General features: G+C 38.5%; 2 protein-coding genes and 1 pseudogene across 2 annotated transcripts; all 3 read right to left on the minus strand.

The window, feature by feature from the left end:
• Positions 1 to 15,811: 15,811 nt before the first annotated feature.
• LOC114417708 (protein TonB-like) lies at positions 15,812 to 16,201 on the minus strand. Its single transcript, XM_028382818.1, has one exon. It carries the CDS (start codon positions 16,199 to 16,201, stop codon positions 15,812 to 15,814), a length of 390 nt encoding a protein of 129 aa, XP_028238619.1.
• An 11,054-nt stretch (positions 16,202 to 27,255) lies between these two features.
• Positions 27,256 to 28,460, minus strand: LOC114417909 (annotated as a pseudogene).
• A 34,594-nt stretch (positions 28,461 to 63,054) lies between these two features.
• Positions 63,055 to 63,906, minus strand: LOC114417982. The gene has a single exon (XM_028383130.1). It carries the CDS (start codon positions 63,904 to 63,906, stop codon positions 63,055 to 63,057), a length of 852 nt encoding a protein of 283 aa, XP_028238931.1.
• Positions 63,907 to 72,089: the final 8,183 nt, after the last annotated feature.

A 72,089-nucleotide genomic window follows, 5' to 3' on the forward strand; every position in this document is an offset into this window, starting at 1 on the left:
TAGTAAGAGTTGACTGCAAATCAGCCAAAGATATTTTACAGAAGGATGTAAAAAACCTTGCCTCAAAACAGATTTTTGCAAGATGGCAAGCAATTTCAAGTGTCTTTGATTTTAATATAGAATATATCAAGGGCTCTTCCAACTCTCTACCTGACTACCTCACCCGTGAATTTTTACAGAAAATTCCCGATGCCTCCTAAGGTGTCTAATTCCTCCGGCAGAGGAGGAAGATCCAGTACAAAAGGTAAAGAAGTTCTACTGGCTCTACCAGAGCCAATAACCAAAAAGGCAACTACAACATCTTCTGGGTCACCTACCCAGACTGGGTCATCAACCCAGAAAGGAAAACTTGAAGGGTCATTGACCCAGACAACTACCATCAAATCTGAGTCATCAACTCAGGAATCTCCAAAACCAACAACAAGCAAACAGACCGTGGCTGACTATGCCTGGTCAATACAAACTCTCTTGGCCTTAGAAGATATAGGCCTCACCAAAATACCAAAATTAGCCAAAAAGACCTGGGCAGAAATGGCCTCAGAATCAGACGATGATTCTGAAACAGATCTACAAAAACAAATCCAAAAAGCCAAACAGACCAAAACCGTCTGTAACCAAAAACCAAGCCAATCATTGACTAAACAAGAATCAACACCACAACCCGGTAACAGTTACATTTCAAAAAACAAATTTTTCAATGTTTTACAAATGGAACCAGAATACTGGGACAAGAATCCTTTCAAAGCAACCGCCAAAGCATTCCCCCCGGGATTCCATTACAAGCCAATAGCCACAAACAAAACCCGCAAATTCTACGAATTCATCCTAATAGATACAAACTCAGTATCTATTAAACACTTCAAAGACCCCAAAGATCCAAATCTAAATACCCATTCCACAATCCAAATCTTGAAGGTGATGCAGCCACGGCATTATGGCTCAAACTTAAACCAACCCAAAAAATTCTCTGCACCATTTGACCCTACAGGATATAATTATTGGGATTACATTGACGCCTGGACCAATGTGTTCTGGCATCAAAATAGTAAATTCAAGCATTCATGGCTGATTTACTTCAAAAATAATACTGCATATAATTTTCCAAATTGGTTCCTCCAATGGTGGAACTACTTCGGACCAATTCCACAAATATTTCCAGAAGAAGTCCAACAGGGATTCGAACAATTCAACAAGCTCTATAATAGCAAGGAATCACGTATTCCGGCAGACTTAAAGTACTTTTCCAGTTTTGCCTTGTCATGGATCTTTTCATGGCAATACAGATACGGAAAAACTGAAAACAACAAGCAATATCCACCATTACAGAGACACGCCTTTGTAAAATGGTGGTCACAATTCGATACCTCAAAGGCTGCTCCAGATCAAGTCAAGAACTGGTTCCAGAGCAATCCTGAGTTCCTTAAACCTGCTGATCCAGAGACATCTTTGTTTCTAAATCAGAAGTCGCAACTGGCAGCATTCTTAGCAAGCTCAAAATCTAAAGAGAGTCTTGCTCAGAATCTCAAAGAAGTTCTCCAACTACTTCAACAGGAAGTGGAAGAAGAACCTTCCAAGAAGGAAGCTGAATCATCCGAGACTAATGATGACCAAGAAGATGATCCATTCTACCAGAATGAAGATGACTGTTTTGGTATATCATTGGACGACGATTAATTAGTTGTAGTAATCATGAATTATTGTAACTAATTTGTCAGTTTCTTTTAAATAATGTAATTTGTAAAAGTTTGGTAACAGTTCCGGTAAACATTACCGTTACTGTAGAAACAGTAAAAATTGGGTCTATTTAAAGGAGTCCTCGTCCCCTTTGTGAGGCACCCTTTCAGATAGTCCCAGAATCAGGTTTTTAGAGAGAGAAGCTCTGCCTAGGGAAAAACTCTTTGTATGCTTTTCTTTCAGTTTTAATAAATTTCAAGTTCTATTTTCCATATCTCCCTTCTCCCCTCACCGATCCTGTGCGGCTCTGCCGCCGCTTCGGTTTCTTTGTTTTCAAAAACCTGGGTTTGTAAGCCGTTTCGGTGTGCCCTTGATATCTGCTTTACAATTTTATAATTCTTATTTTTTGATTATCATACTGCATTCTTACTTCCTATCTGTCCGTTTGATCTTATTCCGTTGACCTCTGGTATATATATATATATATATATATATATATATATACATAATATCTCATGACATCACTCGAGGACCTCCCATTTTTTATTGCTAATGCGATAAGTTCTCTATCCTTACATAGTTCCATAACAAAAACTATTTGGAACCATTTTAATTTTGAACACATTGTCTTTTGAGCACCTTGTCAATTGCCTCGACTAATGACATCGGATCAAATTCGTCGTCCTGCATGAACATATTTAATGTATGCGCATAAGAATGAGTTTAATATGTAAATTACATAGTGATATTTGGTAATGAAACTAACAATAGATAATGAAGCAAGTCAGAGGCATACTGAAACACATAAAGATGCTAACAACACGATTGCGAAGAAGATTAAAATCTCAAATACCAAGTGAAATGCTAAATCTTTAGCTTACCCGTATCAGTTACCCCAACAAAATCATATATTTAAAAAATAACTTTTTTACCAAGTTTGCATTTTCCATTGGAGAGGTCGAGAAGACAAGCCACCGGAAACTATGGTTTGATTCCTAAAAGCAAAAATATGATTAACAATTGACATTTAACTTGCAGAAAACCATAAATCAAAGATGCGAATGTAAAAAAAGAAAAGATAATTGACGCCATACCTACACAGTGTTCACTTTGTCAAAGATTGAGCCAATGGAGAAGAACAAAGACACAATTTGTCATGCAGAGACATCTTTGTTCAAAAATATGATGCAAGAAAAAGGAAGGTTTTGGATGGAGAATAGGTCTTTTCTCATAACACAAAGGGTATTAGGTAAAAAAAATAAAAATAAAAGAGGTGGCATGAGGAGAGACTCAGAAATAGATGAATTTCTTTTCCCAGACACATGGATATTAGAGGTAATAGATAGATATAAGTTTCCTCTTGGATAATTTATTATGATAACTAAATTCTAAAAATCCTCAAAAAACTACAAAACTAAAAATCTTCAAAGCACATCCTTTACTTTCCTGCATTTTCATTGAATTTAATTGTGCAAAAGAAATAACATGTGCTCGAGAGAATTTCATATACACAAACTACCAGAACTTTATGAATAAAATTGAAGAAAATAGGTATGCACCAAGAATTTATGTCCAGCCAAAAAACATGCAGCAAACATATCAAGAATCAACTATTAGCTTTCCAAAGCTTAATTGTAGTTGTTTCATACAATACATCCTTATTGTCATTAAGAAAAACACGAAACTCTTTAATAATTGATTGGTCCTCTAAACTAAGTCATCTTCCAAGAGCAGTAGATTTATAAAAAAGATCCAGATAGGAAACCCAAATTAATTTGCATGCAAAAAATATTTTAAACTCACATGGATCTTCATTGACAGTCTTATTAACTTTTAAGTTATCAAACGTGCTCGAGAGAATTTCATATACACAAACGACCAGAACTTTATAAATAATGTTGAAGAAAACAGGTATGCACGAAGCATTAATGTCCAGTCAAAAAACATGCAGCAGACATATCAAGAATCAACTCCTATCTTTCCAAAAGCTTAATTGTAGTTGTTTCATCCAATACATCCTTGTTTTCACTGTGAAAAGCATGAAACTCTTTAATAATTGATTGGTCCTCTAAACTACTATTCTTCGATGCATAGTCATCTTCCAAGGGTAGTCGATTTATCTAAAAGATCCAGTTAGGAAACCCAAATTAAGTTGCATGCAAAAAAAAATTATAAACTCACATGGATCTTCATTGACAGTCTTATTAACTTTTAAGTAATCAAAGAGAATTTCATATACCCAAACTGCCAGAACTTTATAAGTAAAATGGAAGAAAACAAGTATGCACCAAGAATTAATGTCTAGCCAAAAAACATGCAGCAGGCATATCAAGAATCAACTACTACCTTTCTAGAAGCTTCATGGCAGTTGTTTCATCCAATACATCCTTGTTGTCAATAAGAAAAGAATGAAACTCTTTATTAATTGATTAATACTCTAAATTTCTATTCTTTGATGAAGAGTCATCTTCCAAGAGGCAGTCGAATTATCTAAAAAATCAAGATAGGAAACCCAAATTAATTTGCATGCAAAAATATCTATAAACTCACATGGATCTACATTGACAATCTTTATTAACTTTTAAGTAATCAAATGTGCTTGAGAGAATTTCATATACACAAACTACCAGAAAGAACTTTATAAATAAAATTGAAGAAAACATGTATGCAACAACAATTAATGTCCAACCAAAAAACATGCAGCAGACATATCAAGAATCAACTACTACTTTTCTAAAAGCTTCATTGTAGTCGTTTCATCCAATACATCCTTGTTGTCATTGAGAAAAGCACAAAAAATTAAAGATTAAGAATACAAATGAAGTAGTGATTTCATTGCCTAAAGCCATAAAAGAGTATTAGAAATTACTCCCAAGCTCTACCCATTTTTCAAAAAAAAAAAAAAACTAACTCATAAATGAGTATCAATATTATTGATTTGATTTACTACCATGTGTTTATTGGATTAATGTTGTGAACATAAGTTTTAGATGCAAAAGAAGAATGAAATAGAGAAGAGTACAAGCAAAAAGATGCAACATGAAGAGTATAATTCTTATTTAAAGATCAACAACATGAAGAGAGTATCTGTTTACCAGCACTAATGAACTTCAAACTGACCTCTTCAAATGATAAAATATAATTCTCTTCAAATGATAAAGATTAAGAATACAACTAAAGCAGTAATTTAATTGCCTAAAACCATAGAAGAGTATAAAAATTAGAAGAGTATTAGAAATTGCTCTCAAGCTTTACCCATTTTTTTATATAAAAAAACCTAACTCATAAATGAGTATCAACGTTATTGAATTACTACTATGTGTGTGGTTGGATTATCTTTGTGAATACAAGTTTTAGATGCAAAAGAAGAATGAAATAGAGAACAATATAAGCAAAAAAAAAAAAAAATTCTTCTGAAAAACAAAATTACAATATAAACTCTTCAAAAAAATTCACTCATTGAAAAACATTGTAGATTTGTAGTCGTATAATTCTTATTTAAAGACCAACAACATGAAGAGTACCTATTCACCAACACTAATGAACTTCAAAGTGACCTCTTCAAATGACAAAATATAATTGATTAGCAATTCATAAACAAAACCATCTAAAATATTCATTGGACTATCTTTAGGGAGTGATGTTTCTTAAATGAAAAAGTTGTGATTGTTTTACATATGGATCTCCATGTTTGAAGAAGATTCATTAGGAAAATATGTATAATGATATCTATACATTATGATTTGGGCAATTTTCAGTATAATTGGACCATGATTTGGTAGTGTTAAAAGTTTATAAGCATGAGAGTCCAACCCACCACTAAATATATATTAACCAAAATCACAAGGGGTAGCATAATTAATTTTAAGTAATCAAATGTTAATTTTCAAACTGTAAAACTGAAATATAATAAATAATAACTACCATCAAATTATCTTAACCTAGACACACCTATATCTTAGAATTGCTTAAGCACTCATAGCACAATCCATGACGATTTTAGGCTTAATAACTGTAAACACACAGTAAAATGGATAATATAAAGGGCATATTGAATTTCACCATCTTCTCGCTTAAAACATGGTAATCTACTTACATCAATAGTATCAGATTGAAGGTTTTAGTCCTGAGGGCCAAGGTCTGCAATTTTCCCCCTTAATCAGCAAGCATGCAATGATGCATTGTAAATGAAAGTCAATCATCTGAAAGCTTGAGAAAAAATTATTTGATTGAGCTAACCATGCACAATTTTCTTTTCAAAGTTCATGTTTAATAATAAACTTAGGCATTACATTAGCTAAAACATTTCAAAGTTCATTTGGGCATTAGATCAAACACATAACTTGCAACTCATAAATCAGTCCAAAACAAATAAAAAAACATAATATCATTCAAACAAAATGCAAAAAGACTCATGTAGAATTATCCAGATAAAATAGAGCACTGCACAGTGCTACACAAATACACAAATGACAATTATTATAAACGGAACCACTACATTACAAAAAGGATAGAAAGTAACAGGCTTACATCCTAACCAGCAACCATTAAACTTTCAACAACAACTACAACATTTAAAAAATATTGAAAGCATGGTAGTTAAACCGTCTTTAAAAATCCATTAATGTAAATATAAAACAGACCATTAGTCCTTAGATAGAAACATGCATATGAAGTGAGGCAAGGTTATTGAGTTTTAAGACGTGCAGAAGCTTCATGCAGCGGAGAATGAAAATGCTAGAGTGAGTTGAGGTGACTGCAAATAGAAGTGCGATAAGTTAGAAAAAACACAAATTCAAAAAGAAGGTTGTTAACAATAGATAATATGCCATTAACAGCATGAGACGATACATAGAAAACCCTTACCAAGTAAGGTAAGCGTCTTGAATCAACATAGGTTGAGACCCTTACTACAACAGAGAATGAAAATGCAGGATCCCATTTAGGTTGCCGAACATGAAACTGGAATGAAGAAATGAGGTTGAAAGAAAACTAATCGGAAGCTAGGAGCAAAGGTTGAAATGGAAACACAACAACTGATATCTGGTTGGGATTTTTGCTATAGCGTGCAGAACCAACATAGCTAGCCTAGGTCACCTCATAGGAATTGAAGCTAGTGAGATGAAAGCTTATGTTTTTTAAATTGAAATTTGAAATAAGTCGTGAAATGGTAGTAGAACGAAGAAGATGAGGAAGCTCAGCACGGGTCTTTGAAGATGAGCTTCGACGACGTGACCTTCTTGGCATGCAACCTAGCACCGTCATAGCTTGGCCTATTGAATTTGAAAATGAAATTTGAAGAAAACCACAAAATTGTGGAACAAAAAAGCAAAGGAAGTGAGGCGCTATTGGCTTGTGCAAGTGGGAGTAATAAAATAATGTCAAAATACGAAGGAGGTGACGCATGGAAGAAGTGGTCATTCTTTTATTACAAAAGATAGATGCTAAGCAACTAAGGGAAAGAATACACGTGGCTATAGGGGAAGCACATAGCTAGGGGAGTGGGATTTTGTATCATGTGTTAGAATAAAATGCACAAAAGATGAAGAATTAAATTATATGAGTGTAATTTCCTAGTGCAAATAACTTAATTATTGAATTAAAATTATAAAAAGAAAGTCTAAAAGATCAAATAAGGTTTAATTATAATAAAATTCTATTTATGATATCTTTATACTTCAACTTAAATAAGATAAGTTGTTATAGTAACTATAGCTTAAGAAAACATACTTTGAATTATGTAAAGGAGTTGTCATAGCAACAATAATTTAAACAAAACCTTTTTTTTATGAAGTACTTACAAATAAATAATTTAGGTTAAAAATTAATTATTTAGCTTGAGCAGTTAAAAGAAATTATAATTATAACTCATATTTTATCAAATAGTTGTTATATAGTTAATAACTTGCCATATCACAATCTATTTAATAGGATATTAGTAGTATGATTCTCCTGTGTTTGAAAACTGAAATTAATCAATATGAGTCAAGATAATAAATATAACTATAAGCCTTCATATTATTCTTTCAAACCATGAAAGTCAAGGATTAATTATAAAATATGTTTTCTTATAGCAAGTACAAAAAAAAACTCTAATTATAAAACATATCCTTAAGCCAGAAAACTAATGCTTCATGCAAAAGATTTTGATAATTGGAAATATAACTAATTATGTTTATGGAGACATTAAGATCAAGTCATATATATGTATGAACCTGTATGAGCTTGTAAGGGCACAATCTCTATTGGTAGACAAGTATTTGTCTCTTAATTGAGCACAAGGTGTTTTTCAGAGTTCACTTCCTAAGGTTAAAATTTTAGGATGCTACACACTTCATCAACAAGAAGAGCATAGACCAATCAAATCATATAATTATGCATCACTATATCATTATAACAACTTTCCACTTCATGTTTAAGATTATCAAAACATCTCATAAGTTTTGGGTCACAATTTCCTTCATTTTCTATTATGCACCCATGACCTTCATAGTTATAAATATGATAAATAAATATATACTAACTCAATTAATTTGATTATTGTCTCATTTGAAATATAAGAATATTATCTCCAACTTATATGCTTACCCAAAGACCTATTTTGGAAGTGTACTATGCATAAAATTACAATTATATGAAACTTTTACTTATTACCAACAACTTGACCTTTGTTTACTAATTTAAGAATTTCTAGAGTTTTGGACATTATTTTTGTGTGAAACCTAACTAAATAGTTAGCTAACATCCAGGACCACAACTTTCATGCAGATCACTTTTCCAAATTCGGTCTTTATAATTGAGTTTTGGACTCTGCAAGGATGTGCCTAAGCGCAGGGTAATGTGCACTGAAGTGCTTGTCCCTTAAAAACACTGGGCCCTATTGCGCTTAAGTGCCACCTAGTGCACACTTAAGCACCATAGGTTTGCAGAATCATGAATTTTTTGCTATATTGACAAAACAAACCTTCAACTTTTGAATCCATTGAGTTAATTTTGATGGATTCTCAGGTTATTATTTTCTTTTTTAATTAAACATCCCATATTACAACGTTGACTTTTAAGGGTTAAAATTAATTTTAGTTTTATTTTATAAATTTTAACCTAAATACATGCATTGTTTCGCTTACTTCATAAATTAATATTTTTTAAAACCTACACTAGATTTTTTTTGTTATTACAGTCTGCCAAGTTTCATGCTTCTGCTAACAAAGACACCCTTTGGTCTTTAAAGTTTAATATGTTTGAAGGTGGTGTGTACTATATACAAAATTTTCTTGTGCATGGAAACTATGCACCTATTTGAGCTACTATTCATCCATATGGTCTTAGTTTTCTTCCCACTACACATATTTCTCGAGTTCCCAATGGTTTTCCCTCAAATATTGCTCATTTTATATTCAACTCATCTCAGATTGCTACTAATAATGTACATCTGAATTATTGGTTGGTTAGCTTTTAACTTTCAAAGTTCTTAATTATTTTGTATTTATTTCGTGTTTATATAATTTTTATTTTATTATTTATTATTTAGATGTAATGGGGATGCTTAGAACAATATCCTCTAAAAGGGAATACGTGAATACAGATTGATCTACAAAAATAAAGATCATTGAGATCACTCACTTAAGGTTGTTATATCTTATTTTATATACTATAAATTATTTTTTTACAACTTGAATTTCTTTTTTATCACAAAGGAAAGCTTGGAGTGGTTCTATTTTGCCATCATGTCGATGTTGTTCAGCCGTATTTATCCAAGAACCCTAATTCTAGACCAATGATTTTTGTTGCCTTTTTCAAGGTGACAAATCCTTATTCAAGGCTATTCGGTATACACTGCTAATGTTCTGTTTTTTTTTTTTTTATATTTTCGTACTTATATTGTTTCATTCTTATATCTAAGAGATTATGTAGTTACTTATAAACCATTTATAAGGTTATAAAAAGATAATGCTTTGGTAAGTTAAATTTATTTCATTATGAAAATTATTAAAATAGAGTAAGATATTTTTATTTTAGGTGAAGCAACCGTTCAATGTTATCTTTCTGCCTGATAAATCATTTTTGGAGTGATATTTTGTGAGTTTTTGTGCCATTTTCATGCATTTTCTTGGAAGAACTCGTGTTTGGATGCTAGTGTAGAAGCATAGCCATTGAGTGAAAAAAGCCTAAATTTGCATTTTATATGAAGATTTGAAGACTATGTCACTAGACCACGGCTGTTGTACATTCAAGATGACCATGGTAAGAAGTATGACCATGGTAATATGATGAATCCTCTTCTGAACAACATCAACCTTCCAACGACGACCGTGGTTAATTCATTATGGCCGTAGTCAGCATAATGATGGCCATAGTCATTCTAAAACATCCCAGAGCTTCAATGTCATAGTTTCCAACCACAGTCGTGGTGGATTTTAGCACGGGTATAGTGCGCCTCATACAAGTTATTATTCTTAGGAAGTTATAAATGGGGGCCAGAGTCTGTACAGAGGACATTTGATATTTTTACGAATTAGAGAGTATTTTTAGGGTTGTGACCATAAGGACATTGTTCTTCCTTTGTTGGTATGTTTATGCTAATTTCGTATAGGTTGTCTAGTTGTGCTTTGATCATGGGTGGCTAGTTATGATATAATTGTCCAATTATACACCTTTCTATGTTCTTAATGGAATTCCTCAGTTATGTATGTTAATTAATTCTCTTCCTTATTTCTATTGTTTATTTGGGAACTAATCATTCTTATGTTTAATCGAATGTACTATGGTGATCATCTGCGTACATTTGGTAGATCTAGGCAAATAATGTATTGCACCAAATTGTATGATCAAATTATTTGGGTAATCTCTGATAGATTAATTAATGCTTCATTGATCATCCCTGTATTCGATTATATCTTTTGACTTAAATTAATATTTCATGATCATTGGAGTATTGATTTAAGGCAAAGAGCATCATTAGACTTGATCGTAGGCTATGGTTGACCTTGGGAATCGGTAATTAACTGTAGGATGAATTTCATGAAAACTGGGTTTGGGGGAAAAATTGGTATTAGTGAATCATAATCTCCGATCGCTTTTAATATAACTTTAATCTCTCTTTTGCAATAGTTAATTTGTTTTCTCTTAAAATAAAAAACCATAAAAATACTTCAATCTTTTTTTAACTATCTCGATTGTTTAGTTTAATAATTTTGACTATTTTGGGAATACAACTGGTCTCTAGGATACGATATCAAGACTTAGGTCCATGATACTAATGCATAGGATACACTTGCCCTTGTGCGAGTACTATTTTTACACATAAAGTTTCTGGCATTGTCGCCAAGGACTAGTTGCAGAAATTCCTATGTAGTTTAATTATCTAAATCGAGCAGTTTTTGTTCATAGAAATTATTTCATTATTTATTTAATTTTTTTCTATTATTTTTCACTTTATTTTCTTTATTTCTCATTGCATTTGATCTTCTCCTTTGCTTTTTAGTGCATGCAAACTTGGTCCCAAAATCCACCACTGTAGTACGAACATGATATTAATAAGCTAATCCAAAAACTTCATGCAAAACTTTGTGGAGAGAGAGAAAGAGCAATGACAGCTGATCCGACTCATACCCTTATGGACTACCTCACTCCTACTTTGGGGGAAACCAATTCAATCCAAATCCCCAATCTACCTGAAGAAGCCAAATTTGACTTGAGGCATGGGTTCCTACAAATGTTGGAGAACAACTCATTTAGTGGTGCTGCCCATAAAGATCCTATGCAGCACTTGAGGAAGTTCATCAAGTTTACCAACACAATGAAATAGGATCGTGTACCAACAAATACATTAGACTTTATGCCTTTCCCTTTTCTCTCAACAGGAAGGCATGAGATTGGCCATGTTCACTGCTAGAGAATGGCAACACAACATGAAATCAATGCACAGGTGCCTTCTTAAGGAGGTATTTCTCTCTCATGAAGACATGTTAGTACATTAGGGACATTGGAAACTTTTGTGCAGAGGGAGCAAAAGAGTTTACCTGAAGCTTGGGAAAGATTGCAAGAGATTATCAGAAGCTGACCACACCATGGCATTACTCAATAAAGGCTAGTTCATATTTTCTATGGTGAAGTGTCCTCACATAATGGGACGAGTTGTGATGCTACTTCTGGGGGAAACCTTCACTACTGGAAAAAGGGAATTCTATGTCGGTTCTACAACACTTTTTAAGACGGTTTTGAACTGTCTTTGTTACCAACGTCGTAGAAAGTCAAAACTTTCTAAGACGATTTTCTGAAAAAAATAACTGTCTTAGAATGTATTTTTTTTAAAAAAAATAAAATAAAAATTGAGAATTCTAAGATGATTATCTGGAAAACCATCTTAGAATGTCTACAATCTAAGAATGTTTTCTAGAGAACCGTCTTAGAATGTAATATTTGAAAAAAAAAATAGGATTCTAAGATGGTTTTCTCAAAAACCGTCTTAGAATGTCTATAATCTAAGACTATTTTTCAAAGAACCGTCTTAAATGTTTTTTTAGAAAAATATAAATAAATATATGATTCTAAGAAGATTTTGGGAAAACCGTCTTAGAATGCTTTTTTTAAAAAAAAAAGTTAAAAATTTAAAAAACATAGTCAATATATTTAGTTTCTCTTTGTTTATTTGTTTCATAAATTATTTTATAAAGTAAGAAAAAGAAAATTATAATAAAATAGTAGATAAACTACAAAAAGCATGCCAACACTTCCATCAAGGGTATAAATTAATAACACACTTCATGGCTTGACAACTATACAATAGATAAAGAAATTAACTACAACATACATCACTCATGATGAAAAGGTAAATAAAGTGACATATGCCTTTCCTAGATATGCAAACAAAAATATCAAATTATTTATTAAATTGATAAATTGTCTTTTATTAGAAAATACCCATAACTATAAGTCCAAACAATTGGATAATATACAAAATTGAAGTCCAATTATACAATAGGGCATGATACAATCTTCAGATTGTACCCAACAAATCTTAATTAAGGCAAGTGCTGAATTTGTACGTAAGTCTCCTAACTAATTAAAAATGTATAATTATCCATACAAGCATCCAACTACTTCAATCAATTTATATTAAAACATACAAGTACACCTCAGAAAATTATACATTGCAGTTGTTCAAGCAATTACCTGATCAGATGGCATGACACTTGAAGCCTTTCTAAATCCCATAGCCAACCTTCCCTCTGGCTCCAACCAGCTAAATGTTACTAAGAAAAACAATTCAGGTCAGCCACAAAATTAGAACTCGACTAACAAATCAACAACAACAAGATGGTGGTACAACACACTCATAAATGTGCGGGGGAGGGGGGGGGGGAGGTGTTCGCTTCCGGCAAGTGCACCGGATCGCGCAAGTAGTATAAAATGGGAAGAACCGAGTATCGAACTCTCGGGGAACTTGTGTTACTTGGTAAAGCTATTTTAGTAAATAGGTGTCCAATGTGCAAGGAGATGTGTTTACTATGAACAGGTGTGTAAACTAACTATTAAAAGGGAAAAATCACGTGAGAAATGATGCGTAAAAACAAGTAGACGACACATTGGTCTTCCTAATAGGTGCCTGATGCTAGAAGGATATTCTCTACTTAACAATGCTCATGCGTTCTATGGTGTCTCCTGAAATGCCTAACCCTAATTCCTTATGATAGTCTAGCCTAATCCTGACCAAGCATCATCCGCAGATTCCTCTTGTTGGACTAAACTCGGCCAGGACCGCATTAAGACAAACATACAACCACTAGGTTACCGTACCTCGATTCCTCGTGAAAATACGACAAACTAGCCTTGTCCTATCAAGTTCTAAGAATCAGACCAGTTTCCACTATTGAATGATCCTAAAAACACATGCATCTACGTGATCAAGGCAAAAGCATGGTAGAATGAAGTTCTGATAGCACAGTGAACACACAAAACATCATTAAATAGATAAAAAGATATTTACATCAAGTACTTACAAGGAAGATCCAACAGAGGATTTAGCTTTCCATAACTGGGAAGCTTCCTTTACAACAAAGAGAAGAGAATGAAATATTGCAGAAATACAAGTAGTGGGGATGTCTCCTTCACCTCTAGGACCTCATAATCACTCACAAACTCATCTCAAGCTCTCAGGATGACTTCCTCTTCCAGCTCTGGTCTCTGCGGATCTTCACACAACAAATTCTCTCAAACTCTTTGGAACTTGGACCTTTCTCTCTCTAGAACTCTCCAATTATGCCGAAGCTTCAAGAAAAGGCCAAAATCCCCTCAGAAATTTGATTCCAGGCTTAAATAGGTGGCTTTGTTTGTGCTCGTGCGCTTAGCGCAATTCTGAACCGCTTAGCGCGCATTAGTGAATTTCGGCTTAGCGCGGCTATTCTCGCTCAGCGGATGGATTGAAGCGATGCACTTAGCGAGATGACCCTTCGCTCAACGAATATGCACAACTCATCCTTCTTCCAGATTCTTCCATGCGCTCAGCCAAGATGTGTTGCACTCAGCGTATGGCTCGCTAAGCCAAAACATTGGCTTAGCGAGAGGGTGAAAATCAACACTTCAAAACTTGCCTAATTAACCTGAAATTGAGAGAAAAAATGATTATTAAACACACAAAATGGAAGTACTAAGTATTTATTACGTATCTTTAGCAAAAAGTAATTATAACACTACAAAATACCCATAAATTGGAGGAGTTTGGTACAATTTACACAAGGTTTATACACAAAAGTTAGTTGTATTCACCGATTAACAACTCCCCCAAATTTATAGTTTTTCTTGTCCTCAAGCAAATAAAGAACAGTTCACTGGTCCCTAAGTGACAATAACATGCAGTTCCTATGTACAAAGCTGTATGCAACAAAAGTTACTAATTGCATGATAAGAGAATGAAGCAAAATGCCTTCATCACTTGTCTTTTACAAGGCATGCAGTTATCCAAAGAGAAGAATAAAATGTAACTTGACCAATTAGATGAAGTTAGGCATAAGACAGATATCAAGGAAAGTAGCTTAAACCACAGTCTCACGGCAACTGTTTCTCTCACGCACAAGTGTTTAAGCTATTTCATTAATAACAACTAGCAAAAGCTCTAATCTTTGTACTTCATCTCATGCCATAAAGTCAAAAATGTATAAGCAGAATCAGAAGGACTTTCCCAGGCTTGTAGTGAGGTTTGGCTACAAAAAAAACATTGGTTTTTCTAGGATTCAAAAGATTAGATTCTAAGAGAGCACAAATCCTAGACTTATCCAAGTGATCTTTTTAATACAATTAGCTTGCTCACTAGCTTTTCACTTTCATTTGCTTTTGACCTTATTACATCAGCACACATTTTCTTTGATTGCTTTTTTTTTTTATACACAACTTATTTGTTGTGTGTGCTGATGCTTTATCTTTTTCTTTGCATCCTAAATAGTTCCACTCCCCCAAATTTGGGGTAAATTTGCCTTGAACCATATGCTCTCTTAGAATCTAAACAAGGTATCTGGAGATAATCATTCAGGTTCAGGATTCAATTATTGGCAAAAATCATTCAGCTCAAAAAGGGTGCAAAGGGTACAATTATCATTCAAGGTAAGCTTTTTGGTCAAAAGGCTTGTGTATGCACAATCATGGCCTTCATTATGTCCTCATTCATACATTTCATTCTAAAATTCAGAGATTGATGCAAAGATTATTACTCACAGCTAGTCGTTCACTCACAGTTTAAGTTCACACTCTCACCGATTTTGGTTCAAGCTTTTCTTTCTCAATCAATTTGTCTATTGACTAACAATTCTAAATGCAAGTACACATTCTTGTTCTTTCTTTGTCTAGCATACACACTTGCTCAAACTCATGAAAAGAAACACAAATTCCATCACAATCATGCATTCAATCCAAAATCAAACCATACACCAATTTTCATAAAAAGATAAAAGTGTTCTATTGCCATATCATCAAAATCAAGTCAAACTATTCCATATACTTCAGAATGAGCAAACCAATTACCCATAAATAAAACTAGCAGTGTATATAAACATAAAAGAAATACTATACTGAAACCATAATTATAATAATAATAAACCAAAAAGAAAAAAATATCGTCAGGAATCAACAATGCCAATAGTGTCTATACTGGGGAATCAGTGAGAGCAACAACTTCTCCAGATGACGAATCAGAAAGATCAACAATTCCTCCAACTGGGGAAGCAGGGGGGTCAACTGTTTCTTCAGCTGGCGAATTAGAAGGGGCAACAACTTCATTTGATGATGCATAAGAGATGATAATCAGAGGTGGAGATGGGGGAACTACTTCAAGCTCAGGAGAAGGAGGTGGATTCACCACTGGAGTTCGTGGCTCGGCTGGCATTGGTTCAACCTGTGCCGGTGTGGGCTCCAACGGAGTAGCCTCATTGGTTCTCACTAATGGAAGTTGAGCTTCAGGCCAGACTACTTTCTCAAGAAAATACTCCAGAGGTACAATTGGCTTGTTCTGAGCCAACTCTCGTAGGCTGTGCATGATAATAAGCTGTCCTCTGAATAGGCTCTATAGCATAGGCACTAAAGTTTGTGGGTGTTGGACATCTGGTTCTATGGCGGCTGGCTGAGGAGCTGGGATGGATGATGAAGGGATGTCGTTGGTTCTAGCCCTCTTTCTTGATGACATCTGCAAATAAAGGAACCAAACAGCTAAACATGACATAAATTGATCAAATTCAAAAAAACTGAAAAATAAAACTGAAAGAAGTACTGGCGACTTAGTGAGACATGGTCCACTTAGCTAATCTTCACAAAATAGACACTTCCTCTTAGCGACAGGTGAAGCCACTTAGCGGAAGTTGCAGAACTGCAGCCTTTGCATAATTGGCTTAGCTGGCAAGTGCCCGCTAAGCTGAACATCTGCCGCAAGGATAGGCGCTAAGCTCCTCAAAGGCTGCGCTTAGCGGCATCATATCGTTCAAAAAATAAACTAAGTATGGGTTTTGCCGCAACGAAATGCGCTTAGCTTAGGGAAGCTCGGCTTAGCAGGTGACTATCAACAAAAAATTTGACTAAGTTGCCTGGGCTTATCGATTCAGCCTCACTTAGCCACAGACATCTCAGCAAGAGGATGAGTGTTCATCCTCAAAAGATGAACTCGCTTAGCGCGGTAGGCACGCTTAGCAAGTTCATCCAAGAACACGTATATTCAATGAATACTGATGAGCTCGCTTAGCGCAGCATGCTTGCTTAGCGAGTTCATCGCGTTTTCCAGAAAACGTAGTTCGTTTTCTTGCACTTTTCAAGCCTCTAAAAGACATATCAGACATGCAATGTTCCCAAAATACTTAATATAATACAAACGTATATAAAGTCCTAATCTTAAACTAATTCTAACAAAACATTAAAACCCTAAAAATCTAAAACTAAAAGTAAGGTTTTCTACCCTAAAGTTTAGACAAGTAAAAGATAATATAAAGCAAGGAACTTACTTGGATGATAAATGCTTTGTGATTGTAAGTAGAAAATGCGAAAGGGAAGCACAGATGCAAAATGGGTGAACTTTTGGAGAGAGAGAATGCAGATAAGAAGCTGGTGAAATATGGCAATTGTGAGTGTAACTGCCGTTACACTCACTTAAGCAGTTTTCGACATTCTCGCTTAGCGAACCTTCGTGCTAAGCGAGCCAGAGAGACGTTTGGTTTCTCAAAGAGGCTCGCTTAGCGGATCTACGCGCTTAGCTGACGTTTCAAATTCAAAATCATATTATATATATATATATATATATATATATATATATATATATATATATATATATATATATATATATATATATATATATATATATATATATATTTTTTTTTTTTTTTGAAACAAACAAAACGCTTGGCTTAGCGCTCGGATAAGACCGCTTAGCGAGTTATGCAGATCAAAAAGCCTGTAACTCTTGCTAAGCCGGGCTCTGTACCGGCTTAGCTAAAATGATGCATTTTAAGTACAAAGGAGACACTACTTAGCTGATGAGGACTCACTTAGTGCTCACATTGCAGCAAGGAATTCAGCTTAGCCGCCATAACTGGTGCTTAGCTTCATGTACCCCAGTTCTGGCCACAAAGAAATGAGCTTGGCGGCAACTAGTCGCGTTTAGCCAAACACTACATGATGCTTAGTGGTTAGACCGTCGCTTAGCCAAATTCAGATTGAGTTGAAATTGGCTTAGCTCAGCCTTGGCCAGCTTAGTGGACCAAATCAGCCTCAGATGCCAGGGTTGATCGCTAAGCGCCTGAGAATCGTAGCTTAGCGCATGAACAAAGATGCGCTTAGTGCGAGGCTTGCGCTTTGCGAAAGGAATGTTTTTCAGAAAATGTTTTCTAAGTCGTTTTTCAGTCCCTTCCTCAACAAATTGAAACCCTTATATCTAACAATTAAGGGTAAGTTAATATACTCCAATGTACAGATTATAAAGTAAGTTCCACATGATATAATGCATGAAAAATAAAGATAACAGAAATTAAAACTGGGTTGCCTCCTAGGAAGCGCTTCTTTAACGACATTAGCTTGACGCTTTTACCTCAATGGGTGATCAAATAAACAGTGTTATGTTCCCTTATAAATTCTTCACCATGGTACAGTTTTAACCTCTGGCCATTAACTACCCATGTCCTGTCAGGATTCTGAGATTATGGGTCACATAGCTCTATTGCACCATAAGATCGAACTTCCTTGATAATAAAGGGTCCAGACCATTTGGACTTCAGCTTACCTAGAAATAATTTCAATCTTGAATTAAAAAGTAGTACCTATTGTCCCGGTTTGAAGTCTTGCTTCAACAGTTTTTTGTCATGGTAAGTCTTGACTTTTTCTTTGTAAAGTCTTGAAGATTCATAAGTTGTTAATCACATTTCTTCAAGCTCCAACAATTGTATCTTTCTGTGCTCTCTGGACGCCTTCTCATCAAAGTTCAGAAATTTCAAAGCCCAATATGCCTTGTGTTCCATTTCGACTGGTAAATGACACGATTTGCCATACACCAGTTGAAAAGGAGACAAACCAATTGGAGTTTTGTATGCAGTTCTGTAGGCCCACAGTGCATCTTCTAATTTGGCTGACCAATCTTTTCTGGTTGATGCCACTGTTTTTTCTAGTATTTTCTTTAATTCTCTGTTGGATATTTCGACTTGCCCATTAGTTTTAGGATGGTAGGGGGATGCCACTCTATGATTCACATGGTATTGACTCAACACCTTTTGAAGTTGTGCATTACAAAAATGCGAACCACCATCGCTGATTAAGATTCGAGGTACCCCAAATCGAGCAAAGATATTCTTCTTGATAAATTTCACCACAGTCTTAGCATCATTCCTTGAAGTGGCCATAGCTTCCACCCATTTAGACACATAATCAATAGCTACCAAAATGTATTCATTTCCTGCAGATGAAGGAAATGGACCCATGAAGTTGATACCCCAACAATAAAAAACTTTAACTTCCATAATATTTTGTAGAGGCATCTCATTCCTTCGGGAAATTCCCCCCATTCTCTGACATTGGTCACACTTTAAGACATGGTGATGGGCGTCTTTAAAAAGTGTTGGCTAGAAAAATCCTGACTGTAAAACCTTAGCTACTGTTTTGTCTCCGCCATAATGCCCACCACATGGTGAATTGTGACAATGCCACAATATGCCCTTGGCCTCCTCACTTGTCACACATCTTCGAAGGAGATTATCTGCACCTACTTTGAACAAGTGTGGATCATCCCAAATGTAATGTTAGGCATCATAGAAGAATCTCTTTCTCTGTTGCCAATTGAGATCTTTCGATATAACACCTACTGCCTTGAAATTAGCCATATCAGCGAACCAGGGTCTCCTTGCAATCAAAAACAAAGATTCATCAGGAAATTTATCTCTTATTTCAGCCTCTTTTGAAGTGACATCTTCATTCACCAATCTGGATAGGTGGTCTGCTACTACATTTTCATAACCTTTCTTGTCCTTGATGACTAAATCAAATTCTTGAAGCAGCAGTATCCATCTAATCAATCGTGGCTTGGAATTAGCTTTGCGCAACAAATATTTTATTGCTGCGTGATCAGTGTAAATCACTATCTTTGATCCCACCAAATAAGATCGAAATTTCTCAAGTGCAAACACAATTTCCAGCAATTCTTTCTCAATGGTGGCATAGTTAATCTGAGCATCATTCAAAACTTTGCTAGCGTAATAGATGGTATGAAACATTCTACCCTTCTGCTGCCCTAGCACAGCACCTACTGCATAATCACTTGCATCACACATCAATTCAAACTCTTGTCCCTAGTTTGGTGTTGTAATCATAGGAGCAGAAACCAATTTGGCTTTGAGAGTGTTGAAGGCTTCTAAGCATTCTTCATTGAATACAAACATAGCCTCCTTGTTCAACAGATTGCTTAGGGGTTTAGCAATTTTGGAGAAGTCTTTAATGAATCATCGATAAAATCCAACATGACCCAAAAAACTGTGTATGCCTTTTACATTAACTGGGGGTGGAAGTTTATCAAGAACATCTAGTTTTGCTTTATCCACCTCAATTCCTCTTTTAGAGATCTTGTGTTCCAGCACAATACCTTCTCGAACCATAAAGTGACATTTTTCCCAGTTAAGCAGCAAATTAGATTCTTCACAACGCTGTAACACTTTCTCTAAATTTGCTAAGCAATTTCCAAAAGATGCACCGAAGACCGAAAAATCATCCCTAAAGACTTCGATACATTTCTCTACCATGCCATCAAAAATTGCCATCATACATCTTTAGAAAGTAGCAGGGGCGTTACATAAACCAAACAACATGCGGTGATAAGCAAAAACACCAAAAGGACATGTAAACGCTGTTTTTTCTTGATCCTGAGGATCTACTGTAATCTGATTGTAACCTGAGTATCTGTCCAAGAAACAGTAGAAGGATTGCCTTGCAAGTCTCTCAAGCATTTGATCCATGAAGGGAAGCGAGTAATGGTCTTTTCTTGTGGCTTCATTAAGCTTCCTATAATCAATACACATTCTCCATCCGATGACTGTTCTTGTAGGAATTAGCTCATTTCTATCATTTTTGACCACTGTCATCCCTCCTTTTTTTGGAACAACTTGAACCGGACTAACCCATGAGCTATCTGAAATTGGGTAGATGAGCCCTGCCTCTAGTAACTTAAGCACTTCTTTTCTTACTTCTTCTTTCATTATAGGATTCAATCTTCTCTGAGGTTGTCTCACGGGCTTGAAATTGGTTTCCAAATTGATTTTGTGCATACAATATGATGGATTGATTCCTTTTAAATCAGAGATGTGCTAACCAATAGCCACTTTATGACGTTTTAGAATCTGCACCAGTTGATCTTCTTCTTCCTTCTTCAAAGAGTTGCTAATTATAACAGGTTTAGTCTTATTATTCTCCAAGAACACATACTTTAAATGCGCTAGAAGGGTCTTTAATTTTGCTTTGGGCTTTTCTGTTGGTCTAAAATTTTTTAATTCTTCAAAAACCATATGACCAACAGAGTTGTTTTTTGGATCATCAGGCTCTTCATCACAAACTAAGCAGTCTACCACATTTTTAGGTTCTTTTTCCAAAGGAAACTGTAATATCATGGTTGAAGCTGATGATGCTATTTCCTGCTCCACCTCTTCTTCTTCAAAACAAGCATCACCTATATCTGAGTGTTTCATGGCTTCAAAGAGGTCAAAAGAGATTTTCTGATCCTCCATACTAAGTTCCAATTGATGATGAATTGATGATGGATTGTGGTAACTTGAAGAATGCTTTCTTGATGTGTTTCAAAAGAGATTTTCAAAACAAGCATCCTTTTCTTCTTCGTTGATCAATTGATGATGGATTGTGGTAACTTGAAGAATGCTTTCTTGATGTGTTTCAATCTTTGCATACTCTTCTTCTCTTCTGTCCACAACTTTAGTCATGTCATCTACCAACTTGCCAAGCTGAGTTTCAGTTCTTTTAAAAGCTTGTTGCATCGAGTCTAAAGTATCTTTGAATTGCATTAGCAGGTCATCCAGATTAAAAAATCCTTATGCTTCATTGTGATAATAAGGTTGCCATTCTGACTCCCATTGATAATCTGCAGAAGAATAGTCCCTTTCAAACTGAGTTCCCTGCTGTTGCATGGAATAGCAGTCGCCTTTAGAGCTAGCTTGGTACGTCATGAAGTCTGCCAATACACTTTCAAGATCAGGAGCTCTCCCTTTCTCATAATAGTTGTACATGGCCGGTTCCAGCCTCTGATCAAAGTTATTTATAGAATAAAAATAGCAACTGTCCTGGTGATGCTCTCCTCCAGCAAAATCACAATTTATTAGTGGAATAGAGATAACAATCTTCATGATACAACGATAAGAGATTTGTCTTCCTTAGAAATAATTAAGCCACCTGTAGGAGATTCTATACATACAAAATACTAACAGACACAACGGTTATCCCATTCAATAAAAGAAGATAAATATGAATAGAAAACAAATATTCATAGATAATCAAAGAATAATGAATAAAGAAAAGATACCTAAAAGCGAACCAACTTTCCAAATAAAAAGAAGTTCCCCGACAACGACGCCAAAAACTTGTTCGCTTCCGGCAAGTGCACCGGATCGCGCAAGTAGTATAAAACAGTAAGAACCGAGTATCGAACTCTCGGGGAACTTGTGTTACTTGGTAAAGCTATTTCAGTAAATAGGTGTCCAGTGTGAAAAGAGATGTGTTTACTATGAACAGGTGTGTAAACTAACTATTAAAAGGGAAAAATTAAGTGAGAAATGATGCATAAAAACAAGTAGATGACACGTTGGTCTTCCTAATAGGTGCCTGATGCTAGAAGGATATTCTCTACTTAACAATGCTCATGCGTTTTATGGTGTCTCCTGAAATGCTAAACCCCGATTCCTCATGATAGTCTAGCCTAATCCTGACCAAGCATCGTCCGCAGATTCCTCTTGTTGGACTAAACTCGGCCAGGACCGCATTAAGACAAACATACAACCAATAGGTTACCGTACCTCGATTCCTCGTGAAAATACGACAAACTAGCCCTGTCTTATCAAGTTCTAAGAATCAGACCAGTTTCCACTGTTGAATGATCCTAAAAACACATGCATCTACATGATCAAGGCAAAAGCATGGTAGAATGAAGTTCTGATAGTACAATGAACACACAAAACATCATTAAATAGATAAAAAGATATTTACATCAAGTACTTACAAGGAAGATCCAACAGAGGATTTAGCTTTCCATAACTGGGAAGCTTCCTTTACAACAAAGAGAAGAGAATGAAATATTGTAGATATACAAGTAGTGGGGATGTCTCCTCCACCTCTAGCACCTCACAATCACTCACAAACTCATCTCAAGCTCTCAAGATGGCTTCCTCTTCCAACTCTGGTCTCTGCGGATCTTCACACAACAAATTCTCTCAAACTCTTTGGAACTTAGACCTTTCTCTCTCTAGAACTCTCCAATTATGCAGAAGCTTCAAGAAAATGCCAAAATCCCCTCAGAAATTTGATTTCAGGCCTAAATAGGTGGCTTTGTTTGTGCTCGTGCACTTATCACAATTCTAAACCGCTTAGCGTGCATTTGTGAATTTCGGCTTAGCGTGGCTATTCTCGCTCAACGGATGGACTGAAGCGGTGCACTTAGCGGGATGACCCTTTTCTCAATGAATATGCAAAACTCATCTGATGTAAGCTCCATTGGAGCTTGTAGGCCTAGGATCTTCTTTATCAATGGATTCCTTTGCTTCTTGGAAGATGAATGACAGCGGAATGGAGAAGGAAGAGAGAGAGGAGACGCCACTTCAAGGAGAAGATGAGTCTAGAAGAAGCTCACCACTATAGGAGGCCATGGATAAGAGCTTGGAGGAAGAAAGAGATGAATAAAGGGAGAGGAAGAGAAGAGCACGAAATTTTTTGCTCTAAAGGAGCTCTGAAATCTGAAATTTAATTTTCAAATGATCAAAGTTGCAAAATGCACACAAATAGCCTCTATTTATAGCTTAAGTGTCACACGAAATTTGAATTTCTATTCAAATTTCACTTAAATTTGAAATTGAATTTGTAGAGCCAAATTTTGGAGCCAAAATTTCACTAATTATGATTAGTGAATTTCAGATATGATTCAGCCCACTAATCCAAGATCAAGTCCAAGATTCTCCACTAAGTGTGCTTAGGTGTCATGAGGCATGTAAAGCATGAAGGACATGCACAAAGTGTGACTATATGATGTAGCAATGGGGTGTAGCAAGCAAGTTCTCACCTCCCCCTCTAAAATTTAATTGTATTGGGCTTCTCCCAATTCAATTAAATTTATTTTTCAACACACACATCAAATATTTACTTAATGCACGTGAAATTACAAAACTACCCCTTATACAAAAACTAGTCTAGGTGCCCTAAAATACAAGGGCTGGAAAATCCTACATTTCTAGGGTACCCTACCTACATTACGGAACTCTAAATACAAGGCCTAAAATTAATGAAATCTTAATCTAATATGTACAAAAATAAGTGGGCTCATACTTAGCTCATGGGTCCAAAATCTACCTTAAGGCTCATGAGAATCCTAGGGCCTTCTCTTGCATCTTTGGTCCAATCTTCTTGGAGTCTTCAATCCAATGCCCTTGGGGGGTAGGATTGCATCATCATCCTTCTTTCAGATTCTTTCTCGCGCTCAACCGAGATGTGTTGCGCTCAGCGGATTGTTCACTAAGCCAAAAGATTGGCTTAGCGAGAAGGTGAAAATCAACACTTCAAAACTTGCCTAATTAACCTGAAATTGAGAGAAAAAATGATTATTAAATACACAAAATGTAAGTACTAAGTATTTATTACCTATCTTTAGCAAAAAGTAATTACAACACTACAAAATACCCATAAATTGGAGGAGTTTGATACAATTTACACAAATTTTATACACAAAAGTTAGTTTTATTCACCGACTAACGGGGGGGGGGGGGAGTCAAGCACAGAAGGCAAAAGGATTCAACATGGATTATGAGGCAAATCTTGGAGCATAGCTATATCCTAGGTGATTAAGGAAAGCTATATCCTGCACTCGTCAGAATTAGAAAACACGTTTTAATGCATACTATACTACATAACCATAGCCAAGTAATGTACTATAATGATAATGATAATGATAATAATAAGAGGAAACAATGATATTAGATTATATATGCTTATCTTGGTGTCTTATTTTAAGTAATCATTACCTTATTGGCTACTCTATTCAAAGACAATGATGTAACACAGAGTTGGAGTATTATCAATAAAATAAGCAACTCTATATTGTGTTAGAGAAAAAAAGACCCACAACCTTGTATATAATTTGTGAGAGAAAATAATTATGCACCCCAAAAGTGTTGCAATGTAAATAAATAAATAAGAAAACAACATTAGGCTCTGTTCCTTTTGAGTGGCCGTAATGTATAAGAAAAAAGAATTAGGTAGATGCCAATCTCTAGTTAATATCTAGAAAGGAAGAGAAAAAAACCCGTGATATAATGTTTTATAAAGAAATAATAAATATTGATAGAATGTATGACCAATAAGAATTCCCTAAGCTTCTTAAGCACTATTGTAGTTGATGAAAATAAGTATATAACAAATTATAAGATAAAAATTGAGGAAAAGGATTATAAACTCACAAATTTAATCCGAATTGATTATATTTAATTGAGTTTATTTGGTTTAAGTTTTAACTTTTTTTTTTGTTCATTATAGAAGATTATTATATATTTTTAAGTCTTTTATCTTTATTTATTGTCTTTTTATATAAACTTTTAATTCTATATTAATATAGGGTCAAATATATTTTACTCATTAATAATACTCAAATATATTTTATTTAATATTTAGTTTTTTTTGTGCTTATCAGTGTTATCACATTACATGTCTCATTATTTTTTTAATCCAAAATATAATAAAATTATTACCAAACTTATCAGTGTTATCACTTTACATGTCTTCTTATTAAACTAAAACTAGAGCAAATTTAATAAACTTTTTGCTTTATTTAGAGTAGAAGGTCCCCAACATAAGCTGGGGATAGAGAAAGAGGAAGAAGGTATCAAGGTAATCACATATTGTAGTTCATGCTGAGGTTCAAACACAAACCCAAACCTTCATCTTCATGGCTTGGCCAAACTTACAGCATTATTTAATTTGTTTAAAGTAAATAATTTTCAGCTATAAAAATTATAAAAAATAAACAAAGATAAGTTTCTTCTTGGTTGTTATATTTTTAATTTATAGAGACAAATTGTTGCAAATTTTGATTCAAAATCTTTCATTAATGATAAAGGAGGGAATTCAACTTTGTTAATAAACTTTGAACATCTATTGCACCATTTTGGGGTCATAAATGATCATGTAGACTAGGATAGAATCTCAAGCATATAATTATCCTACAAATTCTCTCCGATGGAGGCACACCCAGACTTAGATGCTTTAGGTACAAATCTTATTTCATACCTTCAGATGATGCAAAAGCTTTCCAGATAATAATAACAGTAATTAAAATAATAAATAAAAAAATACCTCTTCAAGCAAATGAAGTGGTCCCCAGTGATCGTCAAATCCAAATAAAAATGCCATTTGAGCCTTCCTTTCTCTCATAAATGTCCAATCTGGTGCCTCTGAAAGCTAGCAGGGGAAACACATGATTAACGTTGCAGTTCAACTTTGTATGATATATCTTAGTATACAAGAAGGTTGATTAGAAAGCCCATAAGCCCACCATCCTTGTAATATAGCCACAATCAAACATGAAATCTACAAAAAAATTGATAGTGAATCTCGTCCCTCTTGAGGACAGAGGGTAGCTGAATGTACAGGTTAGGTATTAGCCAGACCAAGCAGCTATAAGTATTGAGAACCTACTTAGAAAATTTAGTGATGAGTTTAGAGCATATCATTGAATTCAAAGAACAAACGAAGTAAAATCCTTTGCCAACTATTCAATTCTGGAAGGCTTGAGATTATGGAGATCATATTTTGCAATACTTGAATTCAAAACTACTGAAGAAATGAACAAGGAAATAAGCTCACCATGCCTTAATCCAAACTGCTTGCCACCATATAAATTCTCAATTTAAAAAATTTACAATCATTAACTTCAAAAAAGAAAAATTGTTGCAATCTCCAAAGTTATAAAAGCATAATAACAACAGAATCTATAACACCAACCACAAAAAGGAAGGCATAGCAAAGGGAAAAGAGGATGATATTTTTAATTGTGCAATTGGATATCAGATATTATAATAAGCATAAACTAAATGGCTATTTTTATATATTTAGAAAAATAGAATAATTGTGTACATCAGAAATTCACTAGCCGTTATATGGGTCAATTATAATACAAACATTCTTTTACAAGTCAGAACAAACATACTACCCAATGATAAGAAACAACTACTGCTTCAACATGTATGTGGTATCAAAAACTATAAAAGGACTGACTAGGTCATTTCCTCTAAATGAGTTTGACATGCTACATCCATAGTCACACTGCCACCACCCCCTCCCCCTACTTTATCTTGCTGGTGCATGCTATGATTAGAAGTTTGAGATTGCTGGTTTGAAAGGGTGTGCTATTGAAGCTGCTGCTGTTGTGAATTGGTACTTGATTGTTGTTGTTGCTGCTGCTACTGAGCCAGCTTCAACTACACATACAAAAACTTTAGAAGATAAATCACAAAACTTTTTGTAAATATAACAAAAAGTATAAATGAAATAGTTTAATAACCATAACCTTATGTATCACAATGCACCAATTAATGGCCTAACATATTTACGTTTATCCAAACAAACAAAATGCAACCTCGACCCAACATCACCAGACAACGACCCACAAACATTCACAAAATGCCCCAATGTCTAAAATTTCAAATTCACATTGTGAGAATCACCATTAGCCAGAATGTCAAGCAGGGTATACCTCAAAGATATCATCGAAGAAAAAGTCGGAGGAGAATCATCAAGAAGGTGAGAACCACTAAACGCCATACCAGAATCCTTGTCGATTCAAACAAATCCAGATTCAAGAACAACACCATGAACCATAAACACTAATAACTTGAAATCATTAACGTTGTTCCCAGGCGCTTCTTTCAAAACCCTTCTCATGAAGAAAGGCTCGGAATTGGTACCCACCACCACCGTCTCGTCAGACCCATCAATCATTTCCATGGATTCCAGTTCCGCGGCATCTAAAGTCGGAGGCTTTTCGGCGTCTAGAACGAAGGGGGAGTCACTGGTGAGGGTTTCCGATGAGTCTTGGATGGTGGGTCCATCACGAGGAGCGGTTTCTGGCTTGTGCAGGAGGGTTTCAAGGGTGAAGACGGTAGGGTTGAGAGAGTAGAAGATGAGGTTGCCGATGGCGACACCGAGAGAGTTGAGGGGCTCTTCCTGCGAAGGGGCGTGAATTTTATCCTTTCTGTTGAGGGAAAGATGTAGAGAAGAGGAAGAAGAAGAGATGGTGCGAGGAACAGTGTCTTTGAGTTGCAGCAGAGAACAGGAATCGGGGACTTCGATTTTGAGGAAGGAGGACTTACGAGGTCGAGGAGTCTATGGAAGCTTCTAGGGAACGGAGGAGAATGGGAGACTGAGTGTGAAAATAAGTAGGTGCTGAGATTAATTTCAAAGACGGTCTTTTAATAAATCCATTTTTGAATATTTTGAATATTTCATTTTTAAGACGGTTTTTATAAATCCTTTGTTATATAACTTTTATTATTTACAAAATTATCTTCGCGTGACATTCTAAGACAGTTTCACATAATCTTTTTAGAATTTATGTCATAAAAAATAACTTTTTTAGTAGTGCTTATGTTAAAGCCCTCTACTCATGCCATCAAAATCATTGAAGACATGTGTTCTAGCCCCTACAACAACTCAAGGGATAAGAGGATTATGAAGAGAGGCATCAGCCAGGTGGAGACAGATGAATCCCAAACTGAATTGGGAAAAAAGATGCAAGCTCTATCATTGAAGATTGAGACACTCAAAGGGCTCAGGCTCAAGTCCCCACCACTACACCTCCATTACCAACCTGTGATAAATGTGGAATTGTGCATAGGCCAGGAGAAGGCGCTGTTGATGATGAGCTAGCTGCAACCATGGATGAGATAAACTTTGTTGGGGGAAGAAACAATTCTTTTAATGAGTAGCCTAGAAATTTCAATCAAGGGCGAGGCTTCAGGCAAAATTAGGAAATGTTTAGGTCTCAACCCATGCAAAATCAAAGACCTAGATCAAAAGGAGAGACAACCCACTCTTCAAGAAACCATGTTTTAGTATATGACCCATAATGATCAGAGACTGAAGTAGGTAAAGTCCCAATTAACCAGTATACAATCTTTCTTATTACAAAGGCAGTTAGACACTCTTCCTTCACAACCTGAACCAAGTTATAAGAAGAGGGATGCCAATGTTGTGATTACTAGAAGCAATAGGATTCAAGAGGACTCTGAGGAGAAGGAAGGTTCCTCTCCAAAAGCTACATGACATCCTTCCTAAAGAGGACCAAGCACCTGAGAAAATTGAGGTTCATACTAATGGGAACTCGATATCAAAGAATGAATGAGATAAAAAGGAGATATTGACATCTCCTAAGGTAAGTATACCATTTCCTTAGAGAGTTAAGAATGACTGACAAGATGCGGAATTTAGAAAATTTCTTGAAGTTATGAGAAAAGTGCACATCAACCTCCTCTTCGTTGAGGCTATTTCATAGATGTCATCTTATGCCAAGCATTTGAAAGATATTTTACAAGGAAGATTGACAAATTTTGGCATTGTGTGTCTTAATGAAGAGTGTTCTGCTATGGTCCCTAGGAAATTTCCTACTAAGATGAAAGACTCCAGTAAATTTACTATTCCTTATTTGATAGGGGAGGTCTTACTTTGATAAGTGTCTATTGGGGGCTAGTATAAATTTGATACCCTATTTTGTCTTTAAGAAATTAGGCATAACAAACTTAGAGCCTACTGACATCTCTTTTCACCTTGCTGATCGTTTAGTTGTCTATCCTAGAGGGGCGATTAAGGATGTGTTGGTTAAGGTGGACAAGTTCATCTTTTCGGCTGATTTTTTTGTCTATCCTCATTTACTTCCTACAGTTTCATTAAGTCTGTTGATGGATTTGATGCATTGATGGAGGGGGTGTTCTCAAGTATAGGGATGCTTGACCCTCTAAAGAAAGTTCTCACTAATGAGAACCTTGACTGGGAGTTGAACCCAAAAGTGGAGGAAATACTGATGTTTGTTCACTCTCAAGTATTTTTTTCTTAACCCCTCATCTTCTCTTCCAATTGTGATTTATGAAAGTTTACATGAAACTAGGGAGGAGAAATTGTTGCGGGTTCTCAGGGACAACAAGGAGGCCTTTGGGTGGAGCATTCATGAACTAAAGGATTTGGACCCCACAATTTGCACCCACAGAATCAACACTAAAGAGTGGTCTCTACCGAAATGGTTACCTCAAAGGAAACTTAATCCCAACATGATGGAGGTGGTCAAATGAGAGGTAATTAAGTTGTTGGATGTATGAATTATCTATCCTATTTTTGATAGCCCTTGGGTTAGTCTTGTTCAATGTGTCCTTAAGAACACGTGCAATATTGTGATGGAAAATGAGCACCATGAGTTTATAGTTGTGAGAAAGATAATCGGGTGATAGATGTGCGTTGACTATAGAAGACTTAATGAAGCCACTTTGCGCTTCCCTTTATTGACCAAATGCTTGATAAGCTAGCATGCAAAGCTTTTTATTGTTGTTTAGATGGATATTTTGGCTATTTGCAAATTCCAATTGCTAGGAGGGACCAAGAAAAAACTACTTTTACATGTCCCTATGGAACTTTTGCATATAGACGGATGTCATTTGAACTTTGTAATACTCCTGCTACTTTTCAAAGATGCATGATGTCTATTTTATTTATTTATTTAATTGAGTCTTGCATTGAAATACTCATGGATGATGTTTCTATTTTTGGAACTTGTTTTGACACATGGTTGCATAACTTGAATGTGGTCTTGAAAAGGTGTAGGGATACAAGGTTAGTCTTGAACTTGGAAAACTTCCAATTCATGGTGAAAAAGAGCATTGTCTTGGGGCTTAAGTTGTCCCATGTTGTCATAGAGGTTGATCTTGCCAAGGTGGAGGTGATTGCAAAATTGGCACCACCAAATTGTGTGAGATTCGTGAGGAGCTTTTTACGGCATGCTAGATTTTATAGGAGGTTTATGAAGGAATTCTCAAAAATAGCTAAACCCCTTAATGATTTGTTAGCTAAGGATGTTAACTTTGAATTTTTTTTGAGGAGTGCCTATGGGCATTAAATATTCTTAAGCAGAGTTTAGTGAGTACTCCTGTGGTGACAACCCCTGACTGGTCATTACCTTTCAAGCTCATGTGTGATGTTAGTGACACAATTGTTGGGGCGGTTTTGGGGCAAAAAAAGGATAGGGTGTTTTATACCATTTACTATGCTATTAGAACCCATGATGATGCCCAAGAGAACTACATTACAACCAAAAAGGAGCTTCTGGCAGTTGTTTTTGCTTTTTGATAAATTTAGGCATTACTTGTTTTTGTCTAAGGTTATTTGTTATACTGACCACTTTGAAATTAAGTATCTTATGTCTAAGTAGGATGCCAAACCCAAGTTAATTAGGTGGATCCTCTTACTGCAAGAGTTTGACCTAGAAATCAAAGATAAGAATGGGTTTAAGAATTTGGTGGCTAACCATTTGTCCAGATTAGACCCCTTAGTCATGCAACCACCAGATGATGGAAGAATAAAGGAGACTTTTCCTAATGAAAGTCTCCTTACTATGGCTACAGTTTCAAAGACAACTTGGTATGCTGACATTGTGAATTATCTGGCATGCAGGGTGTTCCTAGATGACATCAACAATCAAGCCAAGAAGAAGCTTATGTTTGAGGCAAAAAAATATTTTTGGGATGATTTGTACCTCTTCAAGGTGTGTGTAAACAATCTAGTAAGATGGTGTGTGACTTACGATAAGGTACCTTATATCCTTACTCATTTTCATTCTTTTGAGATTGGAGGTCATTTAGGTCCTTCTAGGATTGCTCATAAGGTATTCTAGTGTGGGTTCTTTTGGTCTATCATCCATGCAAATGCTCATGCATTTGTAGCTGCTTGTGACAGATGTCAACGCACCAAGCCATTATCTAGGAAGATGGAAATGCCGCAAAATAACATGCTTGTTGTTGAGATGTTTGATGTAGGGGGGATAGACTTCATGGGTTTGTTCCTTAAATCCTTTGGTAATGAATATATACTTGTTGTTGTGGATTACATGTCTAAGTGGCTGGTAGTAGTAACACTATCCACTATTGATTCTTGGGTGGCAATAAAGTTTCTAAAGAAAAATATTTTCACCAGATTTGGCACACCTAGAGCAATCATTAGTGATTGTGGTACTCAATTTTGTAATAAGTTGTTTGATGGACCTTTGGCTAAATATGGGGTGATTCACAAGGTTGAAACCACATACCACCCATAAACTAGTACCAAGTAGAATTTTCTAATAAGGAGTTGACAATGATTCATGAAAAGATAGTGAGTGCATCTAGGAAGGATTGGCCACTCAAGCTAGATGATGCACTTTGGGCTTATAGGACAACTTTTAAAACCCCCATGGTATGTCCCTATATAGACTTGTGTTTGGTAAGAATTGCCACCTTCTTGTGGAACTAGAGCATAAAGCCTTTTGGGCTCTTAAATTTCTTCACTTGATCTTGAGCTTATAGGTAATAATAGGTTGATGCAGCTGAATGAATTGGATGAGTTCAAACTTACAACATATGAGAATGCCAAGATTTACGAGGAAAAGACAAAGAGATGGCATGATGCTAGGATAAGACAAAGAACATTTCAAGTGGGGGAGAAGGTATTGGTATACAACTCTCACTTGCATTTGTTTCTTAGACAACTGAAGTATAGATGGAGTGGTCCCTTTGAATTAAGCAAAGTATTTCCTTATAGAGTGTTAGAAATGAAAAAGAAGGATGGAGCCACTTTCAAGATTAATACTCTTAGAGTCAAAGCATATTATGAGGTATTCCAACAGGTGCAAAACATTGTGCACCTCTCCAACCTTTGAGAGACTTAACCATCACATGTCAGGCTCGTGATGTTAAACAAGCGTTATTCAGGAGGCAATCCATGATTTGTATCCATTTAATTACACTTTGTTGCATTATTTTTTAAATTATTATGTCAAGTTGTCTGTCAATACAATAGCCATGGTCATTTAAGCACGACCTAAGCATTCAGTGTCAGGATTGAGTACGGTCATGGTCATTTGAATACGGCCCAGGAAATTAGCGTCATGTTGAGTACAACTGTGGTAGTTCCAACTATGGTAGTTCCACTTTGATTGTGGTTAGTTCATTTTAAGAAAAACATTATAAATAGCATAGTGACTACGCTTCTAGTCACTCCACACATACTCTCTCTTTTGACAACAGGTTTGACCTATTCTAATTAATCCACTATGGTCGTAGTCACCCATTTCACTATGATCGTGGTGCTCTCTTCTTCTGCTTTTCCATTTTTCACCACAATCATAGTCAACCTCACCACGACTGTGGTGCTCTTCATGCACTGCACTTTGTATTGGGCACTATTGTCATAGTACTTTCAGTATGATTGTGGTGCCCTTCACCTACTTCTTATGCCTTTTAGGACCACAACCGCAGTCACTCCCACTATGGCTATAGTGTTTTATTTCCATGTATTATTATTCTAATAATTTTTCTCTTGTGTCTCTTTTCTCTAGTTTTTCTTTCTCCAAATATGTCAGATGCAAGTAATTCAAGTGCTTAGGGAAAATGCCCACATACCTTTCGTACTTAGCCGCCAGCTCCTGAGCCTTCGGTTCCATAGCCACCTTTACTACATTCATAGGTGGAGTCGGAGCACTATGACACACCGATACCTCCTGCCTTCATGAAGCGGTACCACATTCTCGACACCTAGTTTTGGCTCTCCGAGACTGACTACTTTGAGGATCGGATTCTACGGGAACTAGGCCTTTACAATAGAGTCTACGCATACCTGACAACCATCAATTAGCAGAGGGGCACCTCAATTTCATATCATGTTTTTCGAGACATCATGCTAGAGTTCATCTCCACTTGCCATGAGTGGGACCCATCCGGCAGAGATGTAGACTCAGTGGTGGAGGTTAATGAGGAAAACCAGCTGAAGCCTTCTACTGAACACATGGTTTCATTCTTTTTGCTTGGTCGAACCTGACGTATGACTCTAGCTAACTTCAATGTTTTATTGGGGTTTGAGATAGCCGAGTCGATTCAAACTGAGGAGCATCGAATGATTTTCCTAAAGCATTCGCAGTGTCAATATTAGGAAGGGTTGTTCTTTAGAGAGATCACAGGGTCTCCATGCTTTGCACCTAACACTCCCAAGGCCAACCTTTTTCACAATCCAACATTGTGGACCGTCCATATATGGCTCATAGGAAGCCTTCACAGGAAGAAGGAGAGCACAAGGGCAGTCACTTCTATAGGCGTGTTCTTTATCTTGTGTATATGTCACAGGCTACAGTGTAGCACAGGTATTCAGTTCATCTGCCATTGCCAGAGCATCAGAGTCTACCTTTTGCTTGACTATACCGGGTATCTTTCTGTTGGCTCCTTTGTCACGAGGATAGCCACTCATTTTTGCTTTGGTCCTTCATCAATTGCATGCAGTGTTCCTACAAAGCCCATTGACCGCCCCACAACCTTTTCCACCACTGCCAGGAGAGCAACAACAGTAGCCACAGTAGCACCAACCTCATAGGTAGCATTGGCGACAGTCTCCGGCACACCATTATGAGGCGATGAACAACTTCATGTGCAGCCTGATTCGTCTTTTGACATTCATTCTCTTGTGCAGTGCTTAGATTAGTTGGAGACTTGTCTGGATACACATCAGGCGGGGGTGGTTAGATGCATGGATGCCCAGGACGCATGATTTGAGCAGCATCACGAGATGGTGATTAACAACTTTGCAATGCATATGGATTTTCTCAGGCAGTTGCAGGATCGCTTATTCCAGGGTCCACTTCTATTTTAAGGAAAAAGGGAATAAAAAGAGAGAAGGAAAAAGGGATCAAAAGTCTAGGTGAAAAGAAAGGTGCAAAAATAGGTAAAAGTTTCCTTGCTTTTTGAGTGTTTTCATTTGATTGAGTGGAACCCTTTGTTAGCCAGTTTCATTTAGTACCTACCTGTCGCAACCTGCCCTCCGGTGGTGGCACGACGCGGGACCCAATGGTGGGCCAAGGGTGCGTCTTCCATTGACGGAAAACGCGTGGAATCGCCACCAACGTTTATTCGAGGAAAATTTCGGAAAAACCAAAATGGTAAAGGTCGAGGGTCTACGTATTTTGAAAATGAGGGTTTAGGAGTTGTTTACACACGGGGAAGGTATTAGCACCCCACGCGTCCGTCACAAGGGACGACAACCTCTAATCGAGTGTGCAAATCATGACTTCAATTTTATTTATTTTCCCTTTTTATATTCTTTGCCTTTTTGGATTTTTATGTTTTTTACTTTTTGGGGTCAACAAGGGTATTTCCCTCGCTCCTACGTATTCCTCAATTGCGATGAGGAAATCAGACCTACATAGTTCTTTAAGAACTGAACATTGGTTTATTAAATTGATTTTTTATCTTTTTGAAAGATTGATTTTAGTTGCGAACAAAGTCATTTAAGGCATTGGACCTTGAAACAATCTTTTGATTTTTTTTAAAGGAGAGAATCGTTAAGGTGTTGGACCTTGAAACGACCTCTTGATTTTGAAAGGAGAAAATCGTTAAGGTGTTGGACCTTTGAACGACCTCTTGATTTTTGAAAGGAGAGAATCATTAAGGCGTTGGACCTTTGAACGATCTCTTGATTTTTGATGAAATGAAGGTTTATGAGTTGGTTTTATTTGGTTTTGGCTCATTAATTTTCAATCCCTTTTATAAGATAACTTGCGGCGTTAATGACTGGTTAAAACTTATTTTACATTGATGAAAAGAGTTTACAACACAAACGATCAGTCGAAACTTATTTTAACAGTGATTAAGTGAGATTACAACACGAACAATCGGTTGAAATTCATTTAAACAGTGATTAAGAGATTACAACACAAACGATCGGTTGAATTTTATTTTAATGGTGATTAAACGAGATTACGGTATGAACAATCGGTTGAAACTCGCTTTAAACAAAGAAAAAGATCACCGATGATCGAAGAAGGAGATGAAGATGCACAAACAATAAAGGGGACCCCTAAGGTTCCATAAATCAAATTCAAATCCTTAAAGCAAGCACTAACCAGATGAAGAGCGAAGAACGAACGAAGAACGACCGAAGAACGAATGACGAATGGTGTAGGAATCAGTCACGGATGCGATTCAGAAGTGTTTCGACCTTGTTTTCTCTTCTTTCTTCTTCTTTCTGGACCTCTGGACTTCAGGGAACTTCAGCCCCTCACACCAATTTATAGCAAAATTAGGCATTTGGGCTGAAGGTAGTTCGCCTAGGCGAGCTGATGACTTAATTCTAAAGTAACTTGCTCGCCCAGGCGAGCTGGTTACTTCACCTTTGAGTTTTCTAATGGCCCCAGGTGGGCCCAAGGGCTTGAAAATGTCCCCAAAATGACCATTTTGCCCCTCTTTTGAATATTTTGCACATTTCCTTCCAAAATGTCGTAAAACCTTTCGGAATGCGTGACAATTGGTGTTAAGCAGCTCAATTCAGCTGACAAGAATCCAAATGTTTGCAAATGACCGTCCTCGGACGAAATTTGGGTATGAAACTACCGTACATTACTTGTCTGGCCCCATTACAACCTAATATGTCTCATTTGTTCTAAATTTTTGGGATCTCTCTGAATTGAGCTGATTGGTCTATAGAGTTGTGAATTTGTTCATTGAATTGTGATCTTAAGTGTGATTATCTATCTGTATAACACTGAGAAATGGTGAGCAGAGTGAACTTGAATCTCTTTTGAGACGATTTGCATGTTGATTATAAGCCTAATGAATTCCTATGTTAATTTTTTATGCTCTATGGTGTTAGTCTTACTTTTGAATAAATAAGGATTTCTGATACGTGAGTTCCAACTTAGGAGAATTTGTTTTGATTGAGAACTAGAACAATTGCTTGAGGACTAGCAATGCTCAAGTGTGGGATGGTTGATAAACCACTCTTGGAGTGATATTTTGTGAGTTTTTGTTCCATTTTCATGCATTTTCTTGGCAGAACTCACATTTGGATGCTAGTTTTGTCTTGCAAAAGCATAACTGTTTAATTGAGTGAAAAGAGTCAAAATTTGCATTTTATTTGAAGATTTGAAGACTCTATCACTTTACCACAATTGAGGTAAGAAGTACGACCATGACAACATGATGACTCCCCTTCTAAACTACGTCAGCCTTTCGATGATGATGGTGGTGAATTCACTATGGTAGTAGTTCGCAACATGATAGTCGTAGTCATTCCATAATAATGTCCCAAAGCTTCAACATCACAGCTTCCGGTTGAAACTTTATTTTACAATGATAAAATGAGATTACGACACAAACGATCGGTTGAAACTTTATTTTTCAATGATAAAATGCGATTACGACACAAATGATCGGTCGGAACTTTCTTTTACAATGAAATGAGATCACTGATGGTAGAAGAATGAAGATGAAGATGTACAAAGCAACAAAAAGGACCCCTAAGGATGCATAGAGCGAATTCAAAACTTTAAAATAGAAACTAACCGGTTGACGAATGAAGAACGATGTAGGAATCGGTTAGGGATGCGATTCGGAAGCGCCTCAGCCTCGTTTTTTCTTTTTCTTTATCCTTCTTCTCCTTAATTTCACTAAATTCTTTCAATCTTGAAAGTCTAAACCCCTTCCTTCAACCCCCTCGTGCCTATTTATAGGAAATGAGGGGAGGAGGTTGATCAGCAGCTCACCCAGGCGAGCTGGTTACTTCACCCCTAAGTCTTCTAGGGGCCTAGGGGTCTGAAAAAGCCTCCAAATGACCCTTTTGCCCTCCCTTTTGGGTATTTTCCGTATTCTTTTCCGAAACATCGAAAAACCTTTCGGATTGCGCGGCAACTGGTGTTAAGTAGCTCAATTCGGCTAGCAAGAATCAAAACTTTAGCAAATGATCATCCCCGGACGAAATTCGGGTCTGACAGTTGTCCCTCTTTACTAATCTTTTCATTGAAAATGAAAAGGTAAGTAAAGATAAGGACACAATTTCATCCTAGCGATCTTGCCATCCGACTGGCCATTAGCGGAAACCCAAGAATCGAAACTTGTGAAAAGAAAGAATGTAAGACGTATCAGGTACATCAAACAAAAGACTTTGAAGTTTTGAAAAGTAAAGGAAAAATTGAAGTCTCGACAGAAGACTCTGATAGCCTTGGAAACAAAAGACTCTGATGATCGTTGAAAATGTAAAGAGCAGAAGACATTAATAGTCTCTACAAGACAACAGACTTTGATAGTCTTGGAAAAGTAAAGAAGACTGTGATAGTCTTGAGACAAAAAGACTCTGATAGTCTTGGAAAAGTAAAGAAGACTGTGATACTCTTGAAACAAAAGACTCTGATAGTCTTGGAAACGTAAAGAAGATTGTGATAGTCTTGTAAACGTAAAGAAGACTGTGATAGTCTTGACAAAAGACATTGAAGTCTTTGAAGCATAAAGAAGACTGTGATAGTCTTGTAAAGTAAAGGGGCATATGACATTGAAAGTCTCCACAACACAAAAGACTCTGATAGTCTTTGAAAAGTAAAGGGCAGATGACATTGATAGTCTCTGCAAGACAAAAGACTCTGGTAATCTTTGGAAAGGTAAAGAAAACTCTAATAGTCTTAGAAACAAAAGAAGAAGATGACCTTGATTGTCTCTGCAAGACAAAAGACTCTGATAGTCTTTGAAACAAAAGAAGCAGATGACCTTGACTGTCTCTGCAAGATAACAGACTATGATAGTCTTTGAAAAGTAAAGAAGCAGATGACCTTGATTGTCTCTGCAAGACAAAAGACTCTGATAGTCTTTGAAAAATAAAGAAGACTTTGATAGTCTTGAAAGTCTTTCACTAAAACGTGAACATGCTTAGTAAAGAAACAAACCCCCAAACCAATCATAACAACATATATTTTTGAAGAAAAAAAATGTGACTACTGGGGAAGGAAAGCATGCAGATAAAATTTCTCATAACCACAAATGAGATTTAAGACATTAGCATTTCATTTCTAAAAGAGCATTAGAAGAAACACTGGGCCCAACTGAATAGAGGAGAACTGCTCAAGGTGTATAAAATCTCACATAGGCAAGTGTTTCATCTTAATTTCAAACCACATATATGTCGTAGGTTGACTTTGCAAGTCATTTCCCATCAAATCAAAGATAATATGCACAATCATCATGGATCAGTAGGACTTTATGAGGTTAGATTTTGGTAGGAAATTCGGCTTTGGTTGTTCTGGCCTTTCTCCTTTCTGTTTCTTTTTCTCTTTGGTTCGACGTGAAACAAGAGCAGACACAAAGATTTGGTTTGTAACTAAAGCAGGTGATCGCTTTACACCCCCTAGGTTTCAACCAAGTTATTATTGCTCTTTTTTTATATTTTTCTCTTTTGACAATTTTGCACATTGTTCAGATATTGTCTGGTCCAAAGAAACCCTTTTTTTCTTCTTTTCTATTTTCCTTGGCTTTTCTTCAATCTTTGATTGATTGATTCTCTTTTTTTTCTTTCTCTTTTCTTTTTTTTTCTTTTTCCTTTTCTTTTGACGCACATCTCTAACCCAAGGTAAGAGAAGCTTCTCTTGGAAGATCCTCCTATTCTCTCTTCCTAGGGTAAGGTTAGAAATTTCCTTCCTAGGTCAAGATTATGGCCAAAAAGTTGACATGGCAGGACATGATTTATGTCGGGATATCTGTTTAGCAAATGGCTCAAAAATAAAGGAATGCCCAAATCATTTCCATGAAACGCATATTATGATAATTAGAAATTCATGCAAAATTAATCACAACACACATCCATGTGGACACTCAAACATAAGGCTTTGTGGCCATGCAAACACTAAGGCTTAGGGTTTGTTTCCTCATTCAAATCAAACCAGTGTTTCAAAGATTTCTCTTTTTATCAAGTCATACAAACATCCAAGTCCATTTTTACATTCGAGAAAATCTTTCGTTGCTTCACCCTCTAAGTGCACATTACTTTTTTTAAAAAACCTTTTGCATTTCGATTCGTGAATTTCCCAAAGAAAACTGGCGGTCATTTCTTTTCTTTTTCTTTCAAAAGCGTGTTGTTGTTTTTTTTTAGTTTTTCTTTTCAGTTTTTTTTTCTTTTTTTAGAAAAAGTTTGTAACCTAGGCAAAGTTATTACCCCATATCACACTTTATCAAAGGAACAAAAGGCGTGTGAATGAAAAGAAACCATACACAAGACCCTATTTTTTTCCAGACAAACCATCACAATGCAATAGTACGACAACACGCTAGAAGCAATAAAGTTTCATCGCAATGAGATAACAAACAAAAACAGAAAGCGATAACACAAAGTCCAGTTCTATCACAATGAGATAACAAACAAATACTAAAAGCGATAAAAACAAAATAAAGAAGAGTTCACAATTTTTAGTCGATCCCAGCCAAGCAACTCTGCCTCCTCAAAGGAAGTAGTCCAGCACATCAGCCATATCATCATCCTTTTGAGCTCCATCCTCGTCTCCGTGGGCCCCTACGGGTCCTGCTCCTGTCTGAAAATTGAGATCATCTCCAGGGCATGCAACTGTGGCCCCGAACTGCTCAGGGGTAGGCCACGGGAAAGGACTGAGGTCCTGGCTCTGCTAGTGCAAGGTGTACCGGTAGAAACTCTCATTCAGCTGCACCTGACCCCTATGATTAGCCGCCTGCTGGCCAGTCACATGCTGCATATACGCGTGTATCTGGAGTTCCATCCTCTACAGGTGAGCGGAGATAGACTCCAGGGATGGTGGCTGCCGTAGAGGTGGTGGCGGCGCATCTGCGGCTGGCTGTTGCTGGTCCTCCTCTTACTGCTACTGTGCCTGACCCTACTGCTGTGCCTGCCTTGACATGCAATATTTTTCTATGAAGGCCCTGTTGATGGGAGGCCGGATAAGCTTAATGAGAGAAATCGACACCCATAAAACTGGCAGAGGCCCGTGATCAAAGCCGGAAACCCCAGTGCTCTGTTGGACTTCTCTAGGTCCACTGGGTGTCTAGGAGGCATGATCCCTGCAAATTGATATATGGCATCTGAGATCAACTGGGCTACGTGAACACTCACCTGGGTCAAGATGGCATAGACCAGCTAGCACTTCGGTTGGGGGAGGTCAGAATTATGATCACTGGGGAGGATGTTGCTGAGCAACAATGTCATCCAAATCTGTGTCAGGGTGGTCATGCTAGTGCGCTTGATTCGCAAAGTCTTGCCCCGGTGATGTAGCTCCATGTGGAGCTTGTAGGCCTTGGATCTTCTTCATCAATGGAGTCCTTTGCTTTTTTAATATCATGGAAGCGGAATGGAGAAGAAAGAAAGATGATTGGAGACGCCACTTCAAGGAGAAGATGAGTCAAGAAGAAGCTCACTACCATAGGAAGCCATGGATAAGAGCTTGAAGGTAGGAGAAGATGAGTGGAGGGAGAGGGAGAGAAGGGGCACAAAATTTTGTGCCTCAAATGAGGTCTGAACTTTGAAGTGTAATTCTCAAATGATCAAAGTTCAAAAAATGCACACACATGGCCTCTATTTATAGCTCGAAAAATGCACACACATGACGGATAGCGAAAGAGTGTTTATACGGATAACCACTTGGGTATCTCCGCCTGCCACCTAACTTCACGGGTTAGGATTAACAGAAATTGTTTGTGAGGATAACCACTTGGGTATCTCCGCATGTCACCTGACTTCATGGGTTAGGATTAACAGAAACCGTTTGTACGGATAATCGCTTGGGTATTGCCGCATGTCACCTAACTTCACGGGTCAGGATGACAAAGGTGCAGACGACGACGTAAGTCTCCGCGTGTCAACGGGTTTGCTTGCCCCTGATTGACAAAGGGTGCAGAAGACGATGTTATTCTCTGCATGCTACCGGACTCTGAGTCTGATAGATAGCGAAAGAGTGTTTATACGAATAACCACTTGGGTATCTCCGCCTGCCACCTAACTTCACGGGTTAGGATTAACAGAAATCATTTGTGCAGATAACCACTTAAGTATCTCCGCATGTCATCGAACTTCACGGGTCATGATAGCAAAAGGTGGGGTGGTCGGCAAAAGTGAGGCTTGTGCTCCTACGTATCCTCAATTTGTGATGAGGAACTCAGACCTACGTAGTTCTTGCAAAAGTGGTGTAAGACTAAAATAGTCTCTACTAGAAGATGCTGACATCTCCGGAAAGGGTGCAGATGACGACATTGGTCTCTACTTGTCAATCGAACTTGGGGTCTCCGAATGACGAGGTGCAGATAACCGTAAGGTGTCTCCGCATGCTACCGGACTCTGGGGTCGCTGGATAGCAAAGGGTGTGTACGGGTTACCATCGGGTGTCTCTGCATGCCATCAGACTCTTAGATCACGGTAACAAAAGGTGGGGTGATCAACAAAAGCAGGGCTTTTGCTCTTACATATCCTCAATTTATGATGAGGAACTCAGACCTACGTAGTTCTTGCCTTTGTGAGACTAAAATAGTCTCGGTGTTTTTTCACTAAAATGCGAACATGCTTTAGTAAAGAAACAAAACCTCCAACTGATCAGAGCAACATATGATTTTTTGATGAAGGAGAGTATGCTGATGAAATTTTCTCATAACTATAAATGAGACTTTGGATGTTAGCATTTCGTTTCTAAACGACCATTTAGAGGAAACACTGGGTCCAACGAAAATAGAAGAAAATCACTCGAAGTGTATCAATCTCACACAGGTAAGTGTTTTATCCTAATTTCGAACCATAGATATGTCATGACTTGATTTTGCAAATCATTTCCTATCAAATCAAAGATTACATGTGTGATCATGGATCAATACAACTTTTTTGGGAATGGTGTTTTGGTGAGGAATTTGGCTCTGAGTGTTTGGGCCTTTTCCTTTTCTGTTTTTGTTTAGTGCGGGGCGAGAAAGTTGCTAGCGCACAGGATTTTGGTTAACAATCAAAGGGAGGGGACCACTTCAAGTCGTGGTTTTCTTTCTTTTCTTGTTTACTTGTGACAATTCTGTATTGTTCAGATATTGTCTGGTCCAAAGACCTTTCTGTATATTTTGTTTTCTTCCGATCTTTGATCGGGAATTTTTCTTTCTTTTTTTTGCTTTCTTCCAATCTTGATTGGGAATTTTCTTCTTTTGCTTTCTTCCGATCTTTGATCGGGAACTTTCTTTTCTTTGTTTTCTTTCGAGGGCAAGGATGAACATTCTCACCCTGGGTCAAGGTTTATGGTAAGTTGGGATTTTGGCTCAAGGCTTGTAGAACGGCTGGACATGATATATGTCAGGGTGTGGGTTTGGCCAGCGGTTCAGGGATAAAGGGGATGTCCCACATTATTTCCATGACACACATGCAACAATGATGATTTGGAAATTTTATGCAAAACTAGTCATGCACGCACCTATGTGGACACTCAAGCATCAAGTTTTCCCTATTAAGTCAACCCAGTGTTTCCAAAACATGTTCTTTTATCAATTCATGCATTCATCCGAGTCCATTTTGGGTGTTCGGAAAAATTTTCACAGCATTCACCCTTCAGGTGTATACACATTTTTTTCATAAAAACCCTTTGTTTTGATCGGTGAATCTTTTTCAAAGAAAAGCTGGAAGTTATTTCTTTTCAAAAGCGTGCTGGCTTTTTAGCCGAAAGATATATATTTTGTTTTTGTTTTTTTTAGGTATTTTGCTACCTAAACATATGTATATTTTTGTGAAGTATTTTTGCTATATACATGCATATCCAAGGTATCTTGCTACCTAAACATACATACATACATACATATATATATATATATATATATATATATATATATATATATATATATATATATATATATATATTGTGAGGTTTTTTTTGCTACATACATGCATATCTAAGGTATTTTCACTACCTAAACACACATACATATATTTTGTGAGGTATGACTACCTTCCGAGCTTGTGCTTGTTTTATTTAAATTCCTAGGATCATGAGCAACTAGGTGTGCCCTACTATGACCTGAGAAACAAAAGGTGATCAAATAACAAGCAAAAATTTAAAAGGTACTAGGTTGCCTCCTAGTAGCGCTTCTTTAACGTCTTGAGATGGACGTGTGATGACTTGTTGGTCACGGACCTAGTACTTTTGCTTACCTTTGGCTTTGGACTCGGTCGCCTGCTGGTCGAACACGGGTCGTAGGCAACACTCCAGCTTTTGTAGATGAGCTGAGGGGTTTTGGAGGTGGCGGCAGTGCGTCTGTTACTCGCTTTCGGCCATCCCCAAGCTGCTGTGGTGTCTCGCCCTGCGCCTGTCTGGGGGGCGCAGTACTTCTTGATGAAAGTTCAGTTAATAGGGGGCCTGATGACCTTGTTGGGGGCGACGAGCACTCCGTAGAACTGACAAAGGCCCGTAATCAGAGCTGGAAACCCCAAGACCCTGTTGGTCTTCTCCGAGTCCACTGGGTGTCTTGCGGGTACGATCCCTGCAAACAATAGATGACATCAGAAATCAGTTGAGCGATGTGCAAACTTACCTATGTCACGATGGCATGACCTTGCTGGGGGGATGAGCACCCTGTAGGACTGATAGAAGCCTGTAACCAGAGCTGGAAACCTCAGGGCCCTGCTGGACTTCTCTGGGTCCACTGGGTGTCTTGTGGGTGCGATCCCTGCAAATAGTGGATGGCATCAGAAATTAGATAAGCCACGTGCATACTTACCTATGTCATGATGGCACAGACCAACTGAAACTTCCACAGGGGGAGATTGGCATTGTGGTCACTGGGCAGAATGATGCTAAGTAGCAACGTCATTCATATCTGTGTAAGAGTGGTCATGTAGGTGCACATGATCTGCACTCATCTCTTTGCAACGACACGGGTGAAATCTTGCCCCAATATGCATAGTAGCTGCGCGATAGCCTCCTCCTCTGGTTGTGCTCGCACAGTTGGCCCTTCTCCAGGATTAGGGGGTGGCCCAGGAACTAATAAAAGGAAACTACTGGCCCCTTAATCGGGAGTGCAAGTCTCGATTAAGCATTAGGGGCAGAGGACCTTAAATTCTCTTAAGGTGTGAATGTGGAGCCCACTGAAAGTGAGGACGCGTCGCCCTCTAAAGGCAAGGGTGTGTAGCCCTTTGAAGGTGAGGATATGTAGTCCTCTGAAGGCGAGGGCGTGTAGCCCTCTCACGGTGACGGTGTGTAGTCCTCTGAAGGCGAGGACATGCAGTCCTCTGAAGGCAAGAGCGTGTAGCCCTCTAAAGACGAGGACGTGCAGTCCTTTGAAGACGAGGACGTGCAGTCCTCTGAAGACGAGGACGTGCTGTCCTCTGAAGGCAAGGACATGTAGTCTTGTGAAGGCGAGGACGTGTAGTCCTCTGAAGGCAAGGACGTGTAGTCCTTTGAAGGAGAGGGCGTGTAGCCCTCTGAAGGCGAGGACGTGTAGTCCTCTGAAGGCGAAGGCGTGCAACCCTCTGAAGGCGAGGACATGTAGTCCTCTGAAGGCGAGGTGCGTGAAGCCTTCTGAAGGCGAGGACTTGCAGCCCTCTTAAGGCTAGGGCGTGCAGTCCTCTGAAGGCGAGGACGTGTAGTCCTCTGAAGGCGAGGGCGTGTAGCCCTCTAAAGACGAGGACGTGTTGTCCTCTGAAGGTAAGGACATGGAGTCCTGTGAAGGCGAGGACGTGTAGTCCTCTAAAGGCGAGGACGTGTAGTCCTCTGAAGGTGAGGGCGTGTAGCCCTCTAAAGACGAGGACGTGCAGTCCTCTGAAGGCGAGGGCATGCTGTCCTCTGTAGGCAAGGACATGTAGTCCTGTGAAGGTGAGGACGTGTAGTCCTCTGAAGGCGAAGATGTGTAGTCCTTTGAAGGCGAGGGCGTGCAGCCCTCTAAAGGCGAGGACGTGTAGTCCTCTGAATGTGAGGGCGTGCAGCCCTCTGAAGGCGAGGACGTGTAGCCCTCTGAAGGCGAGGGCGTGTAACCCTCTAAAGACAAGGACGTGCAGTCCTCTAAAGGCGAGGACGTGTTGTCCTCTGAAGGCAAGGAAATGTAGTCCTGTGAAGGCGAGGATGTGTAGTCCTCTGAAGGCGAGGACGTGTAGTCCTCTAAAGGCGAGGGCGTGCAGCCCTTTGAAGGCGAGGGCGTGTAGCCTTTTGAAAGCGAGGGCGTGTAGCCCTTTGAAGGCGAGGGCATGTAGCCCTTTGAAGGTGAGGACGTGTAGTCCTCTGAAGGCGAAGGCGTGTAGCCCTCTGAAGGCGAGGACATGTAGTCCTCAAAAGGCGAGGACATGTAGTCCTCAAAAGGCGAGGGCGTGTAGCCCTTTGAAGGCAAGGATGTGTAGTCCTCTGAAGGTGAGGCCGTGTAGCCCTCTAAAGACGAGGACGTGCAGTCCTCTGAAGGCGAGGACGTGTAGTCCCCTGAAGGTGAGGGTGTGCAGCCCTTTGAAGGCGAGGGCGTGTAGCCCTTTGAAGGCGAGGGCGTGTAGTCCTCTAAAGGCGAGGGCGTGTAGCCCTCTGAAGGCGAGGATGTGTAGTCCTCTGAAGGCGAGGCCATGTAGCCCTCTAAAGACGTGGACGTGCATTCCTCTTAAGGCGAGGACATGCTATCCTCTAAAGGAAAGGACCTATTGTCTTATGAAGGCGAGGACGTGTAGTCCTTTGAAGGCGAGGGCGTGTAGCCCTCTCAAGACGAGGACGTGTAGTCCTCTAAAGGTGAGGGCATGCAGCTTTCTGATGGAGAGGACATGTAGTCCTTGGATGGCGAGGGCGTGCAGCTCTCTGATGGTGAGGACGTTTAGTCCTCTGAAGGTGAGCGCGTGTAGCCCTTTGAAGGTGAGGGTACTAGTACCCAAGGGTTCACCCTTATGAGAAAGCAAGAGATTGACTCATTGAGAGGGTCGGTCATTCCAAATTCTAAAAGATTGGACAGTATATGTAGGTAATCTATGTAGTTAACATGATTTTTAGGGATCCAGATGCATGCAACCTTTGTCTTGAAGTGCGCTAAATGCGGACTTCGTATGCAACAATGCAATGTAATGGAAAGTTGTATAATGTTCATGACATTCTTTCCCTATTTTGTGATTTTGAGTTGATTTGATTTTTTTGGAAAACACATATTGACTGTCCTTTTGAAAGAGGTGATAATTCATGCAACCTCATCCCATCTTTTGCAAACCTCTTCGGGAACTCCCTCAGAGTGTATGTTCTGTTTGATTTAAACACTTGACCATTTTGGAGTGACGGCAATGGAGTCGTTTGACGTTTAATCAATCCATTGAAAACCCAGGGTTTGTCCCCCTTTTTTCATTTAAAAACATCGACGAGTGAGAACTTTTGATCTTCCCTTAGGTTCGCTCGAGGCTTATGCATGGTGCCCCTCATTGCCCCAGTGTAAGGCTTTGAGGTACCAATCGTTGTCTTTCGTCATGACCTTGTAGCAGGGAACCTATTAGGTGAGAACTTCTAATTTGGCCCTAGTTTCGCTTGAGGTTTATGCATGGTGCCTTTCATTGCCCTGGTGTTGGGCTCTGAGGTATCCATCGTTGTTTTGTCTTCACAACCTTGTAGCAAGGAAGAATGAAAGAGGCGGTTTGATTCTCGCAAAAAGAATTTTTCAAGGACGAGAAATAATTGAAGGATTTTTTTCAGTTGACGGGTTAAGTCAAATGACTCCTATTCTTGATAACTTACTTCTCTTTAAAAAAGACAAACTTTCAGGAATGAGGTCACATGAACGTCTATATTTTACTTGAAAACACAGTCAATCAAATGCTTTTTTCCTTTTCTTTTTTGATCTTTTCTACTTTACTCGTTGTTTACGGCATCCTCACCAAATGTGCAGCACGAGTAATTTCTGATTGAACGGTCTTGGAAGTCCAAACTCAGGAGCGCAGGTCGCTTGAACAAACCAACGGCTTGCACCCACATTCCAGTGGAAGCAAAGATGTAATTACAAGCAGATAAGGGACAAAGATGTCAAATTTATCCATTTTATTTAGCATTGTAATTGTGGTTTACAATAATGGCGTAAACTTGAAAATCCTGATGAGTCATTAGAGACATCTAACAACAGCTTTCAAAATTTCCCCATGTGTGGTGTCGCTTATCAATGTTAGGATTCACAAGCGATTCTCCTCAAATTTCAGCCAACCCGCATCAATTAGACTTTGCACCTTACGCTTTGAGGTCATACAGTGCTCAATGGAATGTCCTGGAACTCCTCCATGATATGCACATGCTGTGTTCGAGTCGTATCCTCATAAAAATGGAGGTTGAGGAAACCTAGCAGGGGTTATAGCTACCATTGCATTATCAAGTAGATAAGGGAGCAAGTTAGCATAGGACACCAGAATTGGGGTGAATTCTACAGGCTTTTTGCTGCAAAATTCCTTCCTTGGTTGGTGTTTTGGTTCCTGCTAAAGGAGGTGTTTAGCATTGGTTGTGTGGTAGGTGGGTTTTGTGGTTGATTGGGGATGGCCTTTGTGGATAACTGGGTGGTGGGTAAGGAGAAGGGTTGTTATTGGCTGAGTAATGACATTGTTGGGTTGGTGGGAAACTTGGTCGTATAGGAATGGCAGTCACAACATGGGTTTCTCCCTCATTCTCACCCTTTTCATTTGCCCCAGTTTTTTTTGCATTTATCAAAGCATGATGATCAGATTTGCCTCTTTTCAGACCCACTTCGACCATTTCGCCAGTGAAGACCAAATCCGGAAAGCTTGAAGGTGTGTAACCCACCATTTTTCATAATAGAACACTGGTATTGTGTCTACTATCATTGTTGTCATTTCTTTCTCCGTCATTGAGGGAACCACTTGGGCTGCTAGATCCCTCCACCTTTGGGTGTATTCTTTGAAAGATCCATGCCCCCTCTTGCATATGCTTTGTAGTTGCATCCTATCCGGAGCCATATCAGAATTGTACTGATACTGCCTAACGAAGGCAACCATTAGGTCCTTCCAAGAATGTACTCGGGAAGGTTCCAAGTTAGTATACCAGGTGACAGCTGCCCCAGTAAGACTTTCTTGGAAGAAATGTATCAGCGGTTTCCCATCTTTAGCATATGCCCCCATCTTCCGACAATACATCTTTAGATGGTTATCGGGGCAAGTAGTCCCCTTGTACTTGTCAAAGTTCGGCACCTTGAACTTGGGAATGACCATGTTTGGGTACTAGGAACAACTCTTCTAGGTTAGCAAAGGCATAATCTTCGCCTCCTTCAATGTCCCTGAGCCTTTCCTCTAGACGATCCAACTCTCCCATTTATGCCATAGCATGAGGGTTTTTACCCGGTGTGGAATGCAAGGGGTGTGGTTGTGGGTGATACTGAGGGCCCTCCAAAGTGTTTTGCAGGGGTATACCACCAACTACTTGCCCTTCAGTGGCATATTCGAGGCAATGCTCGAAGTCGACTAGATTGTGGTGGGGCATTTCATGTGTCTCCCCCATGGGTTGAGTGACATGTGCATGATGAGGTTGTCGACTCTCAATGAGTATGGGAGCGGAGTTATTGACATCTTCACCGGGAGTGTAAGCCACATTGGGTGGTGTATAGTTGGGAGGCAAGCCATATGGCAGGAAGGCGTGCTTATTTTGAATTTGCACATCATGGGGCCATCCGTACTTCCCAAATCTTTACCTACCATATCTGAGGTTGGATGATTCATTTGGTTGAGGTCAGATGCAGGCATCGGGTTCACCTTAGCAATAGCGCTGGTAGCGGCAACTACAACCGCATTGGCTTCCATTATCTTCTTCATGCTCATCATGGCCTCCATCATTGTGGCCATTTGCTCTTTCATGGCCTCCATGTCGGCCTTCATCTGCTCTTGCACCTCCTCTACTTTACCCATTACTCTAGCTCTAGCACGAGTTCGGTAAGGATGCCGTAAAGCGTGTTCTTTTCTTTTTGATAACAATGATTAAGTTCATTTTTTTCAAGGAAAGAATGCAATGAGCAATGCAACCAATGAAAAGCATGGATGTATGCGAATGATGCACAGTTAAAGTATTGCAAATTTTTACACAGGACATGGGGTTGAATCAATTTAGATTTTCAACATGGTCCATGACATCTTTGTCAAGGTGAAACTGGAAGAAACAAGGACATCAACAATCCTAAATGTGTTTGGCAGTAGATGAAGCAGCAATGTAACTCGATCCATCTTTTGCCCCAATTTTTGCTAGATGGTTACTTCCATGCTTCAACTTGACCTGATGAACCTTTTCGTAAAAGCATGAGCTTGGTTCAAACCCATAACCCAAGGAATGGAAATTTTGATCGCCAATACTCGACAACATTTCATAGAGATGAAAGACTCGGGAATACGTATGCTATGCATAGAAAATGTAATTATGAGATTGAGATGCCCGAAGAAAAATCATTTCCTAGTTAACCACGCATTAGGTACCATGCTCAATCATTTTGTTTTTTTTTTTAAGAAATGTGTTTATGATCCCAACATGGTTGGCTCATGGTACCTAACACATGCAACTAAGAATGTAGTGTGAATTTTCACGCTTCCTTTTTTTGTTTTTGTTTTGTAGAGGAAAACGCAAGGATCATGCATGAGCAAACATGAAAAAAAAAGGTATGCAGTTTGTAGAACAAAAAGTATGTTGAACGCATATGCATGATGATGTAATGACTCATGCAAAATGTGATGCTAGAATATGATAACGGACAAATGCAGGAACGATATGTTCATTATAATGCCATGAAGAGATGCTTATGCGATGCATGATATGAATTCATTTACGGACACGAGAGCCTGGAAAATTATCTCTTCTTACTTGCGTATTCGGGGGCACAGTGCCCCATGTGTGCAGTTAAGAAGGTGATATGGACCTTTCGGCTTCTCGTGACAAAAGACGAGACCAACATACCACGCATGCATGATGACATGATGCATATGTTCAAAAGCGCAACAGGGGGATGTACACAACATGGCAATATCCTCAAATAATCATACAGCAAAGGCGTACATGACATTTAGGTTATATGCATGGTAGTGTTTAAAAGGCACACAGCGTGTTCACTTCGTGCCCCTATTTTAGGGACCTAAACGGGAGGAACTAAAAGGCTTTTAGTGATAATTCCCAAGGTGGTCATATCTCTCTTGATGGTTTCTAGAGGTATCATCCCCTTCGAAAAACATGTTGCGGTAGTAGGGACTACCAGCAACAATATGTTATCAAAGAGAAAAACTTTAGATGGGGGTTCACTGTTATCAAGCAAGTCGGAGACCCAGTATGACCACAGATTCACCTCCACTCCTTATGTTCCCATGGACCCGGGTATAGGGCCCCTTTTCAACTCACCGTGTGTAGAAATAGTGTTGGTGTTTGTGCGCATCAAATGAATAAATATCTATCTCATGCATACATTTCAAAAACACACTAAAAGCATCAAAGAGTTATATACAAGAATGTAAGAGAAATAAAAGGAAACTGACAAAAGAGGAAGTCATGATATTGCACGAGATTAGAAGGCCTAACTCTCTAAAAATAATCCTCAGTGGAGTCGCCAACTGTTGCAACCTACCCATCGGCGGGAGGGTGACGCGGGGCTCACGGGTGCGTCTTCCAAGGGAGGAAGGCGCACGGAGTCGCCACCAACGTTTATTCGAGGAAAACGTTGGAAAAACCAGAAAGGTGTGGTCTACGAACTTTAATCGTGAAAGGTTCGGGAGTTGTTTTTATGCGCGGGGAAGGTATTAGCACCCCACGCGTCCGCCCCAAAGGACGAAAACCTTTAATCAAGTGTGCAAATATGACTTCAAAATGTTTTATTTTCCCTTTTTTATGTCTTTTTGTGTTTTTATGCTTTTTGTGTTTTTTTGTATTTTTTATCTTTTTGTGGTCAACAAGGGTGTTTCCCTTGCTCCTACGTATTCCTCAATTGTGATAAGGAAATCAGACCTACGTAGTTCTTTGAGAACTAAATGTTGGTTAAGTTGTTTTTATCTTTTTTCACAAGATATATTTTAACCGAACAAAAGTCGTTTAAGGCATTGGACCATTAAACGATCTTTTGATTTTGAAAGGAGAGAAACGTTAAGGCGTTGGACCATTAACGATCTCTTGGTTTTTGAAAGTAGAGAAACGTTAAGGCGTTGGACCATTAACAATCTCTTATTTTTTAAAGGAGAGAAGCGTTTAGGCATTGGACCATTAACGATCTCTTGGGGTGGTCAACAAAAGTGGGGCTTTTGCTCCTACGTATCCTCAATTGCGATGACGAAATCAGACCTACGTAGTTCTTGCAAAAGTGGTAAAGTTACATGTTGATTTTATGCTTTTGAACGGTCCATGTTAACCGATAAAAGCAAAGAGGATTGTTTAAGGCGTTGGACCTTAAAACGGTTTTGAGTGACTTTTACGGACTAAACTTGATTTGTGAGTTGATTTTAGCCTTAGTTTCACTTTGGTTATTAGTCAATTCATTCAAGGAAACTTCCAAAGAAAAACGTCCAATTGATTTTTTTGATTATTTTATTCAAAGATATTTTGATTATTTTATTATTATTTTTCAAGATATGTTGATTATTTTATTATTATTTTGCCTTTTTATGGTTTAACCGTGGTTACAACGTTAACGATTGGTTAGATTATGTTTTAACAGTGATTAAACGAGATTACAATACAAATGATCAGTTGGAATTCATTTTATCATTTATTAGGTGAGAAAACAACTTAAATAAACGGTAAAAAGCTCGTTAAAGCAGAAGAAAAGAAAACTGAAAGTAAGCGAAATTAAAGTGAAAGTACACAAAACAAGTAGGGACCACTAAGGGTGCATAGAATGAATTGAAAGATTCGATTTCGGGAACTTACCGATTGAAGATTGAAGAACGACGAAGAACGAACGAAGAAAGGTGAAGAACGATGAAGAACGATGAAAAATTTCCACAGAATCGCTTACGGAAGCATTACGGAAGCACCTCGGCTTGGATTTTCTTCACGAAAATACATTTTTTCACCCAAAACAGCTGAAATGCATAGCCAAGGGGTCTGGAATATTTGAAACAGCCCCCTCCCCTATTTATAGGAAAAAAGGGAGGTGCTTGCCGCCCAGAGGCTTTTTGAGAAAGATTTCTAAGCGCACCATAATTACTAAGTTCACTCCCCTTTTCGTACTTTACGGAAAAGTTATGGAAGCCTTACGGAAGTGTTTTCGATTTGATTTTCATCTTTTTTTCTCTTCCCTTTAACCAATGTTAAGTAAAATATGCTTACCCACGGTTTTCGGAAATCTTACGGAAGTATTACGGAAGCCACGGAAGCCCCGGAAACCATTTTTCAAAAAACGTGGAGGAGCTTGCCGCCCAGTTGCTTCCTCCTTAATCAACCCAACTTTCAAAATGTTCCGGAAGGGCCTAGATTCGAATTTCTATTTACACCCCTATCTTGATAAGTTCACCCCCCTTTTGTGTTTTTTTGCTGATTCTTTTCCAAAACGTTACAGAACTTTTACGGATTATGTAATGACACCCATTTTCTTTCTGGAATGTTGCGAAACTTTACGGATTACGCAACAATGCTCTTTTTGACTTCCGGAATGTTGCGAAACTTTACGGATTACGCAACAATGCTCTTTTTCCTTCCGGAATATCACGGAACTTTACAAATTAACTAACAATGGGTTTTAAGTACCTTGAGGCGGTCAAGCGAAGGTTGCATGCCACCAAATAATGGTCCCCAGACGAAATTAGGGTATGATAGCAGGCAACAATGCCCTTGCCGAAAACGCCTTCTTCACAACAAAAGGTCCTTCATAATTTGGAGCCCAAGGGCGCTTGATGTCTATTGCTGCTTGGATCCCAAGGGCACACGCCTCATGCTCAGCCATGTTGTTCGTGCAGTCAAAACCCAACCTAGCCGTAAAGGATATACATTGATCGTCAGGGGTAACCAAAACTGCCCCAACTCCATGACCAAGTGCGTTAGACGCGCCGTCAAACCACACAATCCATTTGTCCCTATCTTCATCCTCTACTTCCTCCTCGAACAAGGTCATAATTTCCTCATCTGAAAATTTTGGATGCATAGGCTGGTAGTCGTTGATGGGCTGTTGAGCCAGGTAATCTGCCAAGGCACTCCCCTTTATCGCCTATTGAGTGACATAAACAATGTCAAACTCTGACAATAGAACCTACCACCGAGCGATCCGTCCGGTGAGAGCGGGTTTTTCGAAGATGTACTTGACTAGGTCCATTTTGGACACCAACCAAGTGGTGTAGTTCAGCATGTACTGCCTTAGACAGTGGGCTGCCCACACCAGGGCACAGCATGTCTTCTCGAGCAAAGAGTAGCTCATTTCACATGTTGTGAACTTCTTGCTTAAGTAATAGATGGCCCATTCCCTCTTTCCGGACTCGTCATGTTTCCGCAACATACACCCCATCGACACATCCAACACAGTCATATATAGGATAAGGGTCTTCCGGGCACCGGTGGCACAAACACAAGAGGGTTCATGAGGCACCACTTAATCCTTTCAAACGCCACTTGGCAGTTGTCGTCCTATTGGACAGACTGGTTCTTATGCAATAGCTTGAAGAGAGGCTCACAAGTGGCGGTCAACTGTGATATGAACCTCGCTATGTAGTTCAAACGTCCTAGGAAACCTTGGACCTATTTCTCGGTGCGTGGCTTGGGCATTTCTAGGATGGCCTTTACTTTGTCTGAGTCTACCTCTATCCCCTTCTAGCTCACGATAAAACCGAGCAACTTTCCCGACCTGACCCTGAAAGTGCACTTTGTGGGATTCAACATTAATCGATACCTACGCAGCCTCTTGAACAACTTTTGTAAGTTGACAAGGTGTTCCTCCTCAGTCTTTGACTTGGTATCATATCATCAACGTAGACCTCAATTTCTTTCTGCATCATGTCGTGGAATAATGCTACCATAGCCCGCTAATAGGTTGCCCCACTATTCTTAAGCCCAAAGGACATCACTTTGTAGCAGAAAGTTCACCACAGGGTGACGAAGGTCATCTTCTCCATGTCCTCTGGTGTCATCTTTATTTAGTTATAGCTCGAGAACCCGTCCATGAAAAAAACAGGGAAAAATTGGCTGTGTTATTTACGAGGATATCGATGTGCAGTAAAGGAAAGTTATCATTTGGACTGGCTCGGTTTAGATCCCGATAGTTCACGCACATTCTCACATTCCCATCCTTCTTAGGGACTGGCACGATGTTGGTGACCCATTCCGGGTATCGAGCAACTGCCAAGAAGCCAGTGTCAAAGTTTTTTTTCACCTCCTCTTTTATCTTCATGGACATCTCGGGCTTCATCCTCCTCAACTTTTGCTTTACTGGGAACACTCAGGATTCAGAGGTAATCTATGTTGTACGATGTCAGGACTCAAGTCGGGCATATCTTGGTATGACCAAGCGAAGATGTCTTGGTAGTCTCGTAGCAAAGCCACCAATTCATCCTGGATATTTGTGGACATGCCCGTGCCAACTTTAACTTCCTTTCTTTCTTCGCCAACACCTAAGTTTACAATCTCCATTTCTTCTTGGTGTGGCTTCACTTCCCTGTCTTCCTATTCGACCATTCTTTTTAGCTCTAGGGGAAGCCCCCAATCCTTATCTTCCCCTTCCTCAGCTTGATTTACAAGTTGCTCAAAATCAACGTTTTGGTCCTTGGTATCATTACCTTCGCAGGACTCATTGTTGGATCCGTACCATTTAGTTGCAACAAAAATAAATATGCAAAAGAATGAAATAGATGAAAGTGCAAGAACAAATGAAGAAGAATTGTATATTTATAATTTCTTGGTAACAAAGACATGCCCAAACAGGGAGAAAACTCTAAAGCCTAGGCCCAGCAATAGGGTTAGAACTAACAAATTGCATGGAGTTTGCCATGGAAATCTTGGATTGTTTGACGATTCGCCAATTCCCCAATTCGAACTCTGGAGGACACGACCACACCTAATTTGGTTGTTCTTTAGGGGTTTCTTCGTGTATCATGGTGACCCGTCCATCGCACATCAACCCGCACTGACAAAGCTTTCATCGATCTGACACAAGGAAACCCCTTCCACTTGCACCCCTTGCGGCTAGTCGAGGCTTCTTCCCCTTCTTTCTAGGGAAATCCTACTCATGTTGGTGCGTGTATGCTCATATCCCAGTCCGAACCTTCCGCGGTTCCTTGTGAACTCTACCAAAATCGCTACGCCATTTCCGTTCCATCCCAAACCCATTCCGGGCTCGTATCCATATCCCAACATCACCCGAGCTATCATCAATGCGGCCCCAGATGAGCGTGGTTGTACCGGGGGAGACTCTACGTAAGCATTGCTCACCAATTCCAATGCCTGAAAAGATGTTTCCAAGGACTCCTCCATGGCCTCCACATAAGGCATAGAAGAATGACAACTCACAAGAATGTCTTCTTCTCCCGAGACTATAATCAATTGCCCTTCCACCACAAATTTCAACTTCTGGTGCAGTGTTGAAAGGACTACCCCAACCGAATGAATCCAAGGTTGGCCTAATAAGCAGCTGTAGGCAGGATTTATGTTCATCACTTGGAAGATAATTTGGCATACGTGGGGTCCGATTTGAATTGGGAGATCAATCTCCCCCCCTTACATCCCGGTGGCTATCGTCGAATGCCCGCACTACCATGGAGCTTGGCCTTAGGTGTGATGCATTAAAAGGCAGCTTGTCCAAAGTGGCATGACATTGAGGGAAGAGCCGTTTTCAATAAGCACTTTGAACACTATGTGGTCTAAACATTTGACAGATATGTGCAAGGCCCTGTTGTGTCCCCCACCCTCGACAGGTATTTCTTCATCGATGAATGTGAGGTAATTGTTGGTCGTGATGTTGTTGATTATGCCCCTGAAACCCTCCACAGATATGTCTTGTCCTACGTGTGCTTCATTCAAAATCTTGACCAATAGCGCCCGATGAGGATCAGAGTTCATAAGCAGTCCCAACAGAGAGATCCTAGCCGGGGTCTTATTTAGTTGTTCAATTACCTTGAACTCGCTCTGTTGGATGATTCGCAAGAACTCGGTTGCTTCTTCAGCGGATATTCCCTTTTTGTTGAAGTCGTCTTCTTCCTTAGCAAACCTTCTGGCCGGGACCTTGTCATTCGAAATCGGGTTCGCCTTATGGCTCTCTTCCATGCCTACCTTTGCTTTCCCCTTTGGGTCTTTGGATCACACCGGTGGCTCAGGTGCTGCGAAGATCTACCCCCTACGAGTCATGACGCCCATGCCAGAGATGTTTGTGACCTTAGAAGAGGATGGATCATCTTTAATGTGCATGACGGACGCGTCCTTCCTTCTGTCAGGCCCTTATATGGCGTACCTCCATGGCATCGCCTTGTCACTCTTGTAGGGGAAAGAGGCATGCTTCTCAACTGGGACAGGCTGGAAACCTCGGGACTTTTGTGTGGCAACATCCCTGGTGAAGTGGATCACCAATGGCTTAGGTTTGCTCGGGCTCTTATCAAATGACTGCATGCACACATCTCCTTCCCCCTTTATTGCGCCACAAACTTCAATTAGGCCTTTGTCCATCATTCCCTGTAGCAGCTCCTCTGCCACCGAGCATGTCTCCATGTCGTGTGATGCCCCCGGATGTATCAAACAAGAATCTCCCTTGTCCCCATCAAGGAAAATCATGTCCTCTTTGCACAACGCTTCCAATATGAACCTCTTAGAGGTTAACATATATTCCATCTGCTTTGGGCCCCAAGGTCCACACTCCTCCACCGCATTAACCGCCGATCCCCCATGACTGGCGAGAGGATTTGCCCTTACGTTCGAGCTATCCTCTTGAAATGTCAGTCACCCTGCGTCAATCAGACTCCATACCTTGTGTTTGAAGGCCACACATTACTCTATTGAATGCCCCGGGACACCCCCATGATAGGTGCAAGTTGCATTGGGGTTGTACCATCGAGGGAAGGGAGATTGGTAGATCTTCCTGGGGTTCACCGCCGCCATCTGGCTGGTGATCAAGGATGGTAGCAGGTCAGCATACGACATCGGGATTGGGGAGAATTCTATAGGCTTCTTTGTTGGAAAATTCTTTCCCAAATTGGTGCTTATGCTGGGATTGGTGTTGTCGGCGGGACGAGATTGTTCGGGAAATGAGTTTTGTGGGGGAGGCCTTTGTGGTTGAGTAGGCAACCTTTGTTGGACGGGCGCCGGATTGGGAGGGTTTCCGACGTTGGCCGAATAACTTGGTTGGTGTAGGGAATATTGGTAAGTGGGGTTGTGAGGGGTTTGTTGGGATTTAGGCCATGTAGGAGCTGAAGTTACAGCATGGGTGTCTCCCTCCTTCTTCTTAGCTCCACTCGCTCCGAACCTCCTATTGTTTGTGCTTGCAGAAGCAACATAATTGAACTTTCCCTTTCTCAAGCCTACCTCAATCCTCTCACCCGCAAATACCAAATCTATGCAACTAGAGGGCATGTAACCCACCATCTTCTCATAGTAGAACACTAGCAGTGTGTCCACTATCATGGTTATCATTTCTCTTTCCATCATGGGGGGTGCAATCCTTAAGAAGATTGGATAGAAGACCCTAGAGATAGAAGACTCCAAGAAGATTGGGCCAGAGATGCAAGAGAAGGCCCTAGGGTTCTCATGAGCCTTAGGGTAGATTTCGGGCCCATTGGGCTAAGTATGAGCCCACTTATCTTTGTACATATTAGATTAAGGTTTTATTATTTTTGGGCCTTGTATTTAGGGCTCCATAATGTAGGTAGGGTACCTAGAAATGTAGGATTTTTCGGTCCTTGTATTTTAGGGCACCTAGACTAGTTTTTGTATTAGGGGTAATTTTGTAATTTCACATGCATTAAGTGAATATTTGATGTGTGTTGGAAAATAAATTTAATTGAATTGGGAGAAGCCCAATCCAATTAAATTTTAGAGGGGGAGGTGATCATTTGCTTGCTACACCCTATTGCCACATCATATAGTCATACTTTGTGCATGTCCTTCATGCTTTACATGCCTCATGACACCTAAGCACACTTACTGGAGAATCTTTGACTTGATCTTGGATTAGTGGGCTGAACCATAGCTAAATTTCACTAATCATAATTAGTGAAATTTTGGCTCCACAAATTCAAGTAAAATTTGAATAGAAATTCAAATTTTCCTCCAATTTTGTGTGACACTTAGGCTATAAATAGAGGCCATGTGTGTGAATTTTTTCAACTTTGATCAATTGAGAATTAAAGTTCAAAGTTCATACTTCTTTAGAGACACTAAATTTCGTGCTCTTCTCTTTATCTCCCTTCATTCACCTTCTTCTACCTTCAAGCTCTTATCCATGGCTTCCTATGATGGTGAGCCTCTTCTAGACTCATCTTCTACTTGAAGTGGTGTCTCCATCATCTTTCTCCTTCTCCATTCTGCTGCAATCAGACCTCAAGAAGCAAAGGAATCCATTGATGAAGAAGATCCAAGGCCTACAAGCTCCACATGGAGCTATATTATGTGGTATCAAAGCATCTTCATCTAGGTGATGTTCTTTTGCTTCCTCTATCTTTTTGTTCGGTGAATTCTCTTTAATTCCTTGTTCTTCATCTTATTCTCCATTTTCTTGAGGTTTGGTGCTGTTTAGAGTAGATTCAAAAAAAATAAACCGATTAAATCTTAGATCTACACTTGTTCTTGCATTTCTATGGTTCAAATTTTGTAGATCTACTCTTGAATCATGTTTTTGTGTTGATTTTAGGTTCTATCATTTTTCATTCATAATATTCTGGTGCTGAACCTTAGATCTAAATTTTCTTTCAAAAGATTGATTAGAAAAAAAACACAAAAATCTAAGTGTAAATCACTTAATCCATGTTGTCTTAGAGTCATGTTTAGTCATAGTAATTGTCACATTATGTTCTAAGTTTGTGTTGAATTTTTATTTTGTTGATTGAATTATAGATACATTTGTTCGTGTATTCTTGTCATTATTAGCCTATGTTTTGAATTTTGAGTCTAATTCATGCATGTTATTTAGTTCATAACATGTTCTAAATCAATTCCTAGAAGTAGTCTTGTTGTTGAACTCTTTTTTTTTTTGTTTTCTAAGTTTCCTACATGATGTCTAGGATGAAGTTGAGTTGTGGTGTTGAGTTGTGGCTGGATTTGTGAATCAAAATAAGTCTTAAGCTCTCTTGAATTGTGTTATTCAAGATAATTGAGCATAAGCAAACACAAATTGTAACTATCCAAGCCTTAAGCAACATAAACACTACTCTTGATTTCTAGGTTGAAATCGCTGGTGCTGGCAGCTTGAACATACGAACTTGTATAAATTTCTGGGAATTGGTAACTACGTGTTTTGAGCTGAAATTTTTACTTAATTTTCTAGACATCTGGAGAAAAATTATGAAAAAAGAACCAAGCAATTTGGATTAAAGGAAAAAATAAGAAAAATCACACAAGTTGGCAGAAAAATCAGTGTGCAGGAAAAAAAGTGAAAGGGAAGTGTGCTTGTTGTTTTGGCTCAAAATTTGTTCTATAATTGGTGCCTATTTTATACCAATCCTAGTTCTGAAATTTCAATTGAAAATTAGTGTGAAAAAAAAAGTTCCAAAACTAGAGGTTTCTTGAGTCTTTTTATTTTAGTTTTTTTACTCTACTCTAGAGCCATTCTAAGTTTCTCTTTGAGTCCTAGCTTGCTTTTATGTGCTTTTCATTGCTTTAATTGTTGAAAAATACCTGAAAATTTGTCTTGTTAAAACTCTATTGGTTTAGCTTTCATTTCATTTTTTGGGTCTTTGGTTATTGCTTGTCTCTTTGTTTCCTTGTTTGTGAGTTGCCATATAGGGAATTAGAAAGGAGGATTGGTGCCATCCCTTGAAGAATTTGAGTCAAGAAGCAAGGGGAAAACCACCTTAAGAGCTATTGGACTAAGAAGCACTCCAAATTGAGTGAATCGCCAAAGAGAGAACAACCATCAAAATTGAGAACCTTGTTGTAATTTTGTAATTGACAATTTACTTACTTTCATTGCTTTCAAATTTTGTAACAAAAAGGTCTTTCATTGGAAGTAAGTTGGGAGCCTCCAATAGGTCACCCTACTTCCATTTGTGTGTAATAATTTTAGGCAATTTTCCCTTAGGATTGTGAGTGTTTTGTTGGAAACATTAAATGTGGTCATCCAAACACTCTTAGGATTCGCCTAGTTTACATTTCTTGCTTACTTTCATAGCTTATTTCCTTTACCGTCCATTGTCAAACCACCTAGATAGTTTGCCTTTTACCAATTAGTTTTTACCTTATCTTTCACACCTCTTTTATTTATTTTGGCTAGTTTCAACCATAGTTTCTTTTACCTTTTTTTTTCAAACCCCCAACAAGAAAGAACCATAACTTAAGAACCAACATGAGTCTTCATTCTTCATCTAGTGTTAATGGTGAGGGTTCTACTCCTAAGGACCCCTTGTATAAAATATTAGATGAGTTGAGATCCCTTAAGTTATGGAAAGAAAAACAAGAGAGAAAAGAAAAAGGTAAAAAAGAGTGGAAGAAATAAGTCAAGATGAAAGAGAGAAAGTAAGAGAGGAAGAAAGAAGAAAAATAATGAAAGAAATGAAAAGAGAAAAACATGCCTCCTATAGTAGTCATGACTCTTGCAAGAGTTTAAGTGAAGAACTTAAAACAAAGGTTGCAACAGGCGATGTTGAGGAGCTCCCGCGGCATCAGGCTGAGGTATACCACTAAACGCTGGTCCCTCAGTGGCGAATGTAGGGTATGGTTCGAAGTCACCCAGAGCATGATCCCGAGGCTCTTCACAGGCTTCCCCTACAGGCTGAGTGAAAGGTGCATGTCCTAACTGGGGTTGCTGGCCTTCAAGGGGAATGGGAACGGAGTGGTTAGGGTTCTTCTTAGGCATGTGCACTGCATTGGGTGGTGTATAGTTGGGAGTTAAGCCATATGGGAAAGAAGTCCTATTTTTCCCCATGTGAGGACCGCCCGTGCTGCCTAACACCTCTCTTCCCTGACCTATCATGTCCAGGACTGGTTGGCTTGTTTGGTTTATGGCGGATGGATGAGTCGGATCCACCTCAGTGGCGGCAACTGCGGCCACATTGTTCTCCTTCATCCGCTTCATACTTAACATGGCTTCCATCATGGAGGTCATTTGATCCTTCATGGCCTCCATATCGGCCTTCATTTGCTCTTGCACTTGTTCTATCTCACCCATGATTTTAGTTTTGGAACGAGTTTGATAGGGGTGTAGTAAAGCGCATTTGTTCCTTTTGGTTATTGTGTTTACTTTGACTACGACTGATAAAAGAACAAAATGCAATGAGTAATGCGACAACGAATTAAACATGAATACATGATAATGGTAAGTTGTCGAAGTATTGAACCAACGCAGAAATTTCACCAAAGACATAAGGTTGAATCAAATCTCATTTTCATTAAGAGACAATATTGTTTATCTTGTCAAAGTCAAAGCATAAATACAAACGCCTCAGCGGTTCCTAATTATGTGGGACATCAACTCGATCATATGTTGACAATAATCGAAAAGCCCATGAACTTCCACGGGAGCTGAGTACACGTCCGCCATTGCCTTGGCTTTGGCTAATAGCCTGGGAAGCTCTTGACTCCCATTCAGAGTGAAATCGAACTTATCCATCCACATCATAGCTTCTCCGTGTAATGAATCTATCACTCTCTCTCTTGTTTCCTTTTCCGCTTGCAGAGCCGATACTTTTGCATGCTCATCCTTTAGCCTTTGCTCATGGTTAGCAACTAGGTTTAACTTCTCTTTATACTGGTCAATGATTGTCCACATATTCTCTTCCGTCCTACTCAACTATTCAGTCAAGCTCTTCTTCAACCATTGACAAGCCTTCAACTCGTCCTCTAGTATCATACTTTCCACCCTCCACTCGTCCCTTTTGGCCCTTCAAAGCTTGAGTTCGTTGTTGCTGCCCCATAAAGCCCCTCAGAACTTATTTCGGGCCCATTCTTCTTTTCGGGCCCTCTTCGTTTCTCGTTCTAACACGGTTGTTGCTTCCTCTAAGCTCCTTATCCTTTCTTTCCACCGCATTCCATGCTTTTCAGACTCTTTGAAGCATTATTGCATTGGGGTCACTGAAGCCTCATGCGATGAAAGGCGCGATACTCTCTTCTGATGGTGCCCCTTTCATAGGGTAGCCTAGTTGTCTTATGACAAGTACAGGATTATAATTAATACAACCCCTCGTTCCCATCAAGGGGACGTTTGGGAACCCTTCACATGAGGACAAAACTCTGGCCCCTCCTTCCTTCCATCGAGGGAACCAATTAACGGACGCCCCTACCATACCCGCCATGAGCTGCTCCCAATTTGCTTTCCCTTTCTCGGCACATATGTAGTGACCTTGTAGGGGACAAACATGTCTACTTTCATGATGAAAAATGTGAAAGACCAGCCATACATAAAGAGCGAGTGTGCAACAGACAATTCTCGCGTTGTTCTTCTTGCATCTCTGGTCAAACGTGTCATAGGCATCAACCAAAACAACAACGGCCGAACTTTCCTTGCTATGGTGATAAGCAAGAAAAGCATTGATCGCCGCTAGATCCATTAGCCCATCCACATTTGGAAAGAGGACGACCCCAAACACCAATAGTGCTAAAACATCAATGAAAGAAGTCCACTCTCCTTGATCCGCCAAAGCTTTCGCTTTCTCTTCCAAGCGCTTCTTTGGTATCCCAACCACCCCATTTCTATTTTGTTTCACTCGTTCCAATTCTTGCACCGAGATCTTGACCACCTTTGCTACTCTTGCCATGGAGGGGTAAAACCCAGAAAACAGATACGACTTCCTTCCTCCTAGCGAGCATCCCAAGATCCCTTCAAACTCTTCTACGGTTGGTACCAACTGAAAGTCCCCAAATGTGAAGCACCTTAGCGGCTGGTCATAGTACTGAGTGAAGGATGCGATGACTTCCACGAAAACTTCTATCATAGTCAAGTCCCAGATTTTCCCATATGTCTTGCGGAAAGCTTGACGTCGAACTTGATCTATCCACTGCCCTAGCTCTCACAAATTGGCTACTTCTACGCTCTTGATTTTGACATGATAGAACCTTTTCATAAAAGAGGGTGCTTGGTTTGATCCCATGTTTGCTAGAATGAAAAACTTTGCTGATCAATACTTCGACACCCTATCATAGAAGAAATATGACAAATGCATGAGGGAATGTTTATGCTATGCATGACAAAAATGCATTTTATTTACAGACACAAGAGCCCAGAAGACTATCTCTTCTTAGCCACAATGCATTGGGCATCATGGTTCATTTGCACTCATTACCATGGTGCCCCCATGCATGCATTTAAGAAGGTGATGCGGACCTTCCGACTTTCTATGACAAAATGACGAGACAAATGCAATGCACGAGTGACGACACAGTATGAGTACTGTCATACCCTAATTTTGTCCGGGAACCATTGTTTGGTGGCATGCAACCTTCGCTTGACCGCCTCGAGGTACTTAACCCCCATCGTTAGGTAATCCGTAAACGTCCGCAACATTCCGGAAGTAAAAAAGAAACATTGTTGCGCAATCTATAAAGTTCCGCAACATTTCGAAAAGAAAATGGATGTCGCTACGGAATCTGTAAAGTTTCGTGAGATTTCGGAAAGAAAACAGCCAAAAACACAAAAATGGGGGGGGGGTGAACTTATCAAGATAGGGGTGTAAATAGCAATTCGAGTCTAGGCCCTTCCGGAACATTTTGGAAGTTGGGTTGCTTAAGGAGGAAGCAACTGGGCGGCAAGCTCCTCCACGATTTTGAAAAATGGTTTCCGGGGCTTCCGTAATGCTTCCGTAAAATTTCTGAAAACCTTGGGTAAACATATTTCACTTAACATTGATGAAAGGGAAGAGAAAAAAAGATGAAAATCAAATCCGAAACACTTCCGTAACTTTTCCGTAAAATACGAAAAGAGGGGTGAACTTAGTAATTCGGGTGCGCTTAGAAATCTTCTTCATTAAGTCTCTGGGCGGCAAGCACCTTTCTTTTTCCCTATAAATAGGGGAAGGGGGCTGTTTCAAAAAATACTCATCACCCCTTAGCTATGCATTTCGGCTATTTTGGGCAAAAAACACGTTTTCGTGAAGAAAAATCGAGTCGAAGTGCTTCCGTAACGCTTCTGTAAGCGATTCTGTGGAAATTCTTCATCGTTCTTCACTGTTCTTCGTTCGCTCTTCGTCGTTCTTCGGTCTTCAACCGATAAATTCCCGAAATCGAATCTTTCAACTCATTCTATGCACCCTTAGTGGTCCCTACTTGTTTTGTGTACTTTCACTTTAATTTTGCTTACTTTCAGTTTTCTTTTTTTTCGTTTTTAACGTGCTTTAACTGTTTATTTAAGCCATTTTCTCACCTAATAAATGATAAAATGAATTTCAACCAATCATTTGCGTTGTAATCTCGTTTAATCACTGTTAAAACAAAATCTAACCGATCATTCACGCTGTAATCTTGGTTAAACCAAAAAAGGCAAAATAATAATAAAATACTCAAAATATCTTTGAATAAAATAATCAAAAAAATCAATCGGACGTTTTTCTTTGGAAGTTTCCTTGGATCAATTGACTAATAACCAATGTGAAACTAAGGCTAAAATCAACTCACAAATCAAGCTTTGTCCGCAAAAAGTCACTAAAAACCGTTTTAAGGTTCAACGCCTTAAACGATCCTCTTTGCTTTTATCGGTTAACATGGACCGTTCAAAAGCATAAAATCAACATGTAACTTTACCGCTTTTGCGAGAACTGCGTAGGTCTGATTTCCTCTTCGATGGAGGATACGTAGGAGCAAAAGCCCTGCTTTTGTCGACCTCGTGAGATGGTTAGAGGTCCAACGCCTTAGCTTCCTCACCAAGTAAAATGGATCATTTTAAGGTCCAACGCCTTAAATGACCCCCTTCCAAGTAAAAAGAATCACTTGATTCGCCCCTTCTAAAAGAACAACGTAGGTCTGATTTCCTTATCACAATTGAGGAATACGTAGGAGCAAGGGAAGCACCCTTGTCGACCACAAAAAGATAAAAATACAAAAAAGGCATAAAAAGACAAAAACATAAAAAAGGGAAAATAAAACAAATTGAAGTCATATTTGCACACTTGATTAAAGGTTGTTGTACCTTGTGACGGACGCGTGGGGTGCTAATACCTTCCCCGTGCGTAAATACAACTCCCGAACCTTTCACGATTAAAGTTCGTAGACCACACATTTCTGGTTTTTCCGACGTTTTCCTCGAATAAACGTTGGTGGCGACTCCACGCATTTTCCTTTCTTGGAAGACGCACCCGTGAGCACTTGCGTCGCCCTCCCGCCGAAGGGTAGGTTGCGACAAGTACACATACATGGGAGCATGTGTTTGATGGCACAAAGAGAAAACATACAGGACGAACGAGCATGGTAACGCAATCAATTAATGCCGAAATGACATAACAACAAGGCAAGCACAAGAAAGATGCACACAATCATGACATCATAAAGATATGCATGGCTATATCAAGGAAACAAAACATAGTGTGTTTGTTCCGTGCCCCTATTTCAGGAACCTAATGGGAGGGACTAAAGGTTTGCTACTTAGTGATAACTTCCAAGGTGGTCACACATATCTTTCAAAGGTTTCTAGAGATATCATCCTCTTTGATATCAGACATTGTGGCGGTAGAGACTACCAGTGATAACGTATCATCAAAGAGAAACAATCTAGATGAGGTTTCATTGTCATCAAGCGAGTCAGAGAATCAGCATGACCACAGATCAACCTCCACTTCCTATGTTCCCATGGACCTGGGTATAGGACCCTAATAATTCACCGTGTGTGCAAAGGCGTAGGTGCCATGTGTGCATCAAATAAACAAATATTTATAAATGCATGTATTAAGTAAACAACCACACCAAATATAAAAGCATCGACAGAGTTATATGAACACAGGAGCATGAAAGAAAGAAAGGGAAACAAAACCAAGAGAAAATCATGATAAATATTGCACACAGATTAAATGGGTTAACTCTCTAAAAGAAGTCCCTAGTGGAGTCGCCAACTGTCGCAACCTACCATTCGACGAGAGGGCGAGGTGAGACCCAAGGGTGCATCTTCCAAGAAAGGAAAACGCACGGGAGTCTCCACCAACGTTTATTCGAGGAAAATGTTAGAAAAAACCAAAAAGGGGTCTGTGAATTTTAAGAATAAAGGTTCGGGAGTTGTTTACGCGCGGGGAAGGTATTAGCACCCCATGCGTCTGTCACAAGAGACAACAACCTTTAATCGAGTGTGCAAAATCATGACTTCAATATTTATTTTATTTTCCCTTTTTTATGTTTTTTACTTTTTTGGGTCGACAAGAGCGTGGCCCTTGCTCCTATGTACCCTCAAGTGCGATGAGGAACTCAGACCTACGTAGTTCTTTAAAAGCAAGAAAGTTACGCGTAGAGTTGATTTTAAACTTTTGAAAGGTTCATTTAACCAATAAAAGTAAAAGAGACCATTAAGGCGTTGAACCTTGAACGGATTCAAGTGATTTTTATGGATAAAAGCTTGGTTATGTGTTAATTTTAACTTTGGTTTCACTTATTTACTTTCAAACTCATTTAAAGGCGACTTGTGAAGTAAATGACCGGTTGAAACTTTATTTTACAAAGATAAAATGAGATTACGGCATAAACGATCGGTTGAAACTTTATTTTTCAATGATAAAATGAGATTATGGCACAAATGATCGATCGAAACTTTCTTTCACAATGAAATGAGATCATTGATGGTAGAAGAATGAAGATGAAGATGTACAAAGCAACAAAAGGGACCCCTGAGGGTGCATAGAGCGAATTCAAAACTTTAAAATAGAAACTAACTGGTTGACGAACGAAGAACGATGTAGGAATCGGTCACGGATGCGATTCGGAAGCACCTTGGCCTCATTTTTTCTTCTTCTTTCTCCTTCTTCTCCTTAATTTCACTAAATCCTTTCAATGTTGAAAGTCTAAACCCCTTCCTTCAGCCCCCTCACGCCTATTTATAGGAAATGAGGGGAGGAGGTTGATCAGCAGCTCGCCCAAGCGAGCTGTTGCTTCAACCTAAAGTAACCTTGCTTGCCCAGGCGAGCTGGTTACTTCACCCCTAAGTCTTTTAGGGGCCTAGGCTAGCCTGGGCGAGCTAGGGGTCTGAAAAAGCCTCCAAATGACCCTTTTTCCCTCCCTTTTAGGTATTTTTCGAATTCTTTTTCGAAACATCAGAAAACCTTTTGGATTGCGCGACAACTGGTGTTAAGCAGCTCAATTTGGCTAGCAAGAATCAAAACATTTGCAAATGATCATCCCCGGATGAAATTAGGGTCTGACAACCTTTTTACGAATTAGGAAGTATTTTTTGAGGGTATTGAGGATTGTGACCGCAAGAAAATATCGTGATCATCGTTCTTCCCTTGTTGGTATGTTTATGCTAATTTCATATAGGTTGTCTAGTTGTGATTTGATCATGAGTGACTAGTCGCCCTAGTCCAGGAGCTATGTTGTAACTATTCAATTGTACTTTTTTCTTTGTTCTTAGTGGAATTCCTTAGTGTTTAATATTAATTAATTTTCTTCCTTATTTCTATTGTTTCTTTGGGAATTGATCATTCTTATGCCTAATCGAATGTACTATTGTAATCATTTGCGTATGTTTGGTAGACCTTGGTAGAGAATGCTTTACACTAAATTGTACAATCAAACTATTTGGTAGGGGTTTTCATGGGCCGGTTCGGGCCGATTTTGACTAAATTTAGAACACAATTCAATCAAATTTGATTGGTTTGGTTCGGTTGGATTTTCACAATTTTTTTTTGAAACCCAACTCAACCCATTAATGAACGATTTGGTTCGGTTCGGACCAATGAGTTACCCATTTAAATTTGATCTTTTTTTCTCTTAGAACTATTATTTTATATCATGATTCATCCAAATATCCAATACAATTAACACAATATTATCAAATGTCTGAAAGTAGTAAAATTGATTCCTTTAATACCATCAACATAATATTCTAAAATAGACTAATACAAATTAAAACAAAGTATTCTTCAATGAGATTTACTATAATAGTCTGAATCACAATTATTTCTTACAAACTAATTTCTTGCAATAAGCTTTGCTACAACCAACCAAATTTGTTGCAACTAGATTTGCTGAAACAAATGAACAAAATATGATCCATTAATATTATAAACATGACAGAAAAAATAAATATGAAAAAGAGGTGAAACAAGTAACAATGCATCTGAAATAATACCTTAAGAAGTTTCAACACTAGTAGTCCCAATACTTCCAACACTTGGAGTTTCAACGCTTGGAGTCCCAATATTAGCAGTATTTAAAGTCAAAACAAACAACTTTAAATTTTTTTTATCAGTTTTGATTAGTTTGGTTTGATTTTGATCGAATCTGTAAATCTAAACTGTGATCCAACCCATACATGAAAGATTTTGATCGGTTCGGTTTTGACCCAAATACATAAATGATCCAACCTAAATTGTTTAGATCGATTTGGGTCAATTCAGGTTTCCGAGTGACCTGTATCGGTGAACACTCCTTTTAATTGGGTAATCTGATAAATTAACTAATCCTTAATTGATTATATCTTTTGACTTAAATTAATATATCTATGATCATTGGAGTATTGATTTGAGACAAAGAACATCATTAAACTTGTTCATAGGCCATGGTTGATCTTTGGAATCGATAATTAATTGTGGGAGGAATTTCATGAGAATTAAGATTGGAAGAAAATTGGTACTAGTAAATAATAATCACTGGTCGCTTTTAATTAAGATCACTTAAATCTCTCTTTTGCGATAGTTAATTTATTTTTTCTTAAAATAAAAAACCATAAAAAAGCTTCAATCTTTTTTTAGTTATCTTGATTATTTAGTTTAATAATTTTGACTATTTAAAAAATATAATTGGTGTCTAAGATACGCCAAACTTAAATCCCCGATACTACTATATAAGGTACCCTTACTCTTGTGTTAATATTATTTTTACGCATGACTTCTACCAAAATTGTTTTCAATCCCGGCATTGTTGAACTTATACTTCTGCGATATGTGCAGATATCATTATATATATATATATATATATATATATATATATATATATATATATATATATATATATATATATATATATATATATATATATATATATATATATAACATATAATTTGTTTCATTTATTTATTTATTTATAGTTTTATGAACACGTTTCATGTAACTGTTATTTTTTTAGGATGGTGCAAAGTGACTATGATTTTAATGATTTAGTGCAAGTATTTCGTGGCCCTAGAATACATGTATTAATTAAGGATGGTTTCACTGAGAAAAAACAACCTTATAGGATTTCATCAACTTGATTCAACGTTAGAGGTATGTAACATTCTATTTATCTTTTGTTAACTTTTTTCAAAAATAATTAATTCTATTTTTTTTCATTTCTAGATATAACATTTTCTATATGCGATCTTAATTGTAGAATGAAGAGTACGCAGTTTGGGTAAAAGTTTTGGATGTTATTCCCAAGGATAACTGGTGGTATTAATCATGCAATTGTCTCAATCCTATGACGTATAAAAGAGATTCTTTTAACTGCGAGTCATGCAATGATTGGGATATATAATCCCACTCCTAGGTTAATTTTTTTGTTATTTTTAAACACTGAACATGCATGTCATATGGACTTGAATTAGTTTACGTAATATTTCTAGATTTAAGATTAAATATTTATATGTCCATATATTTAATAATATATTAATAATATTTCTCTGGCCTTGATATTGAGTGATGGACATAATTCATTGACTTTTGACTTCTCTAATTTGGATCTGATGAAGTTAATTAAAAGAAGTTGTAAAGAAGTATTGTTGGGAATTGAGGTTTTTTTATATAAACATTCTTTTTATTTACTTAATTTATTTCTTATTCATAGTTTAATATGTCATTTTATGTTTTTAATTCAGAAATCTACTATCAAGGAATTGTCATTTCCTGTTAAGAATCTCAATGCTAAGAATTTTCTTATCGAGTTTTAGGTTGCTTTTGCAAGATTACAGGTATATGTGATGACATAGATGTCATTCGCATGGTCCAAAATAAGCAAACAAATGAAAAGATGCTTAATTCTAAATAGGTTCATTTTTCACTTACACTACTTTTTTTATAACTGTTTTCATTAAATAGGGATCTAATTTCATTAAATACTTCAACACGTTGGTCATATGTCTCATTTTATGCATTTGGTATCTGTTACTTCTCAACCAGATGTTGCTTCAAGCAACACATCTATTTCTCGATTCAGATTCTCATGGAAAGCTTAAAGATCCTATTGTTATATTTGAGGGTACTACCACTGACTTGGATCCACTACACGGACTTGAAGTTGTACCTGCCTAGTCAATATTTATCCAATGCTCAAAACCGAACAGAATCTACCATGATTTTTTATAAAATATAGAGAATACCAAGCATAAGTCAAGATACCATAACCCCAACTAGGTTGGCACCAGGGCATAACGACATCACAAGCAGGCACCTCCTAAGTATTATTCAAAAAATCAAAAATCCATAAAAGAAGACGAGAGTACAAGTGGGGGAGACTAAACCAAACTTACTAGAAATGAAATCTAAAACTAGGCAGACCCATCCTGTCTCTAAAGAAGGGTTTCCCAACACAGAGAGGCAAGGATTCCCACTAGTGACCCATGTTCCATAACACCCAAGTTTGCCATCTTATCAGCACAACAATTAACCGTCCTATAAATGTGAGAAATTACAAAATGCATAGATTTAGTGCAAGCTACACAGTTCATCCAACAGTTATAAAGCTGCCAAGGAACAATATTAAAGTTGTTAAAAGCCATAGTAACCAAAGATTTCTCCAACCTTTTTTAAAAGCAATATCAATAGCTTCCATGGCTCCAATAAGCTCTGCTTTTTATGATAAAGAGACTTCAATGTGGAGGGAGAAGGCACCCATGAAACTTCCTCTGAAATCTCTAAAATTACCACCATAAGCCACCAATCTCGGCATTCCTCTGGCAGCGCCATCAATATTGCATTTATACCAACCTGGCAAAGGGGGAGACCAAGATACTTGC

The sequence above is a fragment of the Glycine soja genome, chromosome 1 (assembly GCF_004193775.1).
Source record: "Glycine soja cultivar W05 chromosome 1, ASM419377v2, whole genome shotgun sequence".
Classification (NCBI taxonomy): Eukaryota; Viridiplantae; Streptophyta; class Magnoliopsida; order Fabales; family Fabaceae; genus Glycine; species Glycine soja.

What these genes read in the sequence shown, in the direction of transcription:
- LOC114417708 (XM_028382818.1), bottom strand. Translation starts at nt 16,201, where the DNA reads ATGCACAGCCTACGAGAGTTGGCTCAGAACAAGCCAATTGTACCTCTG.
- LOC114417982 (XM_028383130.1), bottom strand. Translation starts at nt 63,906, where the DNA reads ATGATAGAAGTTTTCGTGGAAGTCATCGCATCCTTCACTCAGTACTAT.